We start from the raw sequence: 72,089 nt of genomic DNA, 5'->3' as shown, positions 1-72,089 counted from the left end.
GACTCTGTGGGAAACAGCCCTCAGGGACAGTGGAACAGAACACAGCTCGCAGATCTCTAAGGATGCTTTCTATAGAGCAAAAGAGATCTCAATCCCTATGTGTAAGAAACTGGGCAAGGAAGGCAAGAGACCACCATGCTGGTCAAACTAAAGGGCAAGCTGGGACTACACAGGAAATGGAAGAATGGACAGACATGCTGGGAAGAGTATAGGAACATTTCCTGATTGTGTAGGGATGAGGTCAGAAAGGCCAAGGTGCAGCTGGAACTTAACTTGGCAAGGGATGTACAGAAAAACAAGAAAGGACTCTGTAGGTACATTAACCAGAAAAGGAAAGTTAAAGAAAGCATCTGCCCCACTGATGAGCAATGGTGGGGAACTCGTATCAACAGATGGGAGGGCTGAGATTCTCAGCAACTGTTTTGCCGCAGTCTTCACTGACAAACACTCTCCTCATGACTCTCATGTTGATGTCCCACAAGATGGAGACCAAGGACAAAAAGTCCCTCCCACTGTAAGTGAAGAAAAGGTGCATGATCATCTGAGGAATCTGAAGATACACAAGTCCATGGGACCTGATGATATGCATCCCAGAGTCCTGAGAGAATTGGCTGCCAAGCCACTCTCTGTGATATTTGATAAGTCCTGGCAGTCAGGTGAAGTCCCTGGTGACTGGAAGAAAGGAAAAAACATACCCATTTTTAAAAAGGGTAGGAAGGAAGACCCTGGGAACTACTGACCTGTCAGCCTCACCTCTGTGCCTGGGAATAGCATGGAACAGATCCTCCTATATGCCATGCTAAGGCACATGGGGGACAGGGAGGTGATTCAAGACAGACAGTATGGCTTTACTAGGGGCAAATCCAGCCTGACCAACCTAGTGGCTTTCTGTGATAAGTGACTATATCAGTGGATAAGGGACAACCTATGGATGTGATCTATCTGGACTTCTGCAAGGCCTTTGACAAGGTCCCCCCACAACATCCTACACACCAGGTTGGAGAGACATGGATTTAATGGTTGACTGTTCAGTGGATAAGGAATTGGCTGGATGGTAGCAACCAGGGGGTAGTGCTCAATGTCCTGAAGTCCAGATGGAGAGCAGTGACAAGTGGTGTCCCTCAGGGGTCCATACTGGGACCTGTGATGCTTAGTATTTTTATCAGTTGTATGGGCAGTGGGATCGAGTGCACCATCAGCAAGTTTGCAGATGACACCAAGCTGAGTAGTGCTGTTGATATGCCAGAGGGACAGGATGTCATCCAGAGGGACCTGGACAAGTTGGAGACGTGAGCCCAGGTGAAAATCATGACCTTCAACAAGAGCAAGTCCAGGGTTCTGCACCTGGGCCAGAACAACCATCGCTATCAATGCAGACTGGGGATGAGGTGATAGAAAGCAGCCCTGTGGAAAAGGACTTGGGGGTGCACTTGAAGCCCAGAAGGCCAATCACATCCTACTATGCATCAAAAGATGTGTGGCCAGCAGATGCAGAGAGGTGATTTTGCCACTTTGTTCTGGGGAGACCTCACATGGAATACTGCATCCAGGTCTGGAGTACTGCATCCAGGTCTGGAGCCCCCAATACAAGAAGGACATGGAGCTTATGGAGGGGGCTGGAACACCTCTTCTACAATGACAGACTGAGGGAGCTGGGGTTGTTCAGCCTGAGGAAGAGGAGGCTCCAGGGAGACCTAATAGCAGCCTTCGAGTACGTGAAGGGGGCCTACAAGAGGGATGGAGAGAGACTATTTACAAAGGCCTGTAGTGATAGGACTAAGGGTAATGGCTTCAAACTAGAGAAGAGCAGATTTAGATTGGTCATTAGGAACAGGTTCTTTATTGTGAGAGTGGTGGACCACTAGAACAGGTTGCCTGGGCAGGTAGTTCGAAGCCCTGTCCCTGGAGCTATTCAAAGGGAGGCTCGACATGGCTCTAGGCAGCCTGATCTGTTTGAGGATGCCCTTGCTTATTTCAGAGGGGGTTGGACTAGATGATTTTAGGTGGTCCCTTCCAACCCAGGCCATTCTTTAATTCTATGATTCTAGGTAAAATACCTGCTAGGAAGTATACAACACCAAGGACTAAGGACATACACAGAGCATATGCTTTGTTTCATAGGTCTCCATCACTGGCACTTTTTGATTTTAAACTTCTCAGTCCTATTTCTAAATTGTTCTTTCTTTCTGAGATCTTTTGCAGATTATTCATGGACTCTTAGTATGTGTGTATTTACATATAGTCTTCTAGTACATATGGAACAGGCATTGTTCAGAGGAAGAGGAGTAACTTAATAAAGAATATATGTGGGGAAAGAATGGAGGGTGCCTTAGAGCATCCTTTCACATTGCAGGACTGTTTCATCGGACACTGTTTGTTTGGGGGCTTTCAGTTTTTCTTGACAAAGTGGTATTTTTTATGTATGTCTGGGTTGCCTGGTTTTTAAACCATTCCCTCAACTAAGACTCCAAATATCTGTGATGCAAGTGTGCTAGATTTGGCCTGCTGACTGTACAGATGCAAGACTTATTGGAGTGACATTGTAAAGTTAGTGTGTACACACTGCAAATTAAAGGATAACATTATGCAAATATTCTTAAACATGACATATTAAAACTTCATTATATTTTACACACATCCATTAATATTTTCCCTTGACTATCAAGTACTTCTTCCTACCTGCCATCTCTTCCATATTTTCACCTGCTATGATGGTTAGATGTCATAAAGCTGTCATAATGCTGTGACTAGGTCTTTTGGTTAGCAGAACACGGCACAGTCTGCATTTATATTGTGCTCAATGTTTTAAAAACAGATTATACATTTTAAAAACAGATTTAGCCTGGAGAAGAGGAGGCTCAGGGGAGACCTTATTGCTCTCTGCAACTACCTGAAGGGAGGTTGTAGCCAGGTGGGGGTTGGTCTCTTCTCCTGGGCAGCCAGCAGCAGACCAAGAGGACACAGTCTCAAGCTGTGCCAGGGGAGGTTAGGCTGGATGTTAGGAAGAAGGTCTTCATAGAAAGGGTGATTGGCCATTGGAGTGGGCTGCCTGGGGAGGTGGTGGAGTCACCATCACTGGAGGTGTTTAGGAAGAGACTGGATGGGGTGCTTGGTGCCATGGTTTAGTTGATTTGATAGTGTTGGATGACAGGTTGGACTTGATCTCAAAGGTCTCTTCCAACCTGGTTAATTCTATTCTGCCCCATCCTATCCTATCCTATCCTATCCTATCCTATCCTATCCTATCCTATCCTATCCTATCCTATCCTATCCTATCCTATCCTATCCTATCCTATCCTATCCTATCCTACCCTATCCTATCCATTTCACATTGTACCAAGAGGACTTATTTTTAAGTATGATCATCCTGTAGCTGCAAAGCGTAGAAGAGGCACATGACGATTCATATACTTAATGTGCTTCACAAAACAGTTCCCTCCTCTCCTGCCATTCTTGTTTGTACTCCAGTTAGGAAGTAGGAATCTTCAGGGATTCACATCAGAAGAAGGTAAAAATTGTTGGAAATCCTGATGATTAAGTACATTTGACATTTTGAAGAAAGACCATTGAAAAGGAGTAAGAAAGTGTTTAGGTTAGATTAGATTTCAACAGAAAAAGATAAACTGAAGTAAAAAGGAGCAATCAGTGAGGTCTAACCCATATAAATAATTTTGGTGATGAGAAATTATGAAATACAGATCTCCTGAATTGTAAAGTGAGTATTTTTTCATACACAGCATTTTAGCAGTAACAAGGAGATTAATTAAAGCTTGTATTAACATACACAGTAGGTATCTATGTGGTTAAGTATTTGAATGGCAGTTAAACATTCATAAAAGTTATGCACTATTGTCAGTAAAATAGACTTAATTATACAGAGGAGAAGAATTCATATTAACCATTTAAACAGTACGTCAGAGATGTACTCCCAGGAAACATGTTCTCTCAAAGCACGGTAATCCAAACTGTGAGAGAAGACAGAAGTGAACAATTAAAATACTTTATTCCATAAAGGTCATGATAGTGCTCTTATCATATTATTTTCTTACTTTCTGGTGGTGTGTTATGGGATTAACATCAGTTGCTTAGTGATTTACTATTGTATGATTATTCCTTTGTAGACTTGGGGGAAACAGGAATCTGGAATCCCTGAAAACTTGTTTAAATATGAACAAATTCTGCAGAGAATCAGAGAATCATAGAATGGTAGGGGTTGGAAGGAACCTTCAAAGATCATCAAGTCTAATCCTACTGCCAAGTCAGGATTACCTAAGGCTGGTCACACAGGAATGCATCCAGACATTGTCTTGAAAGTCTCTAGAGTAGGAGATTCCACAACATCTCTGGGCATCCTCTTCCAGTGCTCCATACAGTAAATAAGGTTTTCCTCATGCTGAAGTGGAAATTCCTGTGTTCCAATTTGTGTCCATTGCCCCTTGACCTATCAGAGGGCACCAATAAAAAAGACTGGCCCCTTCTTGACACTCACCCTTCAGATATTTGTAGGTATTAACTAGATCCCCTTTCAGTTTTCTCTTCCCTAGGCTAAACAGTCCAAGGTCTCTCAGACTTATCTGATAAGACAGAATTCTTAATCATCCTTGTAGCCTTCTGTTGGACTCTATAAGTATCTCTGTCCCTCTTGAACTGGGGAGCCCACAACTGCACACAATACTCCAGATATTGTCTCACCAGGGCAGAGTAGAGAGGAAAGAGAACCTCCCTTGACCTGCTGGACACACTCTTAATGCTCTCAGGATACCATAGGTCTTCTTGACCAGGCAATCAGCACCAGAACAAGAGGACACAGTCTCAAGCTGCACCAGGGGAAGTTTAGGCTTGTGGTGAGGAGAAAGTTCTTCACAGAGAGAGTTGTTGGCCATTGGAATGGGCTGCCCAGGGAGGTGGTGGAGTCACCATCCCTGGAGGTATGCAAGAGGGGATTGGATGTGGCACTTGGTGCCATGGTTTAGCAGTCATGAGGTCTTGGGTGACAGGTTGGACTTGATGATCTTTGAGGTCTTTTCCAACCTTATTGATTCTATGATTGTTTTCTCATGGATAACTTATTTGAAAGCTGCCACAAGTTGTCAGTAGATACTAGCATAAGATAATGATCTGTCATGGATGATGACACATTCATGGATGTTAGGTTTCATCTTAATGTTACATGTTACTGATTAGATAATCTCAGAAGACGTCAAGGAAGTATAGGAGTTTTACTGCACAATTTTTTGTGTGCATTTATACAGTGAAAACCAGGGTCTGCTATAGGTGGCTTTGTTTTCAAAGCTCCCACACTCCACACTTTCTCTATACTTGTTATGGATGGTTTTCCTAATTTTAGTGAGAAGGCTAATTGTAGTGAAGATGAATATAAGTGTAAGGGTATACCTGAGTCTAGAGAATAGAATAGAATAGAATAGAATAGAATAGAATAGAATAGAATAGAATAGAATAGAATAGAATAGAATAGAATAGAATAGACCAGGTTGGAAGAGACCTTCAAGAGAGACATTGTACAGAACCATTTCTCTCTCAGAGCATGGAAATAAAAGGTTCATCACTGGACATACCAGATTAATAACATGGTTACTTCATACTTTGCACACAGCATTGCATTCTGTGGAGTACATATTGCTCAAATTCCTATAGGAAATTTGCATTCCTTGTAAAAGTTTATCTATCCTACATTCACAATTCTGTGACTGTTATTCATCATCTGAGGACAGAAGCAGGTTCTGTTTGCACAACTTCACTGCATTTTAACTAAAGCTATTGCTTTCTACAAGCATTCTTGCATTCTGTTTCTCTCATGCTTGATGAAAGCGATCCAGAAATGCATCCCAGATATCTGGTTGCTTGGTTTCATGCTCTGCAAGCATTGGTTACCATAGTGTTTTAGAAGAATACCTTTTTGGGAAGCAGATATGTAACCAAATATAGTCCACTGAAGCTGAGCTGAATGAAACATCTGTTAACAAATTGAAAGTAATGTATTTGTAGGTGAGATTATTAGTAGCCTTTAATTTCCTGGTACAGTTTGAGATTATAAAAAAAAAAAAAGGCAGTAGAATATCTGCAGCATCCCTTTTTTGAATCACAAGCCCTTCAGGAGAGGCTGAGGGAGCCGGGGTTGCTTAGCCTGGAGAAGAGGAGGCCCAGGGGAGACCTTCTTGCTGTCTACAACTACTTGAAGGGAGGTTGCAGCCAGGTGGGGGTTGGTTTCTTTTCCCAGGCAACCACCAACCGAACAAGAGGACACAGTCTCAAACTGCATCAGGGGAGGTTTAGGCTGGATGTTAGGAAGAAGTTCTTCATAGAAAGAGAGAGTGGTCATTGGAATGTGCTGCCCAGGGAGGTGGTGGAGTCACCATCACTGGAGGTGTTTAGGAAGAGATTGGATGAGGTGCTTGGTGCCATGGTTTAGTTGATTAGATGGTGTTGGATGATAGGTTGGACTTGATGATCTCAAAAGTCTTTTCCAACCTGGTTAATTATATTCTCTTCTATTCTGTTTTATGTACCCTCAAGCTGCCTACTCTCTGAATGGACCTCATTAGAAATGTCTTGCAACAGTGTTGTAAACCGACCCCTTTCAGCAACCAAGTCCTTCTGAAAAGCAAACCAGACAGTTCCCTCCACCCAGATTGTGCATGTAGATTGTGCAGGTAGATACTCTACCTCCAACCCACTGGAACAATTAATGCTTCCTGGTTATTAAGCCAGGATGTGTCCAGTATTAATCAAAAAGCCTTGTATTCATATTAGATCATTCTTGTTCAAAGGTTGCTTTGCTTGTTGTTGTTGTCATAAAATGCTGATTCTTGTCTGTGATCCCAAGGAAATTACACAAATTTAAAGTAAACTCCCTTTAATGTCCTTCAGTCCATTAGCCTATGTAAATGTTTGCTAGTAGTTCAGAAATTCAGCAAGACATTAAAGCAGAACTGGAATACTTTTGTCACGATTCAAAATAAGCAAGAAAGGTCTTCTGCTTATTACTAAGAAAGCTAGAAATACTTTCCAGGTACATGAACCTTGCTGATCATCTAAAATCTCCTTGGTACCGTTCAGGCATTCAGTATGGAACATTTCAGACCAGTAACAAGCAGACTATTGCCATCCGCTTTTGTGTAATTGTTCAGCATATTTCAGGTTCTTCAATAATCTTTCTGTGCTTTTTTGTAATACATCATTCTCTGTTCAAGTCTGCAGCTTTGGCTGACAAGTATGATCTAGAACCATCTCTTAAGCTCAAGTGTCTTTTCTGCTGCACTACAGCAATATTGTCTATGGTGCAGCTTGTGCCTCCTCATCAAGAAAACAATTTGATATCAACATGAAATTCACAGTGTTACATCTTCACCGAGGCAGCAGATATATGTAATATCACACAATTCAATGGGCTGTGAAGTCACAAATCATCTGAATTCATGTATCTTTACTAAATCTGCATCTTGCTGAATTAATTTATTGAATATATGCACATAACACTTGGTATCTCTTTTCTGGTTGCCAAACCAAAACTTTGGGGCAGTAAGCTAAACCAGGTGTTCAAAAAAGGCTTGGTGTTCAAAAAAGGATGTGGCACTTGGAGCCATGGTTTAGTTGTCAGGAGGTGTTAGGTATTAGGTAATAGGTTGGACTTGACAGTCTCTGAGGTCTTTTCCAACCTGGTCAGTTCTGTGATTCTATGATTCTGGGATTCTAATTTTTCCTTTTTTAGGAACATTTTTATTTTTCTCCAGTACAGAATTTAGCTCAGATAAAGATGAATAATGACCTGGTAGGTAAAATGCTCAGCTGATTGTGTGAAAGCTCATCCCAGTGCAGCATTGAGTGCCCTGTGTGGATAAGCTGTGAAAAGTCTCATGGAATGAAGTCTGGTTGTACACAGGAATGTTACCAATATGTGCAGGATGAAAACAGACATGCCCTTATGTGGTTGCACAATGTGAATTTCACATAGACTGGAACTGTAATTAGGTAAAAACTTTGAGTTGTGCGCTCTAAATCTTCTGAAAAGCACCCTAATAGAATTAGTAGTGCTTTACTCAGGACATGAGTTTTGCATTATACTTGTGAGTTATCACTTCCAAAGGCCACAATAATTCTCCTGTGATGGCACCAACCAGTCACAGTCACAGTGCATTTTTTTCTTTCTTCGATTTTTGTCAGAAAATGACAATTAATTAAAAAGAAAGCTGCTTGCATTAGCACCATTTTCTTTTTTGGGGGGAAAAAATAATGTTGGAAAAGTATATTATTGTGAAAGATCCTGCCTAGACATTTTCAAGCCTGTAACTTATATTTAATGTATAAATAGTTCCTCTCCCTACAATTCAATAACCTGTAAATTATACATGTATAGTGGAAGCGGGAGGTAAGATCCAGAGTCCTCTCTCCTCTGCCTTTGATCACTCATAGCCTGCTCAATCTTCCGAGAAGGCTCCATGCCTTTGATCTCCTCTGCCTCCATCTCGGAGTTGTTCAGGTTATCTGAGGATGTTGGTTATTTTGAAGGGTAAGTTTTACTCAAAAAATCATGCCAACTGAAGGTAAAAAATAAAATCAAAAAACCCCCAAACCAAACCCTGAAAGAGTTGCCATTTGTACTAAAAATGTTGAAAATGGTGAAAATTTAGCATGACCATTAAAAACACTTCAATGCACAAAGTGTTCATTGCTCCAATATAAAACTATTTGAAAGTTTATGCTGCTTGGAGTGAGATTATTCTCCAGACTCCACGTTTACAGTATGGAAATTTTGAAGTGGTATGTAGAAAACTGTTTCCTATCCTGCAGAATGAATTGATCCTTTAGCCTGCTGAATCAAAACCACAGTTTATGGTGGACTACGATGCACATGATCTTTCTTGCAACTCAGAGTTATGACCTGACCAGAGTTTCTTTGGCTAACAGAACTTAACCTGCTAAGACTGTAACTCAGCAAAGTGCATGCACAGGCCCCATATTCTGGTGATTGAATTACTAAAATGAGTGAGATGTGTTCAGTTATGTGTATATATACACTTCTCTGCAAAACTTTCTGATGTTTCAGAAAGTATTGTCCAGATTTGTAGGAACATAAAGATGTATGTAACTCAAACAGTTAAGAATACTTATTTTCTCTCTTTGCCCATGAGCTGCCATGTTGACTGTGTTCTACTGAAGACTACTTGTGGCTCACAGTAGCTAAGAAAAATGTTTCTCTTAAGTAATGTTGCAGAAGAGTTTAACTTCTGAGCAGCCAGGAGTCACAGAGGGTTGTATGGAAATTAAGTGGCTCTGGAGCACCCTTGCTACAGAACCTACTGGACATCATGGAACAGAAAGCTATCTTGCACTTTCAACTGAGTTACATCTGTGTGATCCTAGACCCATGAGGATTCTTTGCTCTGCAGTTTGGGAGAGGACTGCTGTTATGAAGGCATTCCTTATACACAGGTTTGCAACTCAACTAAGCATTGCAGCAGTTTTGGAAGGGTAGCACTGAGATGGGAGTTATGCTGGGGCAGATCTAGGCATTAAGCATGCTAAATTTGGAATGAATAAAAACAGAGATGTTAGGGAAAGAAGTTGATATTGTTTTATTTATCACAAGTGAATGACATAAGGAATTATTTGTTCTTCACTCTCTCTGGTAGCTGATTCTCTGTGCTTTGTTGTCCTCTTACTCTAGTGACCAGGAAAAAGATCAAGGTAACTTCAGATTTTAGTTTTCAAAAATAGTGGTCAAGTTGGTGCAAACTGTGTAGGTGGTATTTAGAAATTATCTAATTAAGTGGAATGAATCAGTGCAGTGTACTTAACAAGCAGCAATGCCAGGTATTCTATGCTTTATACAGTAATCATAAATTGCTTATGAAAATAAGCTAATCTTTGGTACCTTTGGCTCTAGAATGGGAAAACCCACCCAACTGCCATGCTAATTGGGCATTTCAAAGTTTGACTTACCAAAACCTTTTAAATTTAAGAAAAACCCCAGCTACCTCAGCTATTTTCAACTGATGAATGGTGACAATAATACTCAGTTGTATTTTCACTTAGATTTGCAAGAGACAAATGAGGTAGAGAGAATTTAAGTAGCGTTTTTCTATGTCTAAGGCTTGGTGTATGTGAGGGGATTGAAGGCTGTATCTCTTGCTCTGAATTTCTTTAATGTTTCTGGAGTGCCTGATTAAATAAATGGGGGCTAAAATGAGCATGTTGAAGTAAGTATGTGTGACAAAGCCTCTTCCTATCACAAAGTTTGCTATTGTATTTTATAACATTTCATTATTTTTTACCTGTTTGAGGTAGTGTCTCATTGCTTGTGGAGAAAGTATCATTACATTTTTGTGCCTGAATGATCACTTGTAAAAGCCAGTAGTTTTAAGAAGCAGGGAATGGCTACAGAACCTGGATTTTACTTGGGCCTTGCTATGGGCTCCTCTCAGAACCAGCCCTCCTTGGTCAGTGCATCCATGTTGTTTATTGTACTACAGCTGCACTTCCCTGTGAAGAAGAGTGTCTCCTGTTTGCTGTGGGCACTTTCTCTGCTCTCTGGAATAGCTGCTGGAAAATACTCATCTGACTTTCTTAGTAGCTCCTTCAATTCATTATATTTACATCCTTTGATGATCTTAAAACATCTATGAAGAAAGCCTTTCTTGTGTGAACAAGAATAGTGGATGTACATTACTTTGGTTTGGTTTGGTTTGTTTTGGTTGTTGTTGTTGCTTCTTGTTTTTAAAGATTCTCATTCTCCAGTAGCAAAGCAGAAAAATGGTCATGAGGTTCTGATAGCCAGCCATAAAGTGGCCAAAAGTTAAATAGGTTGTAGACAACATAATGAAAAGTTTAGATAAGAGGGAACATAAAGCAAGATTGTTCATGAAAATTTCAGAAAGGGGGAAATTACAGCTAAATTCATGATGAATGACATCTCTGGCTCCTGCCATAAAGCATCTTGCTTAAGTCTCTTAATTCCATGCTGGTAACCTTAAGACAGAAAGAGAAGGCACAGTGCCATTTGAAGATAAAATGGAAGTATCAAGCAGATGATAACTTTTCATTTGCATGCATTTTACAGATAATTTTTGTCACCTCTATATACTAAAGCTTTGGAGAATGTAGTCTGCTGAGCAAGACTATTTCATTGTGAAATGTTATACCATGAAACAGTACATTAAAGTAATCCAGAAATGTGTAATAAATCCAGAACTTGCATGTCCACATCACCTCATGTGTTTTCAACTTTCAACTTCTAGTAACTATAGTGGTATACTTTCTAGTTTTGGGTTTGTCTTTAGAAACAGCCATCTGAAATAGGGGAGATTCACTTCCTCTTTCTCTCTCCCTTCACTCTGATAGCATTGCTGTATTTCTTTTCCATTCTCAGCTTTTCTTTCACATCTTGTGTGGGTTGTTACTGCCCAGACAAGGCTTCAGTTTTTCATTTTCAGTTGGTCTGCAAGCTGCCTGTTGAGATAAGAAAGTTGGGGTGCCTTTTTATATAGGACCTGACTACAGACATGGAAGCCAGCTGTGAGCAGAAACCTTCAGCTCAACCAACATTTTCTGTGCTTTTTTGTCTTTGCCTTCCTTCTCCCATGTGGAGGAAGGATGAGTGTCCTCTTCCCCAGTGGAGAGGTTGATCTTTTGTAGTCTCTCTCCACCCAGCCTCCTTGTGTTCTCCAGCTGCAAATAAAGAAGGCCAGGTGTTCCTGTGAATATGTCTTTTTGGTTCCCTTTGTGTCATCCCTGTTCAGAGACAAAGCGGTATTGAGATTCATCTACATCTCTAATTGTTGCTGGGTACATATGCAAGTCATTTTTTTAATAGCTTTTTAACATCCTTCTTGAGTATTGGTGAAATGAATGCTTGTTATTGAGGGATAGCCACATGTTGAATTCTTTTTCCACAGAGAAACCCAAAAATGACTGTGTAGGATTTTGGGCCTCTTGTCCCTCAAAAACTGTGGCTCAGATTTGCCAGACTCATGTTGCCTATTACTTGTAGCAAACACCCTTCTGAGATTTGAAAGTCAGACTGCTCCCTTGTCCTTTTCATATACCATCATAGATAGTAATAGCAGTAAATCTGAACAGGATATGAACTTGTTGTTTAGGTGAAGTTTTCTACTCAATTGTAATGAAACCATGAATTTTTCCCGTGGTTCAAAATGCACCTGAGCCTGTAGGTTGCTTGTTAGTTCCTTTGAAGATACTAATACATTGTGGGTTAAATATTTTTATGGTTAATGGTAAACTGTAAGGTGGAATAAACTGTCCCGTGTGCCCTGTCAAAGGAAAAAAAAAATGAAAAAAGAAGAAAAAAATCTGGTTTGATCTGTTGACTTAAATCGATTAAAAAAGTTACTGAAATTATAAAAATAGACTCCTACATTTCTGCATAATTTGTAATCAAAGGTGTGCTGGCTTGGCAGGCAGAACAGGGTCTGCCTGCTTCTAATGTTGTACCCAGCACCTCCTTTTGACCGCTTGCTGCTGCTGGGCTGTGGTGACTACTCCTTCTTCCAGTCCTCTTATCCACTGTCCACCGTCTTATGTCATCCAGAGGCTGCCCTGAGCACAGTTCTTTGACCAGCCGTGCTTGCCCTTCCCAAAACCCAGGTACAGGCCACTGGAGGGTGTCAGGACCAAGGCAGGGACTGCCCCATGCCACCAGCCTGCTGCCTGCTCTGTCTCAGTCCCAGCCAGGGTTGAAGCCAACACTCACAGCCCTTCAACTGGTGGACAGCCTCAGGACCTCCCTCCAAGGGCTGCACTGCTGTTTTAACCATCTTCCTCCACTTCAAAGACCCTATTCTCACACTTCCTTCCTTCAGTAATGAACCTTCCATTTCCTCCAGGTAAATAAAGTGAAACTGGAAAGAACTGTAAAACAAAACATTAAAGTAGCCAAGCTGGAGAGTTACTGCCGGTGATGTTCCTGGGAATGGTTTTTCCTGTCCTCCTGCTGTGGTTTCTAGCCTGTTGTCTCCCACTTTGTTTGCCCTTCCTTAGCAGTTTAGCTCTAAGGTCTTTAGGATGCAGCCTCCTCTTCACGGGAGTATTTGTACAGATGCTAATAGGTACACAGGCTCCTCCCATGGCTGTTTTTATTAATAGGAGGATCAGACAAACTCCCACATTTTTAACATCTCTTTTGCAGTAGTATTAAGTTTTGTGGTGCAGAAACAGTGAGTGGAATTTTGTTCATTTGCTCACGATGGTGGACTTGAAGATGAATTCTTCCATGCAAGGCCTTGGGTGCTGGTTAGGTTTAGGAGTTTGTTGCTCAGTATGTTATGGGGTATTTTCATTTGGAAGTGACGTTTTATGTGGCATTTTACTTTAGAACAGTAGATGGGCAAAATCAAAATTTCAGATCTGCAGCAAAACAATTTCATCTATTACTTAGTCTGTTTAGTAACTTGCATCTTTTATAAACTTTGCCTGATTTCACTTCTGACAAAATCCAGATTAAACATATTTTAAAGGAGTGAGGGTGCAGGTCTCAGATGTGCCAGTTTGCAAACTTGCAGACCAGCTGTCCTACTCACTAGTGAAGATAAGAGGGCTCAGATGAAGGGGTTTGGGCTGCTGGTAATACAACCAGCCTTCTCAGGAGGATGCTTTGAAGGAGACTGAAGCAATATTGCATCCCCACTGCTACTAGTGGGTATTACCGCACAGGTATAATTGATGCCAGATAAAATCAGGCTATAATAGAGACAGGTAAAAGGAAGAGATGAGATGAGATAGATGTACTTTTTTCTTTTTCCTTTTTTTTTTTTTTCCCCCCTTCTTTTTTTTTTCCACTTAGGGAGCTAAAATGTCTGGGGAAGCCACATTACCTCTGGGGAAAGCAAATGTGGCTTTAAATCAGAAAACTTGTGTAATACCAAGTGCTTTATTTTGGGAACCATTTCAGTATGTTATAAAGGAAAGTTGCAGACTAGGCATGTTTACTAGACCTTTAATTGCTGCATTTAGGAGAAAGGTGCTTTTTTCCCCCCACTTTTCTTTTTCTTTTTTGTTTCTTTTCTTTTCTTCCCCTCCTCCCCTCCCTTTTTTTTTAACAACAAGAAGCCAGAGTTTGCTGTGCAAATGAAGCAGGCTTTGCAAGAATCAGATTCACTTTGGACGACTCTTCACATTCCTAGTCATCATTACATTAGGCAGCACAATTCCATCTCTGGCTGATGGGCAGAAAAAGTGGGCAGCCTGCCAGGTAGACGTTTCCATGGCTCCCAGCCCCCAAAGGTGATGCGTTTTTCAGCTAATTCAATGAAGAGTGGGCTGAACTTTGGGTATAAACTAGACAATAGCTGCCTTCGCAGTATCAGCAGAATGGTTTATGGGAATGCACTCCACATTTGGCAGAGCATCATGTGACCTTACGGCTGAGATTTTGTGATGGTGCCAACGGAGACTTGGAAAGCAGCGCCCGTTCTGACTTTTTTTTTTTCTCCTCTTTTCTTACATGGCTCAGAAAATGGTGGATCTTAATACTTGACTTTAGCCAGACTCAGCAAGCGATTGAGCTTTGAAGCACAACTTTGCCTTTATTCTGGCTTTTTTTGGCACACCACCAGGAGGCTGTCCCTTTCACGCCTGATAAATTCTGCTTCTTATCTCCAAACAGAAAATAGAAAGAAAGAAAATATAAGCAGAGTAATTATCCTCCATAACTGCATTTTAAAAAAATACTTTTTTTATCTATTATTATTATTATTGCTGCTCTGTAGTTTAGAACAGCCCTCCTGAGTGTCTGAAGGATAGGAATTGTTGTCTTTTTATTTTTCTGGCGTGGTTGGGTTTTTTTCCTTCCTTCTCTTTAACGAACAGGCATTTGAACTGGGCAAACGGGGCAACAGCACCGAACATGAGATCATTGCAGCGTAGTATAGCAAACTGGCATTCTGCCTTTTCACCGCGTTGCTCCGGCAGATTTGTGCGATCCCCATTTATAACACCAGCTCAGTGGTGAGGTGAATTTTCTGGTCTCTCCCTACCTCTAGTCCTGTGCCGGCAGTTGCGGCAAGGATTGGTGCAGCTTTTGCGCAGTGCTTTGTGCCTGGAATTCTGAGAAGAGCAAGAGAGAGAAGACAGGCATCCTGGTCTTCTTCCGAGAAAGAACAGGAGCCCTAAGAAGAAGAAACAAATCTGAGTTTGTCCTACATACAAGAGTGCAGGGCGGGGGGTGTGGGGGGGAAACAGTGACTCTCCTGCTTCCTCAAGAAAAAAACCTGGCATGTTTCACTACAGAGACATCAGGATGTGTTAGAGCTTTTTAAAAGCCGTATAACAACATGAGCCTAGGAGAGTGATTCTTTTAGTTTTAAAAAAAAATAGAAAAAGGAATGATTTTTTTTTTATGGGTTTTTTGTTTTATTTTTCTTTTTTCCTTTTTTTTTTTTTTTGTTTTTCCTCCACTATTTCTCATATAGCAATATTTGGCACTGGGTGAAAACGTACCTTTCATATCAGGTATACCTTCTTCTTTTTTGTGTTTTGTTTTTTTTTTTTCCTTTTTACTTTATTTTTTTTTTTTTAAAGCCATTTTAAACATGTCATTTTGAAACTGAGTCCTTGTGTAGTAGTATTAATGTAGTCAGCCGTTCACACTTTTTAAAACTAACTCTTTGGATGTGTGCTTGACCGAACGGTGCTAAAAATAGAAAGCAAAAGAAGGGGGGGAAAAAAAAAAGGAGGGTTCTGTAGATATAAGTGGTCAGGCACATTTTGTCTTAGCTAAGCACTGGAGTTATGCAAAGACCTTAACGTTACATGTATTCAGTCTAAGCTTTGGTTATCTCTGAGAAAGTTGTGGGTAGTTAGAGCTGGTTGCTAAGGAAAGGAAATTATTCTTCTTTTTATAGTGTGACTCATGCTTTCAGTTTCTAAAGTGAGAAAGATAAAACAAAACAAAACAACAACAACAACAAAAACCCACCCAGCAATGTGTTAAACTGTAGGAAAAGATTGCTCTGGTAACCAGAATATTAAAGTTCTCACTGAGTTGATTTTTGGATGACTTTCTTAAATTTGTATCTAAAGCCATTACAAAGAAACTAGTGTAATAAGCACTGGAATCAAAGGCACATTATTGGGAGATTCGTGAAGTAAGCCTGCTTTGGAGCTAGTAGCAGGGACTATTTTAAGATGTTTGGTAAAGCAGCACTTGTTCAGCAATAGCTGAAAACAGTATTTAAGATATCCATTTAGAATGTTTGTGATAAGGACACGCGGAGTTAAAGGAAGTTTTGAGCATATGACGCTTTAGTAGACCCTTTTGCTTAACGCATTTGTCTGCCTCTTGTAACATAAAACTAGGCAATTAGAAGAACTTGTAGCGAAATTCATTCTGGCTGACAGATTTGGAAAAGCACAGCCCAAGCAGGGCTTTTTTTTTTTTTTTTTATGTATCCTGGATGTATTTGAAGTTTTATTTTAATATTCTCCTAATCTTTTAAAATGGATGTTAAAAATCAATATGCCCTTGACTAGAAATTACTTTGAAATTTACAGTGTCTTTTTTGCATCAGAAATTTGGATTACTATTTTTTGTTTGTTCAAAATGTTCATGATAGGTGTTTGTCTTATAAAAAGAGTAATGAATACATTATGACAGAATAGAATTGTTGTGACATGCGCTTCACTTGCTATACATTACTGTTTAGACTGTAATTCTAAGATTGTGTGATTGCTACCCTCTCTCTTTCTTGTTATTCTGAAGTGAATTCTGGGAAATTTCTGAATGGAGACCTTATGTATATGACATACATACCTCCATTTACACATTTTGCACCTGAAGTGGTTTGTGGTGATACAGCTCTCCGCAGCAGTTTTGCTGGAATAATTGTGTGTGTCAGTAGTACCTAAGTCTGTTGAGAAAACAAGGCTTCCTTTAGCTTAAAAAAACTTTTTGAATTTCTATATCTGATCATATTAATGTGATTATTTTTTTTCTCCATAAAGTTTTCCAAACATTTCTTGATTTAAGCCATTTATTTTATCCCGGTATTTTTGTGACTTCCCTTACCAAATTACCTCATTGTATGCACTCTCTGATGCAACCCATTTATTTTTGCTAAGCATTCCCCTTTCCTTCTGGAATTCCTATTGAAAATAAAATATTTGTGGGATGAAAAAAGGGCTAGGAAGTACTGAATGAAATAGTTCCTCTGCCAAAGTGTGCATGTTCACAGCATGTCTTCCCATGGCCCCGGGAAGGGTGTCAGCAGTGTGTCGATTTTTGTATCTTGATAGCACAATTACTAATTTTGTATATATTTCGTGTTGTTCTGAAAACACTGTGTAAAAAGATACTTGAAAATCTGTCTCTCAGCTTGTTGTTTGTTTTCTTTTGTTTTGTTTTCTTTTGCTTGTTTGTTTTAGTGAAAGAAAAAAATATTAAAGGATACTGAAGAAGTTAAATATACCGGAATTCAGTGAAGGTAATACAGTAATCTTATTTTTTAATTGTTTTGGGGTTTTTTTGTTTAAAAATAAAGTTAATAGCAAGGCTCTGAAGTAGGTCAGCTTTAAAAGAGTTTCCTTTCTTAAATGAGCCTACAGATATAATTTCACAGATATGTATGAAACTTTTGTTCAGATTACTTTCTGCTTCTGCTACTGCAGTTTGTGTGGCCTTTATGCTGTGCCTATCCATGAAGCTTTAGAGTGTACTGAAAAATCAGTACAGAGTTTCTTCTTCTGTTATGCCTAGTACATATATATCACATATAAATTTACTAGTGTATTTATAGTACATGTATCTATTTGCTAATACATAACTATAGCGCAGTGACCAATTATTCTTGAAATGTAGAATGCCTTATTCACAAAAAAATAAGAAGAAAGAAAATCAGAGAAGTAATTTTATGGCACTTACTGCAATCATTCACTAAATTATATATGCTGTCTGCCTGCTTATTTCTGATACTGGGATAACTACTCTAGTTTGAGTGCTTGTTTTGCATATTCCATCTCCTCAGTGTCAGCAGTAAACAATTATGAAAAAATCATTGCTTCTGAATGTTGAAGTACTGTAAATAAAGTGAAAGCAGGTTTAAAACAGACTGGTTTAGAAAATAGGTAAATCTTATTATAAAATGCAAAAGGATACACTTTAATGTGCAGTATTTAATCTACTAAATTAAAAAGAGAATAGGAAAAAAATGTCAGTTACTAATAAGCTGTCATTACTGAGCTAGAAATACATGTTACAGTCTGCAAGAAAATGCAGCATTGCCCTGATTTGAAAACTGCTATTGGCAGCACTCATTCTCGTGAAAAGAATTTTACCTAACGGTGTCAGAATTAGGCCTTCAGTGGGAACTAGTGGAAGGCAGGCATGAAAATCTTGTTCAGACACAGATTTCAGGAACTTGCTAAAATCGTAAGAAGTCTTTCTGTAGCACCTGGTTTTAAATGCTTGTATTTTAGAGATGCATTCGTGGGTGTATTATTGCAAGTTACTCTGATGTGTCAGATACTATGCTTAAAGATGTAGTGTTTATCAATGCTTTTGTTTAGAAAATATAAGTTATAAAACTGTATCTGTATTCTGAATTACTGGCTATTGTCTCAAAGGACCCGTTTTCAGACTCTTGTGTAGGACACCCTACATTCAATGTGTGATTCAATGTATTGTACTGGTTGCCACTCATGAGAACAAAGTATTTTTTGTAGGAGTTAACCCTGAAGTTTTGCAGGATCACATTTCTACTTGCATTCTTATTACTAGGGAATGGAAACAATGGGAAAATTAGTGAATAAAATATACAAATTAACTTATCTGATTACTAGGTGTTGTTTAATCAACAAGCTTTTTTCAAGTAGTACTTAGAATCCCTGTAATACGAAGGAATAGATAAGCAGTTTTCATATTGTTGTATGTGAGCTGCACTCCAGAGTGCCTCATTGCTTTCCAGATTTGATAGGATGGGTTTTGTTTTAGGTTCTACTATATGATATGAGCTCAGACACAAAGGATAAACCTGTATTGTCCACTACCATTTCATGTTTAGTTATGGATTCCAGTCTTGCCTGCTCTGTGCATGCTATGGGTCAGATGCAAGTTGTTGGGAGCTTGAAGCTCCTGAGTAAGGCAAAGTGTGCACAAAAGGATGTTAATTTCTGCTGAAGACAAAAAAATATTGTGCCATCAGACTGTAAAAGAAAAACACAAACCAAGCATGTTTTTTCCTTCCTTCTTCAAAAAAACAATCTAGCTACAAGAGTTTGGTTAGTCTGGTGCATCCACCGCTTATGCAGTTGAGTTTGAAGCAGCATTCTTTGTAATAGGTGGTAAGATTTTACTCTTAGATACTTGTTCTTACATTGCTTCACATGTTTGTTTAAAGTCTTCTGCATCTCACTTTAAAAGGAAAATGCTAATCAGCGATGCCAATTGGCATAAACCCGTAGATCCGATCTTGTGTTGAAATGCACTGCACAAGCTCGCTTCTATGGGTCTGTGTCAGTATGGTGATCTGGCAAATGTTTACGTAGCAGGCACTGCAGTGATATTTGACAACAAGCCCAAGTGAGCATACATGTTTTTGGAGTGCTTCTCTTGTCCATTGCCTTACCTCCAAATTTGATTGAGTGATTTGCTCTTTTATCAGTTCCTTGAAGTACCCTTGGCTTAACGTCTTCCTATAACAAAGAGATGTGAGGGAATTGTAGGGTTTCCAGTGAGGCAGAATAGAATATACCATTTCCTGGCTTTATTAAATATACCATTACAAGGTATTACATTAAAAAAAAAAAAAAAAACCACGTAGAAAATAGAAGAAGATATTTATATTTTATTCTCATTGTAAAATAAGACCAACAGGTCATTTATTTCCAGAAACCTATCTGGACTTGCACTATTCCTATCAAATATATATGTATATCTGCACACATCAAACACATATGTATATCTCTTTATACATATGTAAATGGGATAGGACAGAAATTCTACCTCTGTAGTAGAAAAATCTATCTAAGAATATGCCTTATCATCTGAAAAGTGGGAAAATATAAAGGCCTGTAGCTGCTGCCACCTTTCAAAGAAAGGCTGAAGAAATGAAGAAGACTTTATGGTCACCATCGGAAGCTGTGTGCATCCGGGTTGAGGTAGTAGGTTGTATGGTTTAGAGTTACACCCTGGGAGTTAACTGTACAACCTTCTAGCTTTCCTTGGAGCACACTTGAGCCATCGAGGAATTCATCACCACTTTAATCTGATCAGGGAATGTATGCAAAAAAAGTATTGTGTTATGGTTGTACATAATGATCACTGTGAGGCTTTACTGATGCTGAAATAGTCTTGATGACTTGATTATTTCATTTACATCCTGTTATGAACCATGCTAACACGTTGTCTTAATGGACTGTGACTATGTACTGCAGACACTTAAGGAAAGACTGATCATGGTTTTAATTCCATTAGCAGGGAATCTTCAAAAGTTTATTTTGATTTATGAAACAAGAGAAAACATCAAATCCTTGACTCTTTATTCTTTCTTCATAGGAATAGCTTATCTTAGGCAGTTGATGTTTGTTGCTGTTGTTATATAGGAGCACATTCTTTTTGAAGGGAAAATGAATATTTTTTCTGCCCTTAGAATATTTTCCAAAATACATTGCATGCTTCTGCTTGGATAATGGTGGGAATTATCTCAGGTTGGTCCTGATCTCTACTGGAACACAGATCCAAATGACCTGCTGCTCTGCCTGCATTTCCACCTTGTGGCTCACATGTTGCTCAGCCTGCTCCCACACTGGGGTCCCAGTGTCTGTGTCTCTCCACAGTTATGTCAGTCTGCTCTGACCCACAATGCCATTGTAATTTTTGCCTCCAGCTGAAGTTCTTTTGCATCTTCCTAACTCAGCAGAACTTGGAGAAGTCACATTCCCTATGTAAGTGATTCCCAATGTACTGGACACTGCTAGTGGTGGCACTTCCCAGCCCAGTGCTGGGTGCCACGGACAGAATTTGCTCTCCTCAGGCAATGTCTGACATGTCTTCTTTAAAAAAGTAATGTCACAATGCACTGAGGAAAAAAAAAAGTGTAATTGATGACAAGCTGAGCAGGGAGATGAAGGCATGCCTGTGGAGGTTTATGTCCCAAGTTATGCAGTCCCATTTCATGCTGGTTTTCAGTCTTCCTTCTGGAAAAAGGAAGAAAAGAAATAAAAGTCCCTTGAGATGTGTACAACCCATAAGCAGGTATCTGATCAAAGAGAAAATATAGTGAGGTTAGCCATTGCGAGAAATATCTAGGAAGCAAGAGAGGACTGTGCCTATCTTTCCATTATGATATTTGAGGTGTATCCTGCTTCTGAAAAATGACCTTCCATTGTGATAGAAGGCATCACTGGCAAAGGATAGGAGCACCTGTCCCAAATAGAGAATGTCATTCTAAAACAGCTGGGAAAACATGGCACTGTCTGTCTCCATGTGCTTTTAACAGAATCATGGAATGGTAGAGGTTGAATGGGACCTCTAGAGATCATGTAGTCCAACCCCTCTGCTAATGCAAGTACACCTAGATCAGGGTGAACAGGAAGGTGTCCAGTGGGCTTTTGAAAGTCTCAAGAGAAGGCGATTCCACAAGCTCTTTGGCTGCCTGTTCTGGTGCTCTCTCACCCTCAAAGTAAAGAAGTCTCTCCTTTTTTTTCCCTTTTTTTCCCCCCCTCCTATAGAAGGTGAAGAGGAGGTGAATGTAATAATTTGTCATTAAAAATATGAATTATTAATTGTGGTTGAGTGATCAGGGGCAGCACTGATGTGAGCTGCAGGTATGCCATGCTCCTGCAGGATGAGGAAAGGTTGACAACTGTGTCTCTCACGTGGGGGTGAGTGATGTGGTCCTAGTGCTCCCAAGTTAACAGCAAATACTTTTCTCCAGGTTATTTTGCACCCTGCATTGCATGCTTTACTTTTATTGCAGATGACCATAACAAAATATTTGACATTTCCAAGGCTTAATTGGTTTAGGTTTTACATCAGCAAGGAAAGTTAAGAACATTTATTTTAAGTGGATTTGATGCTGGCTTGTGTTTTGGTTATTGTTTTCTGTTCAGTTCCACCCATTCAGAAAAATCACTTGCTTACAGGTCCCTGTGTCTGACTATTTCTGTCTCAGCTTGCCTAACCACTTTCCTAGATAAGGAATAAAAAGAGGAGAAGAAAATGGATTTAGTCTGTCTTTTTAATGGCATTTATTTTCGGTGATTAATGTTTGTAATAGGAAATTGGTAAAGAGGATCCACATGACAGTTAGGTGAATGTACAATGGATTTTGAGCCTGTCTTATAGCGCGTGGAAAAGGGGAGATGGGAGGTTGAGTGAATCAGAGCTACTCCAAGCTAATGGAAAACGCTTGAGGGGGCAGTGGCTAAATAGGGAGATAAAGAGGAAACCTCCATCAACCAATGAAGCTTAACAGGGACCACTCACAATCTGAATGAAAGCTGTAACATCCTCTGAATTCAAAAGGACCTTGATCACCAGTATGTTTTCTCCCTTTTCTATTTCAACATTTTCCTTTTGTACTTTGTGGACTGGAAAGAAACATTGTAATTGCTGTTTTCTGCCAACAGAGCAACAGGTGTTCAATCCTTTTATATTAATTCTTCAATTAGTTGCAGAATAAGAGGGATTGTTTATACTAAGCTGAATCAACGAGAAACGGCTGATGCAGTAAATGTGGGAATGTTTCATCTGTTCTTTAAATGCATCATAAATTTGCTATTCTGTCAAGCATACTTGCAGGTTCCTATGAACATTTTCACTGCAGCATCGCCAGCTTTAATGAATATACATTTTCTGTATCTTTCTCTGTTCTTTAATTCAGGATTTTTCTATCCTGTAATGTGCAGTACATTGTTTTGGTAAGAGTTATTGAGTTACAAGGAAAAATGAATGAGACTGTGAGGTAATTTTGAAGTGGATTACAGCAGAGAATGAAAAACAAAGGGGGGGAAAAAAAGCTCTATTAAGAACAGCTGGATGGAGTTAGATCTTCTGTGATTTCATTTTAAAGTCATAAAACATATTGTCTGTTTTAGGCAAAGTCTGGCCTCTTTTTCCTTTACACTGTGGTTGGAATATTAGTTCAGTCATGTTGTACTCGTATTGCTGAGTTGCTTCTGTAGGAAATGCATGCGCTTTGTAACATGGTTACACATGGATGTGCTCCAATCTAGGGCCCGTCTAACAGTGTTTATTCCTGTAAGCAAGCCATAATGTTGTCATCTTTGTGTCTTTGCTTCTTACATATAGTAGAAATAGCTATGAGGATATTTTGAGCCAAATCTTGAGATCCAACTTATCTGCAACTCCCATCTCTTTCTCTGGGAGACACAGGTCCTCATCATTTCACAAGTTAGATCCTAGAGAAAAAACTGTCTGCAATGACACTGACCTGGTCAACACCCTTTGCTTGCCACAATTTCCTTGGTAAAGATTAAGTGTGATCCAAGGCTTTAACCCTGGTTCCCAACACAGAAACTTACAGCATGACAAAAACCCACTTTAATGCCAGATCCTGTTTGTCTTAAGAGCTAAGTCCTTCAGACAGCTGGGGAGAGTTTGGATTTCCTTCTGCAGTCCACAGTGCCTGCGTCCAGGGGCAGGTCTAAAGAAAATAAAATTAAAGGGATGTCTCTGAGTTAATATCTATGGATCAGATGACCTAACACAGATTGAGTGTTTTGGGCCCAGCTATTTCACCACCCTTCCATGGAATAAAGCTGACATTAATCCAGAGGTTTTAGTAATTTCATGCTGCTGAAACCGAACAGAGCAGTCAGAAATATGTGAGCCAAGAGAAGTCAGTATATTTGACATGATGCATTTTAAATTGTTCTAAATAATGCTAAAGATTGGCATTATGAAAGCTGAAAGTCATTACAAAATGTCTTCTGCTCTGTCTCCATGTACTTTCTGATTTTTTCATTCCACTTCAACAAATGAAAATTCTGAGTTTTACTTGGGCATTTAATTTCCTTGTCTTCAAGTAACATGAATGTCTTTAAAACTTTTTAGGTAAAGAATGTGGTGGAATATTTAGAAGCAGTCCTAGAGAAGGGCAACGACGCTTGTGAGAGGCCTCAAGCACAAGACCTATGAGGAGAGGCTGAGGGAGCTGGGGTTGTTTAGCCTGAAGAGGAGGCTCAGGGGAGACCTTATTGCTGTCTATAACTACCTGAAGGGAGGTTGTAGCCAGGATAGGGTTGGTCTCTTCTCCCAGGCAACCTGTGACAGAACAAGAGGACACACTCTCAAGGTGCACCAGGGGAAGTTTAGGCTCAAGGTGAGGAGAAAGTTCTTCACAGAGAGAGTTGTTAGTCGTTGGAATGTGCTGCCCAGGGAGGTGGTGGAGTCACCATCCCTGGAGGTGTTCAAGAGGGGATTGGACATGGCACTTGGTGCCATAGTTTAGTAGTCATGAGGTCTGTGGTGACAGGTTGGACTTGATGATCTTTGAGGTCTCTTCCAACCTTGGTGATTCTGTGATTCTGTGTGATTCAGAAAAGGTTTTCCTTGCAAATCTGTCCTTTAAAAACTTGTTTATCGCAACTCTTCAGCAAGTGACCTGTGATAAGTTGCTTAACTGATAAAGTTGTAATAGAAGTGTCCTTGAAATGTTGCAAATTTTTTACATGTGGTTTCATGTGACATTTGACTATTAGGATCAGCTTCTGGTATTTTTAATAAAACTAAAATTAAATACGCTTGGCAGGCCCTCCTTAAATGCACATATTGCTTCATAACAGTCATATGCAAGATACAAAACCTAATGGTTTTGCATTACAGAGTACAGAAGCATGAAATAGTTTCATTTTCTCTTTTCTGAAATAGTAAAAATATTTACATCAGAGTGAACTTTTTGATAGAATTTAATTTTCTACAATGCTCCTAAGTATTTCAGATGTATTTTTCTGTAAAGATATATAATTTGTATGGAAATTTCGTGTCCCATCCGCCTCTTCTTTCATGCAATTCTAGAAACAATTAGAGTAAGAAAAGCAGGTAAATTATTTTTCTAAGAGTCAGAACAGCCTTGTGTACTGCCCACTTGCTTTTGTGGTTAGGTGAAAGTGGAAAGTTACAACTGAAAAATTTATTGTATGTAGTTAACACAGCTACATTGCTAATATTGCCTTTATCTGAATGTTATGAGTGTCCTCAACTAAAGCTTTGTCTCCATGGCTGAGAGAGTGATTTTGCTGGGAAATGTAGGTCCCTTCATTTCTCTTGTTCTATCTCCATACTTTTAATATACTTTTGATTCACACATATTACTCCACTGGTCCTTATTAGATTCTTCATTTCCTGGCATCATGATAGTCATGGCAAGGAATGTAGAGCATTGCAGATATACTGGCAATAGGAATGGACAGAGAATTACCCAGATGCCTTGAGAGAAAAGTGAGATCACTGTTATGTTCATAGCTTTAGCAGAAAACAAAAGCTTACTCAAACCAAATCCTCCATGAGGCCTCTCTGTTATGACTCTCCAACTTGGGAAGGAGACTAAGCTGTTTGGTACTGTCACATTTGTAGGTCTGTATTGAGACCATGGGATTGAGTGTACTTAAGATCTGCGAAACTAATATTTTTCAAGCAAAGTCTGTAAAGCTTGCTTTTCCCTAACATACACCTAACCTTGTGATGGTTGCAATACCAAAACAGATTTACATGTCTGAGAAAATGGGTTTGTCTCAGAAATGTTTGATATGTATTTTTTGTATGTATGCTGTTAGGATTTTTTGCATGGCACTGCAGTAATATTAAGAAAGAGAGAGAGAGAGAGAGAAAGAAAGAAAGAAAGAAAGAAAATAAAGAAAAAAAAGAAAGAAAGAAAGAAAAGAAAGAAAGAAAGAAAGAAAAAGAAAGAAAGAAAAGAAAAAGAAAGAAAGAAAGAAAGAAAGAAAGAAGGAAAGAAAGAAAGAAAGAAAGAAAGAAAGAAAGAGAGAGGAAAGAAAGAAACTCCAAAATTCTTCATCTCATTCATTGCAATTATTTTTCTGAGACAATTTTGTAAACTTTCCATGTCAGGAGGAAATCTTCAAGTGGGAACTTAGCTATGATAACTTCACAAACCCCTGCAAAAACTGCCTCTTTAGACTAGAGAGAGCATTTGTATCTTGCTCCTTTGTACATTGTCCTTGTGTCTTGTCATCGGCTGTATAATAATACAGGGTCTGAAAACTCTCACTAGTAGTCAACCTACATTGATTATGGTCCACAAATACTTGGAGATAAGACTACATGCTTCAGTCCATCTCATGTACCACAGCTGGCATTACAGCCCTAGCCACAGGGAGATGTTTGCTTAACATGTTTTTTTGTCTTTAGATGGCATGTACTCAGGATGTGACTTGTGAAATACAGGATTCCTGTGATGATATAATGTTTTTTCAAGAGTCTTTATTATAAAACACCATAAGATATATTGTTCTTTGGAAGGGTCTAGCTTCTGAGAAAAGAAACATTTTTAGATATCTTTATTATTATTCCATCCTTGAAATCTAATGGCCAAACTATACATTTTAGTGACAAGTGTGAAAACCTACCTCATACTTAATGTACAATTTTAAAGTGATTCTATCTTTTCCCAAAAAGGCCTTGGTCATTTCAGAGCCTGAATCCTGTTGATTTACAACATAAGGGCAAGTTTTAACGGTGAAACTTCACATGTTTTTACAGCTTTTTGGCCATAAGCTTCATAATGAGTGACCCAATTGCAGGACATATAAGCCAGTCAGTGCTGTGTCTGCATCATGCTTCTGAACAGAAGTTGCTTGCCTAAACATGGAGTCCCAATGTATTCTTAGCCACTTTCATGAGAAAATAATGTCCTAGTTTGTCTCTTATTACTGTTGTAAAGCAAGGCAATTAAAAACAGAGAGAGAATACATGCAGCTTTGAAAAATTTGAGTGTTTCATAAGATTTAGTTTAAAGCTTTGTGCTGTGTCCAGATTGAGGCTAACAACTTAAATAGAAAGCAATTTGCACACCTGGTGCACTTATTTATGCTGTCGCCATCCATGCAAGTACTCAAAGGGGTCATACAACTCCTTCTCTCCTCTGGCCCTGTATTGTGGTAGAAATGGTCTTCAGTGAGAAAACTCACTGTTCTCAGCCTGCTGCTGTAAAGGTAAGCAGCGGCAGGGAGTCCTAACCAAGCACTTGTGCCTCTGTCCTTAGCACGAGCGGGCACTTGTCATACCAGCCAGGGGAGCTCAAAAGCCCTTCTACTGTGTTGGGACAGGGGTGACACAAGGGCTACTGCTGTCCCACTGCCCCACCAAGGACAGGTACAGACAGTGTTGTGCTCAAAAAAAAGGAATTGAGTTTAGTTTTGTCAGGTTGGGTGTTTTGTCTAAAAAGGTTCAAGTGTTGGTCTAAGAAAGTAAACATGCAGTCTGCCTGATGAATGCATTATTTATTAGCTGTGTGAGCTGCTGGAAATACCAAAGCGGATAAGGACTGTGATTCAAGGACGTGGGGCTAGGCCCGCACAGCTCCCTAAGCTGGGAGCCAAGGACATAGGACTCCTCACCATGATGTGACCCTGCAAGCCCAGAGCAAATGTCAGGCTGCAGGCATCTTTGGGTGAGTGGAGATTTGTGAGAACGATACCTTCTCATACGTGGAGAGGCTGCTGTTGGTTACTGTGTAATTTGATTTTGCTCTAATTTAATGACAGTTCTTCACAGATGACATGATTTGCGATACTGACTTCCAGTTTTATTGATCAGGACTTGAATTTCTTTGAACTTGCAGTCAGAAGCATCATCAGAGATTTAATGCAAGTCTGCAAAACCATCTTGGTAAGGAAATTTTCGATAGAATTCAAGTGCTTCACAACAAATCAGTTTTGATGTGCAAATGTTTTAAAAAGGGAAAATCTTAGTTAAATTTTACTTATTAAATAGTGGAACAGTAATACTTTTTCTTTCTTGGGGATTTTTTTTGTTGGGGTTTTTTGTTGTTTGTGGTTTTTTTGTTGGTTTTCCAAATTCTCACACTCCCTATCTATTCAGTTCAATTCTCATTTTTGGAGCTTTGAGCAGTGAGCTTTTAAAGGAATCTGAGAGGGTTTCACTGCAAAATGTTCACTGAAAAATGCATTCTAATTTCTTGAAATCTATGCCTTTTTTTTCAGTAGTTAAGAGGAATTTACCAAACACAGAACATATATTGCAGCTGCCACAACTAGCTGCCAGTCTCCTAGTTATTTTCTCTCTGCATGTTTTCTTTAAAGCTGAGGTTTCAGGGCATGAAAAAATAGATTATCTGGGCTTTAATTCTGTCAGTTATTTTTTAAAGACAATATTTTCCTTTCATATTTACCAGTATATGTTGATAAGCTTTAGAAATGACTGTTCCAAACAAGGAGGAACTAACAAGGCATTAACTAACGGATTTTTTATTTCCTTTCCCAAAACCAAATTTTTGTGCCTGAAGTACTCTGTGAGGAAAGAAGCAAGAGGCAGAGTGTACCTGTGAGAGGAAGGAAGGAATAGGGAAGATGATTTCTTGTGTGATAGGAAATATAAGAGGATGGAAGAGGAAGGAAATTGAAGAGACATGCTGAATAAGAGAGGATACAAGGAATGGGATACAAGTGACTGCACATTTGTACATGGGGAAGGGATTCTGGGCATGTAGGTAGAGAAGTGGGGGAAAAAACAATGGGAGATGAAAGAAGTGAGTAAAGGGTGTCAGGATATTATAATTTTTGAGTTCTTTTGCTGCATCCATCTTGGTACATTTTTGTAGTTCTACAATATTTTTTATGTATTGGACTATATGGGGAAGGGAAAAGAAGGGAAGGGGAAGGAAGGAATTCGGAAGGAAGGAGAAGGAAGGAATTTGGAATTTGGAATGAATTCAGGAAGGAAGAAAGGGGAAGGAAAGGGAAATAAGGAGAAGAAAGGAATGAATTCAGAAGCAAGGAAGACAGGAAGGAATTTGGAAAGAAGGAAGGAAGGAAAGAAGACAGGAAAGAAGGAAGGGAGGGAGGGAGGAAGGGAGATTGGTTTGCAGGCAAAACTTCATATTTGTAATAAAAATAAGTTTTTTAATTGTCTGTTCAATTTACATTTTTTTTTTGCATAAGCAGAAAACCCACTGTAAGTCTAAACTAGAAGAGCACCAAGTCTGAAGAGCAGTAACTGAAAGTGGCATACACTCCAGACATATTGAAACCAGCTCGAAATTATCCCACACTCTTCAGCATTAAGAACCCACAAAATTCAAAGCTAAACTGAAAATGTGGTATAAGGGAATACAGATAACCATAGCTCTGCCTAATAGTGCCTGTTGGGTGATGTATCTAATGATGATTGATGATGAAGCATATAATGATGAAAAGGATTTGGAGGTGCTGATGGATGGGAAGCCAGACATGAGCAGACAGTGTGAGCTTGCAGCCCAGAAGGCAGATTGCATCCTGGGCTGCATCAAATGAAGCATGGCCAGCAGATCCAGAGAGGTGATTCTGTCACTTTGCTCTGCTCTGGTGAGACTTCATCTTGACCTGACTGAGTGGGTCAAAAGAAGGGCCACAAAACTGATCAGGGGGGTGGAACACCTCTACTATGAAGGTAGGCTGAGGGAGCTGGGATTGTTCAGCATGAAGAAAAGAAAGCTCTAAGGAGAGCTAATAGCAGCCTTGCAGTACCTGAAGGTGGCCTACAAAGAGAATGGAGAGAGACTGTTTACAAAGGACTGTTGAGATAGGATGAGGGGCAATGGTTTCAAACTAAAGAATAGATTTAGATTGGATGTTAGGAACAAGTTTTTACTATGAAGTTGGTGGAACACTGGAATGGGTTGCCCAGGGAGGTGGTTGAAGCCCCATCCCTGGAGATATAAGGTGAAGCTCAGCAGGGTTTGGGCAACATGATATAGTTGAGGATGTCCCTGCTTACTGCAGAGGACTTTCGGAGGTCCTTTCCAACCCAAACCATTCTATGATTCCATGAGTCTATGAAAGTTAGTTTGGTCTAGTCTAAGCCAACAAACACTAAATCATCATATTATAGCCATATTATTACTGCACAGAGTCATCATGAGGGAGAATTTAGCTCATGTAGATACCCTTTCTTTGCTTCTGCTCAGTTCATTTGCATAAATATAAATCACACAAAAGCCTGAATCAAAAAGAATAAGCCAGCTCTAGCTTTTATACAAATGTAATTAATCTGCAGCCTGTTACCACAAAACTTAATTTAGGGAAATTCCTTGTTAGAATGAAGAATGTTAAACATTCGTGTGAATAAGAACAGTATGTGCAGTGGCGCTAGAAGTAGCAATATTTCTGATTCAAACCATATACTGAAGAGTTGTTGAGGTTACAGAACTTCTTTCCTTTTAAAATTAAGTGCTTTATAAGAGAATGAAGTTATTGACTGCTGATCATTTCCAGACACAGAACAGTGGTCTATTCGTTCTTTTCAGAGTGTAATAGCAGTTCCACATGATGTATATTAATGGAATATCTCATTAATTCCCTAAATATCACTACCCTGGTCATTACAAGTTTCCATCTCCTTAAAGAAAATTCAGCTGCTTCAGATTTTTCAGCTCCATGAAAATATCTGCATGATATGGAATGTTTTAAATCAGCAGCATCTACATTGTAAAATACCGGGATCTTAACCATAGCTATTTTTGTTATTGTGCTCAAATCCAAATGTTGTTTGAAGATTTATAATCAGATTCTTCTTTTAGAGACAATTTATTCATCTATGTTTAATGCATTAATACCATTTTTTTTTCTATCCCATTAACCACAGCAAATATGTAAGATTTTGGTATGAGCTATCAAACAGTTTTATCAAGTATTGCTACATGGGTTGAAAAAATAAATAAATATGAGTTTTGTGTTAGAAAACACAAAACATTTGTGTTCCACTCTTGAACGTGTCCAGAGAAGGGCATCGAGGTTGGGGAGATGCCTTGAGCACAAGCCCTACGAGGAGAAGCTGAGGGAGCTGGGGGTGCTTAGCCTGGAGAAGAGGAGGCTCAGGGGAGACCTTCTTGCTGTCTACAACTACCTGAAGGGAGGTTGTAGCCAGGTGGGGGTTGGTCTCTTCTCCCAGGCAACCAGCACCAGAACAAGAGGACACAGTCTCAAGCTGTACCAGGGGAAGCTTAGGCTTGAGGTGAGGTGAAAGCTCTTCACAGAGAGAGTTGTTAGCCATTGGAATGTGCTGCCCAGGGAGGCGGTGGAGTCACCATCCCTGGAGGTGTTCAAGAGGGGATTGGATGTGGCACTTGGTGCCATAGTTTAGTAGTCATGAGTTCTAATGATGTACATTCAGAGAGTAGGCAGCTTGAGGGTACATAAAATAGAATAGAACAGAATAGAATTAGCCAGGTTGGAAAAGACCTGTGAGATCATCAAGTCCAACCTATCATCCAACACCATCTAATCCACTAAACCATGGCACCAAGCACCCCATCCAGTCTCTTCCTAAACACCTCCAGTGATGGTGACTCCACCACAGTATCACAGTATCACAGTATAACTAAGGTTGGAAGAGACCTTGAGGATCATCGAGTCAAACCTGTCTCCACAGACCTCATGACTAGACCATGGCACCAAGTGCCACGTCCAATCTCTTCTTCAACACCTCCAGGGACGGTGACTCCACCACCTCCCTGGGTAGCACATTCCAATGGCCAATCTCTCTTTCTGTGAAGAATTTCTTCCTAACATCCAACCTAAACCTCCCTTGGTGCAGCTTGAGACTGTGTCCTCTTGTCCTGGTGCTGGCTGTCTGGGAGAAGAGACCAACCCCCACCTGGCTACAACCTCCCTTCAGGTAGTTGCAGACAGCAATAAGGTCTCCTCTGAGCCTCCTCTTCTCCAGGCTAAGCAACCCCAGCTCCCTCAGCCTCTCCTCATAGGTCTTATGGTCCAGACCCCTCAACATCTTTCCTAAACTGAGTGGCCCAGAAATGGACACAATACTCAAGGTGTGGCCTAACCAGTGCTGAGTACAGGGGCACAATGACCTCCCTGCCCCTGATGGCCACACTGTTCCTGATACAGGCCAGGATGCCACTGGCCTTCTTGGCCACTTGGGCATACTGCTGGCTCATGTTCAGCCTATTGTCAAGCAGTAAACATGTTACATGTGTCTCCCTACAGTGCAAAGGTAAGGATAATAGTAAATCACATATGGTACAAGCAAATTATCTACACAATTTTGTAAGAAACCTACCAGTCTTGCCAAGAACTGTCACACAGTCACAGCACCTATCTTTACACAGTATGCTTGCAAGAAAGAATAAGGAAAGTGTAAGATGAGCGTATTCTTTTTAGCATTATGTAAGAAACCAATTAAAACAGATTTGAGGAGAAAAGTCCAATCTGCAGTTGATCAAACAACTGCATTTTTTGAGATGTTTGAAAAAAAGATTGGATTTGTGAACAATCCATTCAAAGTTTGTTCATTGGGGTGGCCATGATGCAGTCTGCTTATGGAACTTCTGGTGCATAGGTTTTTGTAGAACAGGGAGGTAAGAGGTTAAATTAGTTTGAACTTGGTGTAGGTGAAACCTGCTCACATATATTTGGGTTCTCAGCATGAGGAAAAGGTCGAGATTTCACTCAAACATGTATCACTGCCTCATATTTTCTCAGGCTGTTCCGCACCATGATAGCAGTAAAAAAATCTCAGAAAACTCCTAAACTAAAGAAATTAGTTGAAACCTTTTAATAGTTACCCATAACTCCAAGGCAAGTCAATGGGTCAATGGATCACTGCAGTTTGCTTTCTGTGCTTCTTTCTGGAAGTTGTGGCTTGCCCTAGGTCCTTTCATAAACTTGCAAACTCTCTCTGAATTCCTCTGAACTCCTGTTTTCAAGAGGGGAATTTTAACTGCTTTTTTGTCATTAAATAGTCCTTTTACAGTATTTCTATATCCTCATAAAACCTCTGTTTTATGAGTGGAGAGGCTGCAGAATTCTCACTGTGATTTTGCTGTTGCCATCTCCTTTCAATCTCCAACAAGACAGGTGAAACTATTTTCCCTTGAACTGCTGCCATCCTCTGGAGTCTATTGATTCATTCCACTAATGTGATTCTTTGGCTTCCTTATTTTAATATGAAAGTGCATAAGAGCATGATACATTATGCTTGTTGAGCCCCTAAAGGATTAGTCCATACTTGCATTTGGTGTACATTAGTTTGTAGATGTTAACCATTGTCTTGAAGTAATGCTTCCATTGTGAGAAGGCATTGCTAGTTCCACAAATAGACGTTCTGATTTCTATCTCATTTCTTCTACATCTGACTCTGTACTGAAAAACTCTGGTTTTGCCATGGAGATAATGCCAAACAAATACTTGTAGGCTGTTGTTGCAACTACTTATATATTTACCTCTCCTGACAGCCCTCTAGTCTCTGAAATTCTTTCTCTGAAATGCTTCCAGATCATGAGAGTGTTTTGGATAACAAGATGGCCAGAATGCAATCAGCCAGTGAAGGTGCATTTGACTGGTGCATCTTGTTTTAGGGCAAATTCAGCTATGCCTCAGTAGCCACTGGAAATAAGAAAATATTCTCCTACAGTTTGTTTTCTATAGGTTATCTATAAGAACTACATGCAGAAAATTTGTGTAGAGCAAACTTTCCACCCTGAGACTTTTCAAGTATGATATGCAGTACTTTACTATTGTATCAAAATGGAAGTGCAAATGTTTGTAACCTATGAGCTCTCCTTCAGCACTGAGTTTTCCATGTATTTTCTGGATCCATGTGTTGCAAGTTATTCCCTGGAAAACATAAAATTTCCTTCATTTTTATCCAAAATAATGACATTTAAAACTTTTATTATCTGTCTCTCCTGATCCCCTACCTTGTTTAGTACAATGATGAGTTTTGCTGGCACTTATGCCTATCACTGCTTTTCCCACTGACCTTCTTTCAGAGCTGCTAAGTACATGGTGGTCATTTATATCATGATTGGATAAAATTCACTTTAATGTACACTGTTTATGTACATACTTAAATTCAGAAAATGGGGTTTGTATGTTCTGTAAGCTGAATTTCGTATATGTTCTGTATGCTTACTTGAGAAATCACTAGTTGCAGTCACTTAAAGCATTGCCAATTTCATTCTACTTGATTAATCTTTTGTAAAATAATGGATGATGGTTTTATTTCTAAAAATCCTGTCTTCAGAGTAGACAGTGAATCAGTCAGGCTTTGCCCATTAAGAACTGAATTCACCCTGGAAGAACTTAGGGTGAGAGGATTCCAGGACACACAATCATAAGCACTAATAATTGTGCCAAGACTTCAGACGAATGAATGTGGAGTCCCACCTGATAATTTATAGCCTTTCCTTTCCTTACCTCCTCTTTTCCTTTTTATTTCTTTTTTGTCCCCACCATGTAGATATTTTTCCCCAAATGGCAGAATGAAATGGTGAGATGTAAGATTAATAATGAACAGAATATATTTCAGCACTCATTTACACCACTCATAATCAGGGAATATGTAAGTATGACTATTAAGACAGTTAACAGTTAAAGAATTAATTTTCCATGGGAGAAAGGGAAAAATGTGTGTATACAACTACCTGAAGGGAGGTTGTAGCCAAGTGGGGGTTGGCCTCTTCTCCCAGACAACCTGTGACAGAACAAGAGGACACAGTCCCAAGCTGCACCAGGGGAGGTTTAGTCTGGATATTATGAAGATCTTCACAGAAAGATTGATTGGCCATTGGAATGTGCTGCCTAGGGAGGTGGTGGAGTGACCATCACTGGAGGGGTTTAAAAAGAGACTGGATGAGGCACACAGTTTAGTTGATTATATAGTGTTGGTTGATAGGTTGGATTTGATGATCTCAAAGGTCTTTTCCAACCTGGTTAATTCTATTCTATTATATTTGGCTAGATAAGAGGTTTTTTTCAACTCAGAAAGTCCTAACTAAAATTCACAGAAAATATTGGCAGTTAGTTTTTCAAACAGCTGTTCTTCATGTGTCTATACCATATTCAAGGTATGATGTTTCTGTCCAATAATACAAAAACTGTAAGAATAGTTGCTGGCTTGTGGCTTGATAAAGAACTTAAATGCTCCAGTTGTGTTACACAGTAGTGTATTTGCTCAGCTTTCTGTATATTTTCCCTTTAAAATAGTCAGTGACATATTTTAATAACATGTAGGAAATAAAAGCTTTTAACTACATTTTTATCAGAGTTACCTAGAGAAAGCACCATTAAACTGGCTTTCTGGACTTCTCATATGTAGTTGAAATACCTGATGTCATCATTAGGAGTTGTATTATGACTATTCCCTCTTTGCAAAGATCCCAGGATGAACCCCAAAGGGTTCCAGGATGAAGAGAGAAAACAAAAGTAATTATTAAACCCACATTACTATTGGGTACCTGTTATCATTGTTGGGTATTCTTGGCTTTGCTGCTTTGTCTTCTTGGGTAACTTCACTCAGCAAACTTCACAGCCTGACTGTATGAGGTAGTTTATGCATTAGTAACAAGAGATCCCTTGCACCAGAAAGCATTTTCAAATGCAATGTGGCAACCACTGTTGAACACAGTATGGAATTTTACCTCTCTGAAACAATTCCAAAGAAGCTTTAAAATTACTGTAATAATATCCATGGAAAACAGAAAGGAAATGGGAAACAAAAGTTTCAGTGAGTACAGAAGACTAGCATGTTTCAGAGGGTCCTACATTTACCCTCTGTCCTCCTTCAATACCCCAAATCATGTTGCTAAAATTCTGTACTGTTTCATTTTTCCCACCTGGTAACTCAGTAATACCCAAACCAGTTCTCTTTCCTTATAGCCACCTCATGATCTTTTGTTAGAGGGATCATCTGCACTTATCCAAGTCAAAGCAAGAACTTTAGCAGCCATTTATGCGCAGTGTTGAAGACAAGATATTGAGCAAGGATGCTCTTGAATCCAACTCTTCATGCTTACTCATATAAGATTTTTTTTTCATCTAGTGCAGCTTTCACTTCTTCCTGGATAACATAGATGTATTGAGAAGGATTTACTCAGTTTCATTGTGCTGCCATCCAAAACTGCAGTTTTGAACCTTGGAAAGGCAAGGCCAAGGCTCATACAGCAGGATTTCACACAGGAAACTGTCTTTAAGGGTATCATTCCAACCTAATTACCAAAGATGAAGAGAAGTTGGTTTTAGTCTGTTACACCTCAGGTCCTCTTGTGGCTGTGTAAATGCAGTGCCTTAAGATAGCCCTTTATGTCAAATTTACTTCATTTAAAAATTAATTACCTTTTGGGGACTATTTCAATGGTAAATTACTGGTTCTTTTCCTGTATGTACAGTTCTTTAAGATGCCTGCTTGCACACATTGAGAGTCTCAGCCAGCTGATGGGGTCCCAGACAGGGTCTGTTACGTGCACATGTCACATGGATTTGCCAATGCCCCTGCAAACCCTGTGATCCCTAGAGAAGCGTGGTCCCTTTTGAGCTGAAATGCTCAGTCACTGTGATGAGATGTTCTGCCTAGGAACTCAGGGCGCAACATAGACCTAGCTTTGGATTGTTTCATTCCTGGTTTTTGTTTTCTTTTTCTCTTTTTTATTTTCTCTTTTCCTTTTCCTTTTTCTTTTTCTTTTTCTTTTTCTCTTTTTCTTTTTCTTTTTCCTTTTTCTTTTTCTTTTTCTTGTTCTTTTTCTTTTTCTTTTTCTTTTTCTTTTTCTTTTTCTTTTTCTTTTTCTTTTTCTTTTTCTTTTTCTTTTTCTTTTTCTTTTTCTTTTTCTTTTTCTTTTTCTTTTTCTTTTTCTTTTTCTCTTTTCCTTTTCTGTTTCCTTTCCTTTTCCTTTTCCTTTTCCTTTTCCTTTCCCTTTCCCTTTCCCTTTCCCTTTCCCTTTCCCTTTCCCTTTCCCTTTCCCTTTCTCTTTCTCTTTCTCTTTCACCATAAGTAATGGATGTGTTGTGTTTCACAATGATATGTTTCATCTTATGTTATGGTTCTCAGACTGCACGTGTGAGAACACAGTATCTCAAAAATGAGGTGTTTGAGGGTGTTCTGTTGGTGAAGGAGAAGGCATATGTTTGCCTTGTGGTTTGTGCCTGTAGATCAAAATCCAGGGAAAAGTGTACTAACTACAGGAGTGGTAGGCATGTTACTTGCTTTAAAAAAAAATAAAGTAAAGAAAAAAAGTCTGAATGCTCTATAGAGGTAAGAGACAATTTATTGATTCTCACTGCATGGTTTATGACTATAATGGACTTTATGAAAACCACGTCTCGGCGTATTTTATCTTTGTAAATAATTGACTGGGAACACTGTTGTAAATGAGATAAGTGGAATGAGATACATGAAAGGAGAAGACTATGAAAGTGATTTTATATATGTGGTACATATAAACTCTTTTTGGTAAAGTTCAGATAAATGTCATAATGTCTGAAAATCAGAGATCTAATCTTGGTTTTAAATCTGTTGTCACAGCTATCCTTAGCTCTGCAGTAATTTGTATTTCAAGTGTACTGAAATTTCTGAGCACCTCCTTTGTGTGTTGTGTAATTACTGTTAATACCTGATTTCACAGTTATTTATAGCCTTAATGTATTACTTGACTGTTGCTAATATCTTGTTTACCATCCTGACCACCTTGAACAACCATCTACATAATGCTTCCTGGAGTGTCTAGTCTTTTATCCTCTAGCTATATCTTCTAATTTCTCTCTGGCTGTAATACAGTCTCATATCTTTGCTTCAGACAACATTTTAGTTTTCTTATTGCAGGGTTCAACATGAATGTCAGGGAGTGCAGTAAGGCTAGTGCACTAGACAGAAGGCAGGGAACCTGAGTGTCCTAAAGAAGTGACTTTGAAAGAAGAGGGTTCACACAGCTCCTGGTTCCAACCAGGTATATAGCCACTTACATTCTGCCTAAGTTCAGGTTGCCACTGAAAGGAGAACTTCATCCTCTTGCCAGTGGCACTTATTTCCACCTGGCCTTGTGCAATAGTCCTTAGTTTATGTGACTGCTTAATGAGTCAGATCAAGGACTGATCCAGCTGCAAACTAATCTTGTATTTCTTCTGGTTTACTTTTTGGGTCAGTTCCATAATCTGTTTTACAATGCAGCTGTAAGATGCAAGTGTCAGCACAAACAAGGTGGAGGAACAAATGACTGAGGTCAGGAGGGAGGGCAGAAAGGACCACCTCTTTTGGCAGATATCCTGATTTATGCTATGAGTTGAAGGTCCTGGGTTGCACTCTAGCTGGGAACTGGCAAACAGGAATTGCTGCCTTGCACAGGAGCAAGAGTCTGCCAAAAAGGTGACTGGGAACATTACTCATCTTTAAATGGCAGCAAGCTCTGGCTCCCTGTTCAGTTGCTATTCACAAGCTCTGTTTTTAACCCAGAAGTATGCAAAGTCTCGCACCCTAGCCTTAGAAAGTTCTTCCCTGCTGCAGAGCACCCAGTGCTACAGGTTATGTAAAGGTCTCTCTGCAGTGTAAACTACTGAACACCTCATAGAAGATGAGCATAATTACCCAACCCCTAGGTAGAAGCACCCATAAAATTTGCCAAACAAAAAAAAAAAAATCAAATCATGGAAGATCTGTCTTTGCACATTCTGAAATTGGTGTGTTGGATCTGAAAATATCTGATTCAGTATTTCTAGCTTGGGGATTTGGATTTTCATGTGGGAGATTCATTCAGCAGGGCCTAGGTTTTAAAACAGATATATAAAAATCACCAAAGCTTTTGCCTCAGGGTCTGCCATGGGAGTAACTTTCCTGGATAAATCAGAATACCATCTGCACTGCCATCTGTGATGTGCATGAGTTAAGCAAGTTTTTCTAAACAACCAAAGGCACCTTACAAAAATAGGTAACACCTCTCTCCAATCTACTTTATTTTTCCTAGACCATCCATGAAAGAACAAGCCCATATATCAGTATAGACTGGGGACTGACCTGCTGAAGAGCAGTGAAGGGGAAAAGGACCTGGGAGTCCTAGTGGATGGAAGGTTGACTGTGAGCCAAAAAAGTGCTCTTGTGGCCAAAGTGGCCAATGCCACTCTGGGTTGTATTAGAAGGGTTGTGGTTAGTAGGTAGAGAGAGGTTCTCCTCCCCATCTGCTCTGCCCTGGTGAGGTCTCATCTGGAATATTGTGTTGAGTTCTGGGCCCCTCAATTCAAGAAGGACAGGGAACTGCTTGAGAGCCACAAAAATGGTTAAGGGATTGGAACATCTTCCTTACAAGGAGAGACTGAGGGAGCTGGGTCTCTTTAGTTTAGAGACTGGATGGGGTGCTTGGTGCCATGGTTTAGTTGATTAGATAGCGTTGGATGATAGGTTGGACTCGATGATCTCAAAGGTCTTTTCCAACCTGGTTAATTCTATTCTATTCTATTCTATTCTATTCTATTCTATTCTATTCTATTCTATTCTATTCTATTCTATTCTAGTTTGGAGGAGACTGAGGGGTGACCTCATTAATGTTTATAAATATGTAAAGAGTGAGTGCCAAGAGGATAGAGTCAGGCTCTTCTCCGTGATGCCCAATGACAGAATGAGGGGCAATGAGTGGAAGTTGAGGCACAGCAAGTTCCATGTGAACATGAGGTCGAATTTTTTCACTGAGGGCAACAGAACACTGGAACAGGCTATCCAGGGTGATTGTGGAGTATCCCTCTCTGGAGATATCCAAGACCCATCTAGATGTGTTCCAGTGTGATCTGATATAGGTGATCTTGCTCTGGTGGGAGGGTTGGACTAGATGATCTTTTGAGTCCCTTCCAACCCCTAACATTCTGTGATTCTGTGATCCCAAGCCTCTGAAGGGTGTATTTCAAATTGTGAGTCAAAGTTACCCAGATATAACTTACCTCAAACCCTAGACAGACAGGCAGATTGGCACATAATGGTACAAAATGGTACAAAACAAGCCATAGGTGATGTCCCAATTGGATAATAACTCCTAGTCTCTTTCACAAAAAAGGAGGCAAATAGTTTTGACAAGACAGAGTCTGAATTAGACAGGGCTCTTGGTGATAAAACAAGAGTTGTGGGAAATAGATGGTAAACGAAGATAAACTTTTAATTGTGCTGATCATTTTCACAAAGTTAACCACAAGAGGCACTGCAGAAGCTCAGTCACTGGGAGTGGCAGCTTATGCTCTGTCAAAATTCGTTCCCTTTTGTGATACTTATATTAATTATCAGGCCAAAACTCAACCATAATTAAGGGTAAACGTGCATCAGGAACTGAAGGGAGAAAGCTTTCCAGAAATATTGTAATTAAATGCAAACTAGTTACTAGATTCTACATTTTAGGATGTTTATGTAAATCTATACATGTTAATGGACAGGAATGTAAGTCTAAATGCCCTGAAGTTTGCCCCAGAGTGATGGAGTAATTATGTGGTTATGAGTTGTGCATGTTATTTTTTGAAGATTATTTATATGGTTTATCTGTCCTTTAAAGATGTATTTTCCTTCTTTGTAATTTTGCTTTTTTTAATGCTCCTATTTTCACAACAAAGCACAGACAGCATATTTAACTGTGCATTCCTATAATTATGAGAGAAGGGGGGGGGAATGAGGGGGTGAAGGCAAGAGTAGACAACAAGCAAGAGCTGAAGGTGAGGTAGCTACTCAGTTAATGTGTGAGGAGGAGATAATAGGCAGTAACACCAAGCCGGCAGAGGGATGTGGCCTGAGTACCAAGCAGGAAAGATACTTTTATCAGCATTGTTTCAAACCAGCTAGAACAGTAAGTATTAAAAAAGGAAAAGAAGCAATTACAGTAGCAAACCCTAACTGAATTTTGAAGTATCTTTTACTGATATTCAGTAAAGAAACTGCATCCTTCCTTAGGTAACTGGGGCATGTTCTGGATGTGACCTGCTTACCTGCTTAAAGAGAAACACCCATCCAGTGACCAATTCTGGGTTCTTTTCTAATCAAGAGTGCATGCTTATGAATTTGGAAATAAGACCTAGCACAAGGGCTTTCAATGTTGCAAAGTGTTTTTTGTTAGTGCGGCTTGGGTTAGGAATAAAACTCCTCCACCATAAATATATTTGGGCATCTAAGTTATCTGAAAAGCAGACTATATGAGCCTTCAATAGTCATAGTTACTAACCTCTCAAAGATTCAGCTGGTTTGCTTTGTGATTGCTTTTCTAAAGGAAATGATGCATTGTAATCAATTCACTGTGTGCAGTTTTAAATGTCAGGAACATTTTTGTTACTTAACCAGCAGACTCATGCAGAAAGGGATGATGTAGACTTTCTGAAGTAAGGCTATTTTAAGGACTTCTGAGAGATTTTAGGTTCAATGTATATATGCACAGTATATACTTTCTTATTGCTTGTTGTTTTTCAAGACATGGCAGCGTTTTGGGGAGCAGCTAATATGCATTAATTGAGGTTTATTTTTACTAGTTTTATTTCATTCAATCATAACTTTTTTGTTGATCCTTTTAAATGTGATAAGGACACAAACTATTGACTATGATAGCTTGTGAGTGTTGACTCTGTGCTTGAAAGTTCTTGGGAAATAGTAAATATTTATTATTGAAATTCATATTTGAGCATGTAATTCATCATAAAATGTTTTAAAAAGGCAAACTTCTCTCTGGTGATTAAAAAACAACACAAAACAAAACAACAAAAAAACACAATCAAAACCAAAACAAACCAAAAAAACCCCACCAACTTTTAACTCCATGTAGCTTTTGTAGATGCTTAGGCCTCTCTTCACTGTTGGTTGAGTTTATTTAAAGAGCTTTTCTGGTCACCTTTGAACCCGAATGATTTCTCCAGATGTACATAAGTGAACAATGTAAAAATCTTGCTGCTTCAGCAGAACAGGATCCAGCTGGCAGGGAACTGGATCTGCAAGTCATTGGTTACAGCTGTGTTTCGATTTATGTGATGGTTGAAAAAATAAATTACTGGATTAAATGGCTAGAAAGAGGACTCTTTGTTTAGCCCTTGTGTGGGGACTGAAAGTGTTTATGGTGCTGTTTTCTACAGAGCCTTTGCAAAGTAAGCTGGACAAATAGACTTATTCAAAACTTCTCTGAAATGTTGCACATTCAGCTTTATTTCTTTACAGAAGAAACTGTATGTTTTTGTGCAATGCTGTCAGCCGGTGAACAATTTTAAGTCTCCTGGCCCTTGAGCGTGGCAGTAGCATTTTATCAATGTCTTTTAGACATTGCAGTTTATCACTGGAAGGCAGTTGCCTCTAGTTAAAGGTTTTAAAATGTGCTTCTTGGTGTGCACACAAATACAAGTAGGGACTCTGTCAAGCTCATAACTTTTTAATGGGTTTAATATTTCAGCTCTGTTTACCACTTACCTTTTGCTCTACATGACAATGCTGATGTAATTGCAAATGGGATGTGCGATAATTTACGGAGCAGGCGCAATGAAATCAGAACCTAATGCTAAGCGTTTGGATTATATATCTTATTTTCATGTTCTAATGATGTTGATTGTGCCTCACTACCTGATATCCTGATTCTGCAAAGATTTGCATACTTTAACAAACACTTCCACTGTCTTTGCTAGGGCTGCACGGTGCATGGAGCTCATCACAGCTTTGATAGCTATTTTTCTATGAAACATGCTGATTTCCTAAAATTCTTTGTAGGAGTATGGTCCTGTGAAATCTCATGAGCACCCTTTTCTGTTAAAGGTAGTTTGAATTGAAGTAGTTGAGACATAACTTCTTGCAGTGGAGTCCTGACTCCAGTGAAGTCATTGAGTGTTTTGCCACTGACTAGGCTTTAGGCTACAATTTCACCTTTAGAACTGTATTTTCATTCTTTTACTTAGAACAAATATCACAAAAGATTTTTCTGAAGTAGTGCAACTGCTTGTGAAATGATAAGCTACTGAATGTGAACAAAAGATTTGATATGAGATTTGATATTACTGACCAACAGTGGTTTTAAGGGCTCCTTGCAGATGCTGCAGAAAGACAAACAGTAGACTACAACTTTCGGTCACAACAGACGGTGAACATATAGTAAATTTTTTAAAGCTTTAGCTGGCCTTCAGCACAATAGTTTGCAAAGCCAGGAGCTTTTCAGCACTTATATCTGTTTATTCAGCAATATTTCCTAGCCATTATTTTAGGCTGACCACTGAGTTTCATTTTAGTCATAAAGAAGTCAGTAGCTCCTGCTGGGTATCAGTTACATTCTATTTATTACAACATTTCTAAACCAGTGTATAAACATGGAAAATCATGGCTTTGATTAGATCGTAATTGATGACTTATCAAGATCTAATTGCTTTCTAAAACAGTTTGCACAAATCATTTTCAAAGGATTGCCTTTATAAAAGTCTACAAAACGCTGACCAAGGACACCTAAATACCAGAGCAGGAGCTCTTTTCCAAGGCCAAAAAAAAAGAAAAAGAAATCAAACAAGTTGGCCAAGTGCCACCCTAAGCCACCCTCAGAAATACCAGAGAGGCTTAAGATATTTTAAATAGAATATTTCCCCTCCCCACCACCCTTTTTATTGTTGTCCCTGAGCAGCATTATTACATTAAAAGCCATGCGACAGAAAGTCATGGTGATGCAGAATAAATAACCATAATGTATCAAAAGCAGACAAAGGTGTGATTGATCTGTCTGGAATTGGCAGACTCTTTCGCTGTGTCAGGCTGTTTCTTTGATCAATGAAAGTATAGCCTCTGACCCTTAAAAAAAAATCAATGAGATTGATTGAAAGGAGAGAGAGAACTATGAGAATGCAGGATAGCTTTAACCTTCACTGTCTAGAAAATGTAAAATATTCTGGGTTTGCAGGCATTGAACCTGCTATTTTGTATTTGATAGCAAAATGCCTGCTTTTGAAACCTCTTAAAACAAGGCTGACTCTCTCACCTATACTTATCTTTAAATCACATTAAGAAAATAGGAGGGAGGGATTCTATAGGAGAATTCTGTGCATTCTGTTGCTGCTTGCAGTATGTCCAGAATGCCTTTAATTTCCTTTCATAAGCTCTGGTTTTTATTTCACATATATGTGTCCAAGAATCAGAGCTCAAAAAAATTCAGATCATTTCAGAGATATGATCAGGTCCACTGATGGTGCAAAACCAGCATGAAGGGATGCCTTCTGGGAACAGACAACCTATTTTGGCAATCTTGTTCCACATAATCTGGTGGGGTTTTATCATTTTATATACTCACATATACACACACACACACACATATATATATACACACATGTACATCTAGTTAGTAAGGAAAGCTAACAACTGTCATACTAGGAATCTTTTGAAGGGGCATTTTTGAAATGATATTTGGTATTTTATGTCTTTCTTACTGAACACACTGCAAATCCAAACTTGACTGTTTAGTCAAAACCAATGTTATGATGAACAGCTGGAATTTCATTTTAGTACCAGGCTCTTTCTTCACATTTGTGCTGATATTGTAGTAAATGGTAACTCAAAGCAATGAGTGAAGTAAATACAAAAATTGTTCATAAATATAAAAGTTAATTCATTGTGTTTCGTACTTTCAAAGATCAAGAAAAGATAGGTCAAAACAAAAAAGGAATAAATATCACAGTGCTTAATTTTCACAAGTAATTACTTTTTTAATTGAAAATGTCAGTGAAATCAAGGTCTACTGAATAGTATTTATATACTTCCAAGGTAATTCAGACTGCAGTAATTTCTGCTGTCATACATCTGTGCTTTAATAAAGGGCAGGTAAATTGACAAGTCAGCAAGGAGACTGTGCGATAGCACTTCTCGAGTAAGAAGGAGCTCGTGTAGGGGGAGAAGGATGCTTGCTGTTTCTTTGTGATTTTTTGGTGTGCTCTCCTTTCTGTCAGCTGTATGTGTGGTTTTGGGTGTTTTTTTTTCCACAATCAGGTGGGAATTTCAGGCAAGTTACAAAAATGCACTGTTACTAAAAATTCAGGCAAAGTCTGGGTGCAGCATTTCTAAACAAGAGAGGGTAGATTTTTGTGATATGGCTGGGACTTGATAGCTGTGGGGGTTTTTTTGGAAGCCTTTAGCTGCTTGCTGTTCATCAGTGAGGTGAGAAGTTATAATGGAGAATGAAACAAAACTATGGTGTATGCTTACACACAGGTCACTCTAACAATCCTCTTTTTCTGAGTAATTTAAAAGCTACGTTAAAGGAAGCCAAGCCTTTTATTTTAATGGGTATAACTTTCATGTGGACTGTGATGAAGAAACATTTTTCCTAGAAAAAGAAGAGAAATGGGAGCATTACCACCCAGTTGGGAATTAGATGAGAGCTGCAAAATCAGAATAACACTACACGTTAGTGTGTTTCTCCCTTTGTGTTAAACACGTTATGATTTTGCTCCAATAGTATCACATTCTTGTCTTTGCATTCTCATTCCCTTATTATTTGTTATTCCAGAGAATCTTTATCTTTTACACAAATCTTGCATTAGTATTGCAAATCAACTTATGCTTGCTGTTAAGAAACAAAAGGCTCAAAGGCTCATCCTGTATTCCAGTGGGGTATTGATATCTGACATGTCCAGCCTCACCTCTTCTCCCCCTCTGTCCATAAGTAATAACCCAGGAAACATGGCTCCTGGGGAGGTTATTTGTTTTGTGGGAGGCTTTTATTTATTTGTTTTGGAGTGGTTTTAGCAATGGCTGCTACCCTCATTCCGTTCTACATGTACACAAACTGCATTTTACCAGTGTGGATGTGAATGCTGTCCCCTTGTGGATGATGCTTAAAGACTTTAACTGCTGCCTGCAAAACTGAGCAGTACCCTCCATCCAGGGTAAGGTGGTGTCTGGTGCATTGCATTTGCTTAGCATTACTAAAGGATAGAATTAAGGTTCTTTTTATAATTCATCCCAATGTCAGCTAAATCTTTTCCAGAAAAGATGCAAAGCTGAGGTAATTTTTTGCCCTCCTTGAGGGGTCAGTTACTGCAACAAAATCCTTCCTTGTCTGATGTATAAGCCTGTTAAAAGGCACCTATGCTAGCAGCTGAATCATTTTCTAGACCAATATTTTACATTTCTACTAATAAAACCAGCTGGGTCATTAAATCCAGCAATCGATCTCCAATTATAACCTGTCTTGGACAGCGCAGTGCCCTGCCCCGGCAGGTGCCCTCCCCGCAGGCAGACCCCCAGCCTCAGCCTCTGCCTCTGCCACGAAGCACCTATTCGCTGCCTCTGTCCCGTACCCACTCCTGTCACCTCTGGGAGCACAAATTCCTCCCCAAAATATCTTTGCCCTGGCACGGGAGCTAAATCTGCTATCCAGCATTCAAAGCATTGCGTGGACTAACGCTGTGCATTCGGTCTCTCCAGATGAAAAGCAGATCTACGGTTAAAAAAGGTGTGGTTCTGCTCAGAAACAGAGGCAGTATGCACAGTGATGTAACCGTAAATGTAGTGGGGTTTTCTTTCACTACTATTGTTTGAGTCTATCAGCAGAATCCATCAAATTTAAGAGACCAAAACTGTGGATACCTGCTAACCTGGACTCTTTATTTCCTCCTGAGAAACTGGGAGAAGAATATGTGGCAATTGCTGGAGCACGATTTATGAAAAGCTTTTCACTCTTTTCAGGACTACACAGGAATTTTTGAAAGTTAAATGGATGAAATTTAATCTTCATATAGCAAGTAATAATTACAGGCAAGATTTTAAAGGGATTCTACTCGTATTCAAACCCCATGGTTCTTTTCTCCTTGCATTTCATGAGGATTTACTGTACTGTGGATGCAAAATGTAGCTGATTGGGCAATTCTGTGAAATTCAGACATGGGTATGAAAATATCTTTCCAACTTTTTCACACTCACCTGCAAACTGAAAATGGATTTTCCTAGTGGTTGATTAACCAGAAATGAGTTATTCATAACTAGGTTGAGGGGAGATGAGTTCTGTAATATTGGATTAGTGAAAGGAGTGAACAGCTTCAGTTTAATTCAACTGGTCTTCTATTTTTAATCTCCAAGGAAATAGCTGAGTTGAATCTTAATTAAACAGCAGTCTTTGATCCACCCAGCCACTCCCAGAGGCATAATAATAATATATAAGAGCACACACAGCAAATATATAATAGGTATATTTAAAGGAGTGCATCTAACCTTGCCATATTCACATTTAAAATGCTTCTGGCTGACCCATTCTTATATCATTTAAATAGGGAAAGGGAAAAAGAAGGGAAAATGCTAAGTTAAACGTTGATGATCTGAAAGGTAAGGCAGCAGAGCAAGTGTGGGGTCTTATTTTGAGGACGTATAAGGGTTAATGATTAGAAGAGTGGAATCAGGAAAGACCTTAAGCGCATATCTATGACAGTGGTAATTGAGCTGATTGATTACGACATCTCCTTTCAGACGACTATTGATTTAATCTAGTCTGTAGTCCCATTGGCCCCAGAGGTGCTCCCAAGTGAGGCTCAGCACTTGAACCTGGGTACTTTTCTCTACTCAACGTCTGGATATAAATTTTCAGAATCTGCATCCATTTATAATTTTCATTCATCTTCAGGCTTTTATTCAAAAGTTTCTAATTTCAGCAGGCTAGTGGGTTTTTAACCGTTAAGTGCACAGATGCAGGGAGAACGAAATGGCACAGACTGAAAAGGGTGGGTTTAAAAAAGAAGGGGAAAAAAAAAAGGGGGGCTATGTGGCTAGTATTTGCATCTGTTGTCTCTGATTCGCAGAGCTAGCAAAGGCTGCTTTGGGAGGCAGTCCACAAAGCTGGGCTATCAGTAGGCAGTTTGCTGTACGCGCACGTTCAATTATTAAAATAGCAGACTTTTTTTTCTGTCTGATAGCCATAGCGAGGTCATGACATTAATTTATCCAGGGTATTGTGGGTAACTGTACAGAAAAAAAGCATAAAGGGCACAGATGCTGGAGCAGCAAAAAATGGATGGGTCTCAGCAAAAGGAGATTAAGAGGCGATGACCAGTCTAATGTACGTATAGCAATAAGAAGCCGGCATCCGTCACAGACTATTGATGGCAATAAGTATTTTAAGCCATACTGTGCATGTCTTCTTTTTTGTTGTTCTTTTTTTCTTTTTTTCTTTTTTTTTTAATACCTCAGTAGATGCTAAGATGAATGTTGTACTCTTGTCATTTATTATTTTATTTATTTTTTTTTTCAGTTTCCCAAATCTGATTTTGGTCTTGTTTTATTGTTGTCTCATGATTGGCGTTCTCCGCTCTGTCTCTGTCTGTGGGTGTGTGTTCTGTCTCTGTATGTGGGCGTGTGTTCTGTCTCCGTCTCTCCCTTTCTCTGAGATTACAAACTTAACAATTTCCTAATTGTCTACTTTCCTCTGCCCTTTACCTAAGAAATGAATTACCCTCATGACAATCCATCATAAGCACATACTATCTGGGCTTCAGCGTGCATCCCAGAGTTTTGGTTTCCTTTCTTTCCTTTGGGGCTGTGCAGTGTTTTCTTTTGCACCCTTCCTGATAGCAGATGCCCTTCAAGTTTGCTGCTGCCGTAAGGTTGCCAAATGCCTACCTGAGGTGGGACTGCGGTGTAGCACTGCATCCTGGGACCTGCCTGCCCAGCTATGCCGAGAGTTTCTACGGCACCAGGCAGCTTTGAGAATTGGCTGGCAAATTGCATATCACCCGTCCCCCCATCTGGCAAATAATTTTTACACCGCGAATCGCAGGGATGTGGTATTGCCTGGAAAAATAATACCCAAATACTGTTGGTGTAAAAAGGGAAAGGCTGAAAGATGGTCAACACCGTAAGTCATTAAAGCCCCTTGCCTTAAGAACAAAGGAACAAGGTAAAAATGCACACCATAATTATGCTCTCTGGATTTTTCATAGCCTGCCAGACAACTTGTGCCTGCGTTTCAGTTAACAGCCTTTGTGCTTTGTTTTGTGTTGTGTGTTTTATGTACGTGTCTTGAGTTTCTGTATGTGTGTGTTCAATGTACGTGTATGTGCACAGACTGCTCTGCCAACACAGAGCAAATGCCATACAGATAAATGCACAAATCTAGCTCAAACAGGCGTTTTCAGTACTGTGTGGTGTGATGTGGGAGTACTGCCATTGTTCACTTGCAGTGCTCCCTCTGATGAAGGTAGCTTCTATTTTTTTTTTATTTTATTTCAATTTAAAAGTCTAAAATAAAATAAATTTAAAAATGACTGAGTCTGAAGTCTTCAATACTGACTGAAGTCCAGAAACTCACGATTTCAGCAGAGTGAATAGTGATTCAGCCCCTGGCAGTGTTTTGGCTATGAGACAATTCCTACTTAAAAAGAGCACAATGAGTTGTGGAGGATTGGGGGGGGGGGGGGGGGGGGGGGGGAATTGGATGGTGGCGGAGGGGACAAGGGGGAGAGATAGCATTAATTTTGAGGAAGATTAATATTAGTCTTTAAAATGTTCATTATTTTCTGAAGAAATGAATCCTTGTAGCTTTAGCGAGCTGGTGTGTCCATCCCACTGGTATTTATTCAAGCAAAGGAAAAAAATGAAGAAGGCGTAGAATAAACTCCTAAGACCGTTCAAGAATTACTGGCATTATTTCTCTCTACATCACGTGTGAGCCTGGGTTGCCTGGTATTCCTGAGGCAGAGGATCGAGGATGAAAGTCTGTGTGTCAGAGCCTGTTTTCACAACTGCATTTGGAGATCTGTCTTATTGATTAGGAAAAAAAGGGGGTGGGAATAGGAGTGTGAGGTGAGGGGAGGACCGACTGACTACTGGCTTATTGCAGCTCAAGACATTTTCTTCCGGAAAGATGTCAAACAACTGAGACACAGCAACAGAGGAAGTAGAAAGGTGGAAAAATAAGAAGAGGGATCCTTTGGAAGAAATGAAGGCATTCCTTATGAGAGCCTTGAGGCTTCTTTTTTTTTTTTTTTTTTCTTCTAACATCTGACCCACAGGGGCTAGAGTGACAGCGTCATGCAAATGCTGCAGTCCAGCAGGTCTGAGAGAGGGTGGATGCTAGAGAGTGAGTTAATGTTAATGATGAGTGCAGTGAAAATACCAGCCGATACCACCCCCTCCACACACAACTGCTCTGAGTCAGCATCCGCTGCTTTGCCTTGCCTTTTTGTGCGTGTGTGTGTGTATGTGCGTGCGCATGTGTATGTGTGTGTGTGTGCGTGTGTGTGCTAGTGACTGTGTGTGTGCATGGAAGGTAAAGCCAGTCAGTCAGTGAGAAGCAAAGGTACGTTTGAGAGCAACTAAAATCTGACTGATTTCCATCTTCAGAGCATCAGATGTATTCCCTAAAGAGGATGGGTCTATGCGATGGGGGTGGTATAATTATGTTAATGTCATATTTATAGAGGGGAGAGATTTTTCATTCTAATTATTGATTTGAAAGCTGTGGTCAAAATTGTTTGCTAAATCATGATCAGCTTTAAAAAAGGAAATTGAATGAGATCTAGGGAATGCTATACATATCTCTCTCTCTCATATATATATCTATTTTGTTTCGTTTAACTATTTTGTGTCTGAGGCATAACTGATTGAATGGTGCACAGTGACAAAGGAACGTCTCTTATATAATGTTGCATTATATCATCAGCTGAAATAATATTTTGAATAATCCAAAACGTTCTGAAATCTGAAGTATCATTCCGGAGGGGAGGGTGAAGGGCAGGGGTGGGGGCTGGGGGCACTGGCAAATCTTTTCTTCATCACAGCACTCTGTACAGCTTTCTTGTAAATGGATGATTCACCTGTTCGACCAACAGAGATTCTAATTCTTCCCCCCCCCCCCCCCCCCTTCTCTTTTTTTCCTTTTTAAAGCTGAACGGCTTCCCGAAGAGCACTGAGTTTTCTATGCCAGATTCTGCTCCAGTGGCTAGGACCTTTATGGCTGCTGTTTCTTTTGCTCTGGGCTCTGATGGAGGAAAAAAAAAAATAAATAAAAATAGCCACGATGGATCCCATCCCTAAAGTAGAAAATTTCTTTTTCGTTCTGCAAACAAGGCTAAAGATCAGAGGAGAATGAATGCGAAAGTAATTTGGGATTGTGGTCGTGCCATTAAAAGTGTTCGGCTTCAGAACAAAATTATTCAGGAAATCCAAGCATTTCTTCTTGCTGTATCGACAGTATTTGAAAGTTATGTGTGCTTTGAGTAATCTGGTGCAAATGACAACAATCGCTGCATGTCAATGTTTTCTACAGCTTATGAAGTGAAAGCTAGCTTTGCCACTGGAAAGGAAGAAGCTTTTGCTAGCAGTCTGTAGAAGGATTAAATGTTGAACGTGGGGAAGAGGCAAAAAGTGAATGCACACCCAAAGGTTATCCTTGCTGCGTGAAGGGGTTTAAAGTACTCTGTAACCCAGGCCCCACCTGAACAGTAGGACTAAAAGTATAATGGGGAAATATTTCAATTGAAACCCCCTTAACAAACATTTAATCCTTCTTTCAGGCATTAAGGGAAATAGAATAAAATTGTTACTGTACAAATCTACTCGAAGCAGATTTTAACTCAATTTTAGATGCTTCTGTCTGATGCATTATACTATGGCTGCTTGTGAGGCAAGGCAGTGAAGATTTTTTTTCCTGTCTCTTTTTATTTTGCTTTTCAAAAGTTAAGGACTGTACTCTAAGAAAAGTCTGTTCAGTCAGCTGATACATTGTTTGAATGTATGTATGCGTCTTGCCTGATTATTTGATCTTTTCTGCCCCCTACTTGAAACTGTGGTTCTTTTATTTGGGGGGGAAGTATGGGTTGTTAATCTGGGGGGGCGGGAGGGGGGGACATTGAGGTTTGGGTTCCTTTTGGGTTTGATTTTATTTATTTTTTTTAACTGTAGCAGTGAAAGTTGTACTGACAGCGATTATGACTGCTAAGCAATTCGGTTTATTGGAAGACGAATTCTACTGGATCATATCGGACTTTTCCTAGTCCCTGAGACCCTAACTTGTGAGGTTTTTTAGCAACAATCACAAGTCAGGCTCTTGGGACCTAGGCGGAGGGGAACCAGCAGCTTTGGACTGTGATTGTTTCTCTGCAGAATATAGAGAACCAAAGGAGCTTTCCTTGTCTGGAAGGGAAAAAAAAAAAGGAAAATATACTTGTTTCCAATGTTCAGCAGCAGAACTGTCCTAAAAGAAAAGAAAAAGAAAAAAAGAAAAGGCAAAAACCAAAAGAGCCCACAAAACCTGTTGTCCATTGTGCAACATTAAGCTGTTACATATTTGTATGTTTAGAAAACTGGACTAGATGTTGTGTAGCATTTAGAAGTAAAATTTAATCTGACTGCCAATTTGCACCTCAAAGAAAGCCAAATCGAACAACCCAAACCTGATATTAAAACATACAAAAGACTTTCAAACAGTAATATTGTTACTGTTACAGATAATACTGAAAGATAATTACCACCAAGGATATTTCCAGCTGCATTGTTGCAGCATTAATTAACTTCTAAAACATAAAACATGAACACTGATGTTTGAGGCCTAGAAAACATTCATTCTATTGTTGTTTGAATAACGATTTCAGTCTACAGGAAAACTGTTGCTTAGCTTTTCCTGTAGCATGGGACAAAGATTATTTTGTAGTTAGTTGCCATCATTTTTCTTTGTCTAAGTAAGAACACGATACGACATTTAAAATGTTCTCTCATTTAATTAGCATTTTAATCTGGTAGAGAATTTTGGTGTAAAAATCATACTATGGCATTAAAAATCACACTGCACACAGAATCATGTTTCTTCTACCTATTCAATGAAAACTGAGCTGGCAACACTCTAAGCTCTGGACTCAACTTCAACCTTCTCCATAGCTTTTTGCATTTTTCTCGCTCTGATGAAAAGCTGAGTGAGTTTTAGATTGTCCCTTACGTGGTAAATACTTCCCTGACTCTACATAAGAAGGTTCACCAGCACATAAGTTATTCTGCACTGTTCCTTCGTCTTGAACTTCTGATTTGATTTGTGTTTCTAAATATTTGTAGCTGGTTAGTTCTCAGTTATTTTTCTCTGTGTCCAGTGTCTAACCCAAGATGCTGCAGGACCTTGTTGATACATCAGACTTAACTGAGACAAAAGCTTTCACACTGATCAGGCATCTAAACTATTTGTTCATTCCAGAAGTGGTATTTTGGCTGCAGTGGTTGGTTGTTTTTTTTCCCTCTTGTGTGGGAGGGATTGTGTTTTATTGTAAGCATCAACACTATTGTTAAAATAAATTGTTCTTATCTGTTAAGTGTAATACTTTTTCTTGTCTTGTTTTCTTAAGAGACAGAAATTGCGTGTTGTACCAAGTTTTCAAGTTGCTTAAGATATAATTAGTGATAGAAACATTGCCTTAGCAATTGCAATGCATTAACTGTAAATATGCAGTTCTCTTATTTGTAAACTGTCAAGCCCACATGCTAAGAACCCTAAAGAGAGCTACTTGCAAACATTCAGACACAGAGGTAATTTTTTAACACAGATGTGTCATTCAACATTGACTTCTATTTAAACAATATTAGAAACCTACACAGAAAAGATGAACACATCCAGCTAGGCTCTATACTCAGGGAGCACTTTGATACCAACTGGCATGTATTATAGACACTGGTTTTCAGTATTAAAAACAGTCTATTTAAGGTTAAGATCAGGTGAATATAAATCTGTATAGATTTAATCAAATGTATGGTGCACACATCTATTAAAAACTTGCATTGCATTTACTTTTGAATCAGCAAAATTTACTTGAATGGGGGTGGCTGACATTCAGCACTCTGAATTCATTTTTGCAGTTTATACTGTACATACAATGGAGGTGAAACTGTAGCGTGAAGCATCTGTCTCTGTCAGTCTGAAGATTTCAAATATGCTTTGCTCTGCAGTGAGACTGAGATTTGGTGCTACAGCAAAAGCCATAAATATGCAGTAGTGCCTCTGCATTACGGTTTGAATTAGAATAACTCCAGTGACTTTCCTCTACCCCTCATACTCACTGCTGCCCCTTCCCATAGAGATGAAGAAATTGGTACACCACCTTCCTTTTCACTGATCCCTCTTCTTCATCAATTTCAGTACAGCATACCCAACCTCTGGTGCTCATTGAACACCTCCTGGTGGGGTAGAGCTGGATGGAGAGGTGAAGAATGCCAGTTTTCACTTGGACAGAATTCCCATCAGGATCTACAAGATGTTTCCCTGTTCTGGGGTTATGTGACAATGCCTACAGACACCATGAAGCAAGCAATATCATTTACACATTGACAGTATATGAAAGCTGCTTCTGGTAGCACAAATAGATAGAAAGCATCATCTTTGGTATGCTGTGCTTAGAAATATGCACAGAATTCCAATATATTCTCATTTCTATATGACCTCATGTCGTTTCAGTCCAACATGTTTTTAAATACTATTTAATTTGTGATTTTGGAGTAATCAGCTTATACTACAACAACAAAACCAAAAAAACCAAAACAACCGACCAAAAAAACCTGCCAAAACCAAAGGAAAAACCCACACACAACACAACACAACACAACAAAAAAACCCACCCAAAACACAAGCTCTTACAAAGGGGTAGGAAGAGAGAGACAGAGTGAAAATGATGTGTGGTGCATACAAAAAAGGAATGATATTAACAATTCGATGAATTCCTAGTTGGTAGACCAGACTGAGCCAGACGCATATATTAACGGCTGTCTGCTGCTGATGTGAGGCTGCTCAATGCGGTGGAAATGAAGGATCACCTAGTCTCTGACACCAGCTTATTTGTACATTTTAATTTTAAAAAGGAAAATCACTGTTTTACATAAACATCTTAACCCCTGCATGATTTTCTTTCTTTTTTCCCCCCTCATATTGTTTGCTAATTTACTGTCAACTTAAAGTGCTGTTTAGCTACAGCTCAACAAAACGTCAGTCAAAAAGCAGAGGGAAGTATTAGCTTCTCTTTTGTCTGCCATGTGCAATTGGTTTATTATTATGATAATTGTCTACTTTAATTTTTAGTCTTCATGGGAGATGCAACAATTTACCAGATCATTGTCTTTGAAACACTTTTAAGTTTCAACAAGATATCATTGCCTTTCAAACCTAAACAAAGAAAAAATGCTTATAGCTTAAGCTGTGCTGATTTGATCAATTCTTTTCATTAACCTGAAAGTCTTTATCACCTTAATATTGTATTACATATATAAAACAGGATATCTTTTTAAACCATATAAAAATTAATACAGTGCTGGAGACTGTTACGTGAGTCAGGGGAATTCCAATCCGAGTTAATTACTGTTGGAATTAGAGGAAAGAATATTTCACTTAGAGTTGCATAACAAGAATCTACAGCTATCACATATCAGGGCATTTCTCTATTCATTTGATGAAAAAATGTCAATGAAGTTTAACAGAAGATGTTATGAATTTCCATGAGTAATGAAAATTGGCACATTCACGATTAGCTAACACAACATTTTCAGTGTGTTAATATGCAGAGCAGCAAAAAAATTTCTGTAGGCAGTAAATGTAGCCATCATTTTGATTTGCCCATATGATGATTATGCTCAGTTCCTGACTGGGTACTTCATTTCACACTAAAAAGCAGTCATCCCCTCTTAGGTACCAGCTGTATCCTACAAAAAAAAAAAAAGAGAAAAGAAAGGCAGGCTACTGCCTGAGGTCTATAGCTTGCTAGGTAGTCAGACAGATACATGCAACAGAAAAAAACCACCATAAACAACCTCTGGCACCTTGAAAAAATGCCAGCTGAAACTGTATCACTCAATCAAAATTAGATTTATATTATTATTTTCATTTAAAGTATTTTTGTTCAAACAATTTATCTGAGACATTCATCACCTTGTTAATCTTTTCATTGCTTGATGATCACAGTAAGCATCTTCAGAGTTTGTTGGATGATGCATCGTTCCATTCCTTGGTGATACTGGAGTTATTTTTACCTGGTGAGTGATATTCTGACCAGAATCTAGCTATATTTTACTTGCAGTGCCTGAGTAGTAACAAGTGGATGGACTGTGGAAGCCTTAGAGAGTAAGTGAACATAATATTATTAAGATCAACACTGATACAATTATTTCATCTTTATTATCATCTTTAACCTATTAAGTATGATTTAAAATTAATCACAGGCTCATCCAGTTGATTATAGAATAAAATTTATCTGGTTGCCTTTCACGATTGCTATCTTTGTTCCTGTTCCTGCTTATTTAGGAGTTAAGGATTAGTTGTAATTGTATGATAAAGTAGATATGGTAATAACAGTTTGAACAATATGAGTATCCTGTAGGGAAAAAAAAACAGATAATGTTCTGTACCTTTCTTCTACTCATTAGGTGTTACAACGGGGCTGTGATTCTCTACAAGGGGAATATTCATGTATTTACAAGGCCAAGCAAGTCAACAAGGTTGTGCTGAGTAGTTTAGGGCAGGTAACCTTGGGTTTGGTTTTGAGTATTTTTCTTCCACCATCACCCTCCTGACTTCTTTTCTTTGATGCATGTGTGTCATGCATGGGAAGGTATGAAGGAAAAACAGCTCTTAAGCAGAGACATATCCCACCCCTTTAATTAAGCCCTGGCAATGTGTAAATCCCATGTGCGTTTGGTTGGTTGTTTGGGGGGTTTTTATTATTTTAACAGATTCCTAAGTATTATCTGAAGATACCTCAGTGATGAAATACATACAAAAATAGTTGCAGTACTAAATCACTGGATGCTGAAAGGCTTGGACAGCTTTGGCAGAGAGCCAACTGGAAGATTTCTAAATTTTTTTTTTTCCCCATTTAATTCCTTTCACCTAGTAGGCGCCTTAAGCATTAGGCAGAACCCAGTATGTGGCTAAGTTATTGCTCTAGTGTTCATCACACAAAAAGCACAGTCTTAGCATTTGTAAATTTTCTTCAGGGAGGTTTCTAATCTAGACAGCATTTGCGTTTGGGGATTACACCACAGTCCCCACCACCTCCCCCTCTAACATGTAGCCCTTTCAACTTCTTCAAAGAAGTTGGGAAAAGTAGGTTCTTTTATTAATAGCAGAAAACAAACCGACTGCTGGACTTCCGTGGCAGAGCTCACATAATGCAGCAGGGTGGGAACTGTAACAAAGAATGCTTGAATGCACTAAACGTATAGTGAAACCCCATTTACATTCACTGACGGAGCTTAAAGTACAATAAGTGAGAAGTTGAAAGTAGAAATAAGCACGGCCATGAAAAGACTTCAGTGAAGGTAGGTCTTGAGAAGTTTTAACACAGGATTTAATTTCAAACTCAGGTCTTTCCTAGCAGAATGCATTTCTTCTTAATACATCTTTCTACTCAAAGAGACTCCATTAGATGGAGGTAAATCAGATGAAGAGAGTATCTTCAATGCATACAGAAGTAGATTCTGTTTATTCAGTTTATATACTGATTTTCATACAAGTGAGACAGCAGTGGAAAAGTCTTCATGGTTCACTGTCCGTTCCTCTGTACTCTCTCCTCTGCAAAATGCCTTTGATGTGAAAAAACAAAACAAAACAAAACAAAACTTTCTGGAAATCCATTCTATTGTGGGATCCTCCCATGATTTCCAGCACTCTGTACTTCTAAAATTACGTCTCCTTGTTGGACTAGGTACACTGGAGAACTGGGCAACTTGGTTGTTTTCCTTCTGCCAAAGGTTGTTCTGTGAAATAGAATCACATTACTAGTGAGTAGCTGCCATCTCTCCTCTTCTCTTCCACCACGGTAATCATCTCTTCAGCCTCTTTTCCAGCCCTGCTGTAAAGCCATCCAAGATGCCAACTTCATTCTCCTAAGAGTTTGAATTAGCCTTGCTCTCACTTTTCACATATATCTCCATGGTCATTCTTCATCCTGAACATGAAGAACACATAGATTTGCCCTGCTTGTAACTTTTTGCAGAATCTGCATCCCCTGCCATGGCCATGTTGAGAAAGTACCTGTTGTCAGAGGTTTCATATTAGATTGCTAGTTGCAGGTTTTGAGACAAAACTATTATTATTAACTATTTCTGAAAATGACACAATAATTCTGATCGCTTCCCAGTCAGAATGGAGGGTGATTTGTGGAACATCAGATTTAGTAACTGTGATTTGGGGAGGAGAGGCTATGGAATAACTTTCTGTGTGTCCCTTCAGCATAAGTAGTTTCTGCTAGTGATGTGCATGAAATATTTGCTACCAGCATTTAGTTTCCAGAAGTTTTGATGATCAGTCCTCATCCTCACAGAGCCTAATTCTGCTTGGGGCACACGGCAGGCGGGCAGTTCTGCTCCATAGCCCATGGCAGCAAGCTCACAGTGCCTGCCCTCCTGCAGGCAGCTGGTGTGAACCTAATCTGGGCACAAGACTGACCCTGCACAGCACCTTGCCCTTCATATCTACATGGGGCCCCAACCATTCAGGCATCAGTTTTTAGTAAGCCCAGTGTGTGAAATGGCTGGTGCAGCCATTTCATGGTGGGATTTACAGCTTTTTTTTTACTGCAAGTGGAGGGTTCACCTCTGTGTTGGGAAGATTTGAGGCTACACAGTGCTTTTAGCTCGAGTATTTATGTAAATGTACTGTGGTGTTCAGGGAGTTAGATTTATTGTTGAATATTAAATAAACCCAGGAGACCATGATTTTCTGGTATTTACTATGTTGTCATATTATTTTGGATATTATTTCTCAAACTTAATGCTCTTTCTGAAATGGAAGAATATGGTCAAAATATTCATGGTTTAGGAGTTATTGGGACACCCAGCTCCGAAACAATGGCTAAATGTTTAGAAGTGAAACAAAGTGCCAAAGTAATGTTGAAAATTGCTCCTGACTAACTCAAAGGGTTAGATTTCTTGTGAGTGCAGCTGATATCTGAGGTTTTCTAGGCTTTTATGAGTTAATAATTCCAAAGGCTGCAGTTTGGCTTTCTGAAGTTTGGTAATCATTCTCTAAATGCTAGTGGGAAATCAAAGTTACTGCATGCAATAGCAAACACTCTTAAAAACCTTTCAAATGCTTCCAAATTACTGCCTACATGCTCTTCTTTCCTGCACTGATGATTTAGGGTCACTTCCTGGCACCCATCATGAACACAGGCAAGCCCCGGTTCAGTGAGTCACCCTTACTTTCCTTCCTTGATGCTTGCCCTATGTTGTCCAGACACTGGCTAACTCACTAACCACTCACTAACTAGGAGCATGGTGAGTAGTGATGGTGGGAGGACCTCTAAGATCACAGTATAACGTGAATATTAACAAAGCATTCAGTGGCCAGTAGGAGGTCATGATGAGGAGCAACATGAGGATGAACTTCTTTACTGTAAGCACTGGAGCAGGCTGCTCAGACAGGTTGTGGAGTCTCCTTCTCTGGAGACTTTCAAGACCCATCTGGATGCATTCCTGTGTGACCTTCACTAGATTATATGGTTATGTGGTCCTGCTCTGGCAGGGGGTTGGACTCAATGATCTCAGGAGTCCCTTTCAAACCCTAACATCCTGTGATCCTGTGATTTAGTGTAGTAATGTGAGGGGTAGTAATGTGAGGGGACATTTTGTGCATTTCCCTTCCCCCAGGTGTTCACAGTAGCTTACTCCTGTGGCTGGGAAGAGAGGAGCAAATCTGGACAAGCTATGGGATGTCACATCTCAATAATCATACAGTCTCCATCGAGACTTTTTTTAGATTGTTTTTAATGGTCCTAATGCTCTTCTGCAATGGCTAGTAAGAAAAAAAAATCTTAAGGAGTATCTTCACAAAAAGTCACTAGAATCAGCATTTTTCTATAGGAGCAGTTTTATGACTGTCTGAATGATGTATGGTTTTACTATGGCCAAAAAAATTCCTTCAGCTGGCATCCACCTGAGATTATGAAGTGACAGCAGACATAATATTTGCAGTAGTCTTCTGAGATGACTTGAAGATTCTCCTGCCCTCTGGTAAAACCTGTAACTAAATGCTGTCCTATACCCTCTCTGCTTCTAGATATGATCTGCAGTTCACTGAACCAAGAAACATCATACCACACAAGGTACCTTTCATCTTACATGCATTAAGCAAGAAAGATAGCCAGATACTTCCTTCTTCTTTCTTTCCCTCCTTTTCCTTCCCCCTTACCTCCTGCCTTGCTTTCCTCCCTTATGTCTCCCACACATAGCAGAAATATCACATGTCCACTGCTGAGGCAAACTTGATTATCTAGTCTGACTTCCTCCATAAAACATGCCAAAGCATTCACCAAGCAACTCCCACATCAACATTAACAATTTCTCTTTGGCTAGCGTGTATATTTAGGATTTGAGATGGCAGAGAATCCATAACACCAAGAACAGTGTCCCAGTAGTCTTTTACATCACTGTTGAAAACATAGGCTGTATTTCTAATTGCAATTTGTTTAGTATCAGCTACTGAAACTTTTCATGACAGTTTAAATGATCTTTTACTTTCACCTCTTAGCATTTTCATTGAAAACTAATAAGATCACCTTCATTGTCTTACTGTAACTTAAGGTAGAAGGAAGATCAGATCATGATGCTTGCTCTTGTTTGAACTCTTCCCATTTTGTCAATATCCTCTGCAAATGCTAAAACCAGAATGAGCAATCTGATGTCAGGAATGGTATCATTAGCTGTGCTAGTAATTCCTCTTTTCTTTTATTAGACTTTCTCATATAGAAAGTCTATCTTTCTTTATTCTTTCCTTCACTCCACTATGCTGAGACCACAAGTGCAGGTGAAGAAATAAAGAAATAGATTTTTAAAAAGCCTGTCTGATCTACTTGAAGGTGCTTAGTTCCAGCCAATATTAGTAGGAGTTTAGCACCTAGACTGTTAAGTTCTCTTGTTGCATTTATTCAAGCAAAACTCTGCGTCAATGGGAGAAATAACAGAATTAGCCCATCAGTGTTTGATTGAATATTAGCCAGGTCATTTATAATCTACATTAATTTAGTTATTAAATATATGGTGTTTAATTTCAGGAGGAAATGACAGCAGCTGTATTATTCTTGCTATTTTAGAACTTACTCAGTTTCAGCATTTTCCGTGATTCCAGTGTACTTGAGATACAGAAATAGATCCTACAGATGGATTAAAACATACCCAGGCAATCAGTCTCACATTTTACAGGTATTCATCCAAACAGCTAGGATATAGCTAGCTAAGGGATTATTTTTAATGTGTTCTTCCAAAGTTCAGTATCCTACTCACCTCACAAGGCTTATTTGTCTGATCTCAGTAAATCTTCAAGCCTATATGTTTTAGCATTTTTCTATCAAGGATTTGGGGAGGACTAGTGTGGGAAGACTGATCTTAGATAAGCAATGCAAGTTGGTTAAGAAAGGAGATGGCTGTCATCTGTAGCCTTTCCAGACAGTACAGTTCCAGACAGTCACCTGAGTATTAACACTTTGTCTCAACTATAAATCACAGTCTGGTAATGGCCAAGGCTGACACCTTGACATTTTCAAGAAGAGTAAAAAACCTGATTTGAATGGAAATCAATTTCATTTCACAAATCTTGGGATGCTACTCTAAACCTGGTCATGTTCTTTTTGTCTTTTTTTGTGCCTTACTAAGAATTTCTGTGATCTTAACAAAGGATTAGTTGTGTTATACAGCAACTTTCCTACCTACAGTGTAAAATCACACTGTAGTGCATCAAGGAACTTGGTTCCACATAGACATGGGAAAGAGAGACTGTTTTCTGACAGCCTGTTGAAGGTCATGGCACAGATGCTATGGCTGACAGTACAATTTTAAATACCTTCCCTTTTACCACCTCCACAGGCAGTAGCTAGCTTGCACTGGAAGGAAGGAAGGCGCAGTTCAGAGCATGTGATCTCACAGCTCTGCTCCCTGCATGTGAATGCCTGTGGGATTCTCTGAAAGGATAGCAGTGCTGGTACTCCAGGACTTCCTATTACACAATAAATTTTCATGCTTATAACTGCCTTTATGCAACAAAAAAGGGCCACATTTTCTAAAATCTCCAGTGTGCATTTATTTCAATACAGAAAATGAAATCCCATGTTAATGGGATATGAGTTGGAGGGCTTTCTTCTTTTTCTTTTCTTTTTCTCTTTTCCTTTCCCTTTTCCCTTTCCTTTTCCCTTTCCTTTTCCTTTTCCTTTTCCTTTTCCTTTTCCTTTTCCTTTTCCTTTTCCTTTTCCTTTTCCTTTTCCTTTTCCTTTTCCTTTTCCTTTTCCTTTCCCTTTCCCTTTCCCTTTCTCCTTTTTGTTTTTCTTTTTCCCAGTCTGTAAAAAAATATAACTGCAAGTTACTCCCCATTCAGGGAGGGTAGGGAATGAGCTTAGCGACTGTATCACCCATGGTATTGTTGCACTAATAAGTGCAAGTAAGGCAGACCAAAGTCTGCTTTGCTCCAACTGTCTGATATGTAGCACAAGAGCTCATTTGGAGGGTCTATAGGAACAGCTCCCCTGTGTCACAGATGAGGAAGTGCACATAGCGCCTGCCCAAGCTGAAGGCTTTGAGGTAGCAGTAGGACTTTGGTGACTGAAGGACTGAACATGACCCTGAAATACTGTTTTCAACTGTTTCCTGAGGAGCTACCACACTGCAAAATTTCAGTTTTCTTGCTTGGTAAAACAAAACAATCTGGAAGATATTTTGATTAAAAAAATAAAGGGGGGGTGGGGTAGGGAGGGAAGGTGATGTAATAGAACACAAATTTGAGAATCTAAGACAAATGCAGAAACTGTGCCTAAATTTGCCAACAGACACAATCCTGTGTGAAGCTGCAAAAGGAAAAATGTCCGTAGCTCAAGGAGGATTAAAAATGTCTGATGACCATTTCATGTTTAAGCACCTTAAACAAAAGAGCGTGAAACATGTAGCAGTGTCTATAGCAACAGGTATGGAATTAAAGGTAAGGATTTTTCACACTGTCTCTCTTACCTTCAGCAAAATACTGAAAAACCCATAAGAACCTCATTAAAACCATGCATGTATAACACAGCAGTAGAGCATCAAATTACCTTCAAAGGCCATAGCTACGTGCTGTCTAGACACTGTCCGTTGGCTTTATCACAGCACATCTCAAGACGCAGGAAAAGACAGGATTCTGGTGTGGAAAGAAATGCTAATAATCTAGCAAATTGCTAGCATCTAGCCCAGAATATTTTCTCTCTGACAATAGCCACTAACATATGCCCAGGGGAAAGGATAAGATCAGAACAAGTACAGCAATACCTCTCTCTTGTGTTTTCCTGTCTCTGCAGACTGTGATGCGGTGACTAATAGGTGATACCAGCCTGCTCAAGCACTCTCAGCAGAATTTGTCCCTTTCAGTTGTGCATCTGTTTAATTATTTCTGCTTTAACTGTATGAAGCTCTTTGGTTTCACATGAATGGCATCTTTTCTTGATTACAAATATCAATATGTGTATATGCAATATAATATTGAAAATTACAAATATCTCCATGCTCTGCAGATCCAGTCACAACTGAGAAGAACTGAGAAAATGTCAGAGCCTTCTGCAAATGGTTTGCATGGACTTCCAAGGCAACATCTCAATGCAACTTCTGTCATTGTGGTCATTTAATTGGGTTTTTAGTGTTTATTTGACAGGTAGAATTTGTAATGTGCAGTTATAAGACAGGTCTTACCTGGGGCTAATGTTTTATTCTGATGCATGAGGGTGATGAGACACTGGAACAGGTTGCCCAAGGAGGTGGGGGAGGCCCCATTCCTGGAAGTTTTTAAGGCCAGGCTGGATGGGGCTCTGAGCAACAGGATCTAGTGGGAAGTGTCCCTGCCCATGGCAAGAGGGTTGGAACTAGATGATTCTTGAGGTCCCTTCCAACCCTGAGAGTTCTATGATTCTATGATACAGCTTATTGACAAACTTTCCTAGCCAAACACTGTTCTGTACCATGGAGAGATTTTTTAGGTGGATTAGATCAGAACTGTGACATCTGGCACTGTGATGTTCTCAGGACTGCTTTTATTAGTGCAAAATATGCCCCATAAGACAGAGGTGTCTTGCAGTCTCGTATTTTCCCTAAAGAAATGTTCTGGCCTTGGTAAATTCAAGGGAAAGTTTTATCATTGGCTTCAGCTGCTATGAAGTCATCATCACATTCAAGTGTTTTGATGTGTGGTCACCATCCTTACAAAATGCTTACTTAAATTTTTTCCACTCTTGGAAAGCTGCATACAATGAGTTTGATTCTCTTGTGCTTAGCATATACCCAAATGACACGGGGGACAGTGTAATGCCCACTGGAAGGCAATTCTCACCATAGCAGCCCTTGTCAGAACATCATACCTACTGATGCACACGTTTTGAGAAGAAGATGAAAAGTTTACATTAATGACTAAAGCAAAATAGAATACCAGCTCTGGGAAATGATGTTGACTTCTTGGAATGTATCCAGAGAAGGGCAGCAAAACTGGTGAGGGGTTTGAAGCACAAGCCCTATGAGGAGATGCTGAGGGAGCTGGGGTTGTTTAGCCTGGAGAAGAGGAGACTCAGGGGAGACCTTCTTGCTGTTTACAACTACCTGAAGGGAGGTTGTAGGCAGGTGGGGGTTGGTTGGTCTCTTCTCCCAGGCAACCAGCACCAGAACAAGAGGACACAGTCTCAAGCTGCACCAGGGGAGGTTTAGGCTGGATGTTAGGAAGAAGTTCTTCATGGAAAGAGTGATTGGCCATTAGAATGTGCTGCCCAGGGAATGGAGTCACCACCACTGGAGGTGTTTAGGAAGAGACTAGATGGGGTGCTTGGTGTCATGGTTTAGTTGATTAGATGGTGTTGGGTGATAGGTTGGACTTGATGATCTCAAAGGTCTCTTCCAACCTGGTCTATTCTATTCTATTCTATTCTATTCTATTCTATTCTATTCTATTCTATTCTATTCTATTCTATTCTATTCTATTCTATTCTGATTTTAAACCATCTGTATTAGCAGAGTGAATGTTTCTATTTAGATTTAAGCAGAGAAATATAATATTTAGCTAATATGCTTAGGATCTAAAAACTGTTATAAAAATAGGGTAGAATCAAGTGGCTTCACTGTGCATCATTTAGTATGATGCAAAACTATTCTGGGACATTTTTAATAGAACATGAGTTTAAATACTAACTGTTTAGTTTAAACATAGAATTTAGATTTTAGTATAGCAGCTGTATAGGGTGATTCATGTAGACTGTTAGTGAGCTTTTCAAAATAACTATAGCATGACAGTTTCTAAATTGTATTATTTTACTAAAGACTATCTGAAGTAACTTACATTTCTAAGACCATCACTGAGTTCATATTTCATAAGCAAAATTTAACATGCAATAGTAAGTGTTGATTTTAGGAGGATTAGAGCAAGCAAAGCTACTCTGATGTATAGTGCCAGTTTATTAGGGCAGACTACGACATGGTTGATGAGGCCAGCCAAAAGGTTTCATATAGTTACTTGGTATTTCTTTCAGATCTGACTACACAACAAGAAAGTTTGCATTTAATGCTAGTTGTTCATCAGAGTGGTGACCAATCTGTGTAAGGAAATCCAGTTTACTCAGTATGACTAGGACAAAATAGGTGACAACTGCATTTCTATCCCTTTCACCTAGTCATTTAATCTGTAAAAGGAGGACGACAGCACTTTCCCCCTATTTGATAGAAGAATATATAACTACACAATACAGTGGAAAAGCAAGCTGTCTGCTTTATAGTCAGCTCAGAAAACACATAAGCTTTCAGTCTAAGTAGCCATTGTGTCCACTGCATATTCTTAACCTGGCTAGACTGTGGGGTGCATAGTGCAGCACCAAGTCAAGACTACTACTTGATGCCATGGTTAGTTGATTAGATTAGTTGGATGATAGGTTGGACTTGATGATCTCAAAGGTCTTTTCCAACCTGGTTAATTGTAGTCGAGTCTAGTCTAGTCTAGTGTAGAGGCTCAGGGCATCAGCCTGCTCAGCCCTGCAAGCAGCCCTGGAGTGCAGGGCTTGACCATCTCTGCCTCTGTGAGATGCCTCTTCTGGGACTCACTCGTAGTTTTTGGACAGTCACATTAGAACCAGTAAAACTTACTTGTCTTAGTTATTGTCATGGGTTTAGCCAATTGAATCTACTGATGAGCATTTAATACCATGCAAATGTCTTGCAAGCTTTAAAATGAAATTGCTGGCCGGGGCAAAATATTGTGGGTCATGTAGTTTGGATTGTAACATAAGATGCTTCCTGTTTCTAGTTGCCGCTTCTGCTTTCTGGCTTTGGGGTGTTGGGCTGTCTGTATGCTTGGATGATGGGGGAGTCATTTTATCCCTGGCTTCTGCTTTTGCTGTGTTTTTCTGCAAAACAGGCTAAGGTAATTGTGCACTGTAATCATTTTATTAAACTCCTTATCTCAGCCCAGGGCTTTTCGTGTTGCTTTCCATCACGATCTTTGTATCTGGTGCTCACTTGTGAGAGTGGGCTGTGTTACACCAGGACAATTATAGCAACTGATAAATTTAGTTCTTGGGGCTTAAGAGAAGCCATAAGTTGTTAAGAACATTTAGAAAATATAGAAAAGCTATAGATGTCTCCTGCCATTTACCTTCAGGCACCCTATGGCGCCACTTCACATGATGTATTTGTCTTTTCCTACTGTTTTCTGCAATGTCAGAGGATCAACTGAGGCACATTTGGGTTTCAGCTGTGTAAACATATACTATGTCAGTACCCTAGTTTATACTTTTCATAGCTGCAATGAGCAGTTTAAAGTGTACAGTCTAGGGATTTGTTCGTGATAAATGCGCTCCTAATGTCACAGGTGAGGATGGTTGCTTCCTTTCCCAAAAAAGCTCCAGTCATAACTGTGGCCCTATCAGAAGCACAGAGAACAGGAACAGCTCCATTGTGTAGCTGTGCCACAAACACACACAGGGACTCTCCTTTGCTCCAGCCCCTGTATGAGCCTCTCTTTCCTCAGCATGTCTGTGTAATTGAGGAGGAAAGAGCAGTTTACCATTTTGGGAAATGTCATTTCAGAGTATCTGCAAGCTCAGATGAGAAACATACATCTGAGGAGTAAAGTCAAGATATTGTTTCCTTATCTCATGTGTAAAGATGAGGGTATTTGTTTGTTTGTTTGTTTGTTTTTTTAATGGAAAAAGAATTTCTGTTCCCTGTAATGAACTGAATGCTACCTTTCCCTAATGTTCTCTTCTTTTCTGTTATTTGCACTTGTCTCAGTTTCCCCTGACAGCGTTCTTTGTAGATTCAGAGGCACTGCTAGAAAATTTATCTCAAAAATGAGTTATCAGTTGAATGACTTAGATCCTCGAAAGCTGAAAAGCAGTGAATTAAAGCAACTTTTCAGCAGTTGCAGAAAACATTTCCCTAAAAATCCTTTACAGAATTTGAACTGACTTAGCACATTATTAAACTTGTTGAAAAGCCACGTTTCAGAAATACCGAGCACAAGGAAAGAAAAGTGCAAGGCCATTTATATTTTCTGTGATGAAAACAAGGCCAGATTCATGATCAGCTTAATGAGGTTCAGGCCCACTGACTTTAGCAGACCTCACTTATGCCGTGTGTCAGGCTGGCTCCTTGAAAATAATACTGTAGTCCCGCTTTGATCTACATTACTGCTGACAAAACCTGTACTTGTATAGAAAGGTCACGCTCAAATTCTCTGTAGGTACCAGGCACTTCTACCACCTCAGCTGAACCACGCACTGGACTAATGGTAAGTTTTCACAAGATCAGAGTTCTACTCTTAAATAATATGGATCTATGTATATTTATGCTGTGGCCTGCAGAGGTTTGTGGGTTTGGGATTTCTTTGCTGTTGGGGTGTGGGTGTTACCTTTTTCTCCCTTTAAAAATAAAATACAGAATACAAACAACATTGTTGAATGCATTTTCTGTTTTTCATTCTTTATACAGCCCTGTGCAGTAGTAATTGATACAAAGCCCACTTCAGAAGGCACTATCCCTAAAAGAGTATTTCTTGCTCATTTAGTATTATTACTAAAATGATAGCTTTTTCTGAAAAAAAAAAAATCCCATACAATCTGGACTTTTTTTACCCAGCCATAAGAAATGCATAAGGGCAAAAATATGAGGATAATAACATTTCTCAGGTCAGAAATGATTTTTGTATCCTAATCCCCTTTTAATACTACTATTTATTTAGAAGTCTCTCATAAAGTTAGCAATTGCAAGAACACTCTTGAGTCTGAGCAGAATGCCTGAGTGTGAGTTTGAAACCATGCAGTTTCTAGCATTTGGGAGTGAATTCTCACTGTTCAATGATCTGCTCTGGACAGCTCAGATGGCTTTGGTGGCAAACCTGTACAGTAGTGACATCTGAAATAAGTGGTTTGTTTGGCTTAAATAAATCTTTCTAACCATTATGTTTCATTTTAAATCTGTCTTTAACAACCACACACATAAACAGACATAAGATCCGTCATGAAATCGCTGCTGATCTTTTTGATATCAAATCCACATCTCTGACCAAAATTGTCAGAGATTGGTCTTGTGGTCCTCACAGCAGCAAGCAATATGTGACTGTACATATTTATGCCAAGATAATTTTTTGAATGTGCATTTCAAAAGACATTTTATTTTGTGCTTTTGTAAACTTTTTCACAGTTGTGCTGAGGAGCCTGGCAGAGCAGGGGGGTGGTGGTCCACAGCCAAGCTGCTGGTGTGTATACATGTGCCTGTCCAGCTCAGCCAACTGTCTGAGGATGGAGTCTTTTGTTTCACTGTTGAGGGATTCAGCTGGGAAAAGCCCCAGACCCAATGCTGGTGGTGTGCAAGAAGTATCATGCTTGACTCCCAATAGGAATATGCTGGGAGGATGAGATCCCTCATCTCATGGCTCCCAGGAGCGTGTCTATTATAGTGCCCTGTGAGCTGTTATACGTCTCATGACAGGGGCTGTGCTCAGGATGTTTTGCTGAGAGGTTTAAACTTATGTCACCCATAACTTCACGTAATTCAGACATTATGGTCTCCAAAGTCAGGTCTTCCGTGCTCTGCACTACTAAACTTTTCCCTTGTAATTTAATGGCTTGTGGGCAGAAGAAGAGGGAGGAGGGGAAGGTGATAGGGAAAACCAAGAGATTGACTGGCATGCAGTGATTGTGGGCAGGCGTCTCTGCTCTCTAGCCCCCACATGCTTCTCAAGTCTGTGTGTTTTGAGAGGGGAAAGAAGCTGATATTGTTCCCTCTAAAATTAATTCCCAGTTAGCCAGTTACTCCTGTTTTTTAGCTCAGAGCACACTGTAATTGCATTTTTCATTTCAGTAATTATAGAGGATATTAAAGTGGATAGACAGTTGTAGCAATCTGGCTCTTTAAACATATCCACTTGTCCAAGATCAAATGGCTACAGCATATTTAGGGTTACAGTCTCCTTCTTTTCCTTCTTGTTCTCTACTGCAGTGGATATTTTTTTTTCGGCGTTACTATGGCAACGCTATATCTGGCTGCCAGCTCTGTCGTAAGTTATTGAACTGAGACTGGCTTTTGGTTTAGCAGATAATTAGGTTCTGTCTCACAGGTTCATTTTCTTGTGACTGGGACGTGAATATGACCTACAGCTGGCCTCAATTTCAGTGTCACAGACAAAACTTTAACCCTTCCTAGTCTCGCCACTACTGTACTTACTGAGGCGGCTGTTGGCGATTGCGAACACTTTCCCGGGGGTGCTGGACACAGCGCACCCTCATGCGTCCTCAGGGCTCCTTGCCCAGGCTGTGCTAATCCCCAGCTTGCCTTTGCACGCTGGGCGGGCAGGGGAACGCGCATCCCTAGCACCAGATGAATATTGATTGTCTGGTATGTAGATTTGTCAGAAAGGTAAGTTCACTGCTTGATTAGTGACCCTTTAAATAATAGAAATGCAAAGGATGGTGGCAGGCATTTTTTGCTTGACTCAGGTATATGAAATATTTATGAGAGGGCTGTTTAGCACACAGGCCCCATCTTCAGCTGGTACCTGCAGTGAGAGAGCAAAGCTACAAGGAACTGCTGTGTTGTTTCTGTGTGTATCTCCCTGCTCTTTCTTTTCTCCTCTGGAAAAGGAGGGATCAAGCCTGGAGGAGCTGGGCACCTACCACTGGAGACCGTCAGCCTCCAGCATCCAAGCCCCAAGACAGGTGCAGACAGTGCAGCAACTCAGAAGACAGCCCCTCAAGATGACAGAATAAGGCCTTTGGAGGAAGCTCCACCATTTTCTTCAGTGTAGTTCTCAAACCTGTTCTTTTCCACTATTTGTATGCAGCACAACGTGGTCTTACAGTTTAAGTCATTTCAAGCCAAAGCATAAACCCCTCTTCTGTCTATGGAAAAACCTGCAGTAAAAGGGATCAATAGAAGGGAAAATTCATGAGATTTCCCTAGTAGATAGTTCCTTAATTTGTCCATGGGAAGAAGCAGCTTTTTTCAACCCTGAAAAGAGCAAGGAAGGTTTCTCACCCAAAGCTGACAGATCCCAGAGGGTTTCCCAGAGAAGCACAAGACCATTGGTGTAGGAGTCATGTAGCTGTTTCTCTGAGGCTGCAGCTTCTCACTAACTATCTGGCAGCATGCACCACAGTGCTGCTGGGACTTGTCCCATCTGTGTTTCCTATTGACACTCTTCTTTCTGGAGAATCTCACAATAAATAAAAAATAAGGACTAGCTGCAAAAATTGATAGACTTCCACCATCATCTCTCACAGGGCTTTCATATCTGAGGTATTCTCTGTACATGCTACAGATGTGTGGATGCAGACGCTCGCAGGATGGACATTTTTCCTCAGTTTCCCTTCCCCCTTCTCACCAAATTATTTGTGGAAATGTCTCTTGATCAGAAAGCCAAAGTGTTCAGATGAGGCATCTGTATCACCTGTATGGAATGTGTCCTTCTGAGATAATCTCCCAGCCTGCATTCATTGTTCTCACCAAACACCAAAAAATGCAGATTTAGCATATATATATGTATGTATGTATGTATGTATATAAATATATCTATAAAAATATATACTTACAAATATGTATATAAATATATATATATATATAAAATATATATATAACCAAAATGATGAAAAAAGGTCCCTGCAGGTATTTCTTGATTAGCATATTTAGTGTGGTTTAGACCTCTTGACGATGATAACATGAAAGTTTCGCTGAGAGGTTAAACTCAATGGTAGTGGGCTGGAGGGGAAGGTCCCCCTTGAATTACAGGAGAGATGTGAAACTCCATGTGCTGGTTGGCTGATAAATTATCCAACTGCTGGGTGCTAATGAACATTACCACATGTGGGACCCTGCAGCTCTAAGCTGGCAAGCTGGATGATATCACATCAGCAGCATGCTACAACATATATCAGTGGTATATTACTCATATTAAAAAAAAAGAGAAAAGAAAGTAAACTTATCACCAAGCCATGCTAAGGGAGCATGTGTCCATTATAAATACATTTCTTTGTATAAGCAATTTTTATGATTTTTTAAAGTTTTCTTTTTCTTTTTCTTTTTTTTTTATTTTCCCCTTCAGATTTTGTAGGCAATGAAGAACTACTAAGTGGTTTCAGTTTTGGTTTAGAGTTGGTTTTGGTGTTTGGCCCTCAAATCCTGGCATAGTCCCGTCATGTTTCATCTGTGATCACATTTTAAAGCCAAATGAAACGCTGTTTTCGTTGGAAACATCAGAGAAATCAAGCAAACATTGCCAGTGGGATTAAGTTTTATAAAATATAGATAAGAAATTGGAATGCTTGGCCTAGAGCAACTTGACATTGTCCCAACAACATCTGCAAATGAGGGCACGCAAACCAGCTCACAGGGTGGGGGCAGGGGGAGAAAAAAGTAGGGGGAGAAATAAGAACAAAGAAAAACAAAACAAAATAGGGAGACTGCATTGTTGCCATTTCATGATTTCCAGTCTGAACAGATTGAGTTCTTAAACCAAGAACCCTTATTGTAGGTAATTAAGCCCACTACGCACCACAATACACAGTTTACCCTTACTGGCAGCAAATTCGTCTCTTCCAGAGAATGCAAAGCTGTCAAGTCCTTCTGATTCCCCAAAGTCCTTCCATAGCTGGTGCTCTAATGTGGAAGACTTACAGGATCTTGTGTACTCTCAGGTGCTGAGACCAATGCCACCAATGCCACTATTTATTCCCACTACAATGGCTAT

This window comes from Dryobates pubescens, chromosome 12 (assembly GCF_014839835.1).
Source record: "Dryobates pubescens isolate bDryPub1 chromosome 12, bDryPub1.pri, whole genome shotgun sequence".
NCBI lineage: Eukaryota > Metazoa > Chordata > Aves > Piciformes > Picidae > Dryobates > Dryobates pubescens.
The sequence above is the reverse complement of the archived record's forward strand: the minus strand, read 5'-3'. Positions refer to the sequence as shown.